We start from the raw sequence: 72,089 nt of genomic DNA, 5'->3' as shown, positions 1-72,089 counted from the left end.
AGAGCAATACTTAAAAATTTCATATCATATGCAATAAACAGACACAGAGCACAACCCTGGGATTTGATTAATGAGTTTTTTTTTTTTTTTTTTTTTTTTTTTTATTAATGTTTAACAACCTGATATTTCAAATCATATGTTTATTTGATTAATGTTTAACAACCCTGTAATTTCGTTTGTCGACAAAAATAGTCCCCCAAACCTAATACACCATTCCAAATTTATCTTCATTTCATTCTATCACTTCTCCTCTCTAATTCTATTACTATCTCACTCTCTCAATCCTCTCTCGCAAAATATAAATTTTAACTTCGAAATCGTTGTAGCCCATTAAATTTTAAATTTAAGAGTTTGAATCCGTTGAATTCCGATGAACTTCGATAACTTACAATTAATTTCTCATCGAAAGTCATATGGTGTGCACGATCTAATTTGTCTCTGAAAACCGATTGAAGGAAGTAACACACCCCAACTCAGAATAATAAACTACAGTAAATAAAATAAAAACGGTTCAAGCTTCAAGGAACACAAAGTTAGCACAAAAAGAGAATCAAAGGTAAAAGAAAGAGAAGATCTTTCTGAACGACATTCACAAGAAGCGAAAGCTTCAACACTCAACTTTAAAAAAAAATTAAAAAAATTTGGACCATTTCTCGATTTATGCGTGTCAAGGAGCTATCATCATAACCACTTTGTTATAAACGTTTAAAATGAACTCTTTATCAGCGATGTGGGACTTGATAACTACGTGATAACTGCTTTCAGTTTAATTGGGCCGCTACATGAATCGCTCTTTAGGCTTTGGACTCAAAGATAGCCCAGTCTACATGGTCTAGCCAATGAACTAGGTTCTACGAGCTATCCATGACTAGTTGTTGTAGTTGTTTTTTTTTTTTTGTTTTTTTTTTTTTTAATGATCGTAGCTTTCTCCATTTATTGAATCAGATGTCTCTCTTATTAATTTGTTGATGTATTTCTATATTTATGTATGTACATAAACTCTGGATCCAATTATACTAAAATATTCTAAATATCATCGAATTTGGTTATTATTATGGGAAAATTTGGCAAAGTATGACGTTGATAAAAATTATGGTATTAATTTGGATAGTCGTGCATTTTGATAAAAATGCCCTTGACAGTTGACACATTTTTTTTTAAATAATTATAAATCATTCTTATTATTGTGTATTTATTATGATTTTTCTTTCCATGCTTATTCACCGACGCGAGAATCAGGAGCAAATCCCGAAAATTCAAGAAATTAATGTTTGGAAGTTCACTTAAACTGTTTTTGTTTTCATATAATTTTAGTCTAAAATTTTTTTGCAGTTGTTTTCAAATAACTGTTTGATAAGGATTTCAGTTTTTTTTATTCAGTTTTTTGTAATTGTAGTGTAATAATTCACATAAGAATCAGCGTCGAGATATATACTAATTGAAAGTCTTTGCTGCGAATATAATGGTCGTACCTTTAGTAATAATGATTGTTCACAAGTTCATCGGAAAACACTGTTTATCTTTGTAGTCAATACAACAAATATCAAATTTTTATACCTAATATTGACTAAAAATAGTGAAAACTCATGTGCTCGACGAGAGGATCACGACCAATTAATAGTTTGTAAAATTGAGTTCCAATTGTTTAAAATTTGTCATAATTGTAAAACTTAAGTTTTCCAGGAAATGAAAACAAATTCGATAATCAAAAGTGAGGAAAATGAAATGATTTGATAAGAGAGTGAAATGTCAAGATGATATATTAAAAAAAAAAAGTTAAAAAAATTGAGTGAAAAAATTAGAAAACACTTAAAAACTGTTTTATGATTTTTTTCATTAAAACATAAATGAAAACTTTTTGAGTTGTATTCTAAGAATCATCAAACAAACGGTTAATTAATTTGTTGAATATACTCTTCATAACAATTTAGAAATGTTAATTCAGTTTTTTTTGTTCAAATTAGAAAAATCAAAAACTGTTTTCAAACGAAGAAACAAACAAGTTAAACAAACAAACCATTTGAGCTCGTTCGATCAGAAGGAGACGTTTGTTGGAAGAATTGTAAATAATAAGCTTTATTTACAAGTAAATGGATGATTTGTGGCTAATATTTGAGTGGGGTCCACTCATCGGAATTTGTTAATTCTTGCGTATTCTTATTCCTCGTTGCGTTGGGTATAAGATTGATTATTTATTTGCCAAAATCATTACTATAATGAATGAGAAATTGATGCTCAAAGTATGCTTAAAGAACACATTAGTCATGTGGAAATAAAGTGAATTGCAAAAGTCCCACATGGGTTGGGTAAGTGTGTTGTGGTAGTGTTTATATACCATCCTCTCTCTTTAGTGGTCAAGCAAGTGCAAGAGAGGAGAGTGTGTGTGGGTTATCTCTTAACCCCTCACGCGCGCACACACACACACGCGCGCCGCCGCCGAGCCGGGCCGGGTTTCGGGTTTCGGGTTTCGGGAATGTCTCGGGCTTGGGCTTACCCTTAACTTTTTATTGCAAAGTTTACTTACGATTTCTTTTAATTCCATAACATAACCTTTGTGTTATGTTGGGAATTATTTTATTATGCATGGGATAAATGCATTACGTGTACCTTTATTCTGGAGAATAAAGGAGACTTAATGGAGACGTTTTTGAGCGAGCTTCCAAGGCTGCTCACGTTCAAAACCTGCAGAGTTAGTGAGCAGTAATGAGCATTAATGTATTAATTGGAGGTTATGGCTGAACGTTTTAGATGGTTCAAATTCGGAACCTCCTCTGCTTGCTCGGCTATAAAAGGCCTTCGAGTCTCTCATTCTGGACACATCCGAGAACACTCCTCTCTCCCTCTCTTTGAAATTGTTTTGTTTTGTAGTCTGGTGATAGGTTCTGACGCTCTGGTTCTAGTTCGCCGAAGCCGAGTTTTGTGGTGCATTGCTCGTCTTGAAGTCGTTGTATCCTGGGAGGCTTTCGCTCACGAAATCCAGCACCCGTGGGAGGGCGATAAAAGCTTCAAGGAAACCGTCAAACGGGCCTCGACCTTTCCTTGTTTTCTGTTGCTATTCCGGTTTATTTTCTTTTTAATTTCCTTGCATGTGTCTTGTAATTTTCCTATCAATATTTTATTAATATTGCTAACAACGTTCTCTACCAAAGTTCCAAACAAATCAAAAAGAAAAAAAACAGATTAAAAAGGAAAAAAAAAAAAATTAAACAGATCAAGAACCAAAAAGGCATCTCCACCCACACGGCCGCACGACCACGTTCGCCACCGCCGGAGGTTTTATCCCGCTGCAAGAGTTTGCAGCCCTGTAATGCCGCCGGCGTCGGGAGGCCAATGTCGTGGAGGGCGATGATGAACTCCTCGTCGCTGTGGTCTCCGAGGTGAACATGGTGGACTCGAACCCCAAGGAATGGTGGCTGGATTCTGGAGCAACCCGCCACATATGCTCTGATAGAAACTCCTTCTCCACCTTCGAGCCGATGGAAGATGGAGAGAAGTTGTTCATGGGCAACTCTGCCACCTCTGACGTCAAGGGAAAAGGCGACGTCCTTCTGAAGATGACATCTGGGAAGGAGTTAAAGCTCACGAACGTGCTCTATGTGCCCGATATAAGGAAGAATCTCATCTCTGGAACTGTGCTGTGTAACCATGGGTTTAGAATGGTTTTAGAGTCTCAAAAAGTTGTACTATCTAAGAATGGGATGTATGTGGGCAAAGGCTATATTAAGAATGGGATGTTTAAGATGAATGTAATTGCCATCAAGGCCAATGAGATTAATAAGAAGAATTCTTCCGCTTATATGATTGAGTCATTTAATTTATGGCATGGTAGATTAGGTCATGTGAATTATGACACGTTGAGGAAATTAATTAACTTGGATTGCATTCCAAAGTTTAATATTGACTCAAAACATAAATGTGAAATTTGTGTTGAAGCAAAATTAACGAGAACATCTTTCCATAATGTTGAAAGAAATAGCGAACCTCTTGACTTAATCCATACCGATTTATGTGATTTAAAGTTCATGCCAACAAGAGGGGGTAATAAATATTTTGTGACTTTTATTGACGATTGTACAAAATATTGTTACGTTTACTTGCTTAAGAGCAAAGATGAGGCAATTGAGAAATTTACCATGTTCAAATTAGAAGTTGAGAATCAACTTAATAAGAAAATTAAAAAGGTCCGAAGTGACCGAGGAGGAGAATATATTGAGCCTTTTGGGGCGTTTTGTGCACAACATGGTATTATTCACGAAGTCACTCCGCCTTATTCTCCTCAATCAAACGGAGTTGCCGAACGAAAGAATCGCACACTCAAAGAGATGATGAACGCGATGTTGTTGAGTTCTGGGTTACCCCAAGAAATGTGGGGGGAAGCAATTTTGTCTGCAAATTTCCTTTTGAACAGGATACCCCGAAAGAAGGAGGATAAGTCTCCGTCTGAGTTATTTAAAGGAAAAAGACCTTCCTATAAATATTTGCGAATGTGGGGGTGCTTAGCCAAAGTGATGGCGCCTCCTCCAAAGAAAATGAAGATAGGACCAAAAACTGTAGATTGTGTCTTCATTGGATATGCACAACACAGTAACGCATATAGATTCATTGTGTATGACTCGAAAAACCCCGATATACACAAAGATTCAATTATGGAATCTAAAACTGCTTCGTTCTTTGAACACGTGTTTCCTTATAAGTCTAAGGAAGATGTACCCAGTTCATCAAACCAATTTCTTGACGATATTGAGGAAATAACTCAAGAAAATAATGACGAGTCTGGGGACGAGACAGAGTCCGAAGGACCTAGACGAAGCAAACGAGCAAGGGTGGAAAAATCATTTGGTTCTGATTTTCTGACCTATATGCTAGAGGCTCCACCTCAAACCTACAAGGAGGCTGTAAACTCTGTTGAAGGTCATTTATGGAAAGATGCCATAAGAAGTGAGATAGATTCTATCTTGCAAAACCATACTTGGGAGTTGGTTGACCTTCCTCCTGGAAGTAAAACACTTGGTTCTAAGTGGATCTTCACGAGGAAGATGAAAGTCGATGGTACTATTGATAAGTACAAAGCAAGACTTGTAATCAAAGGGTATAGACAACAAGAAGGGTTGGACTACTTTGATACATATTCTCCCGTGACGAGAATAACATCCATAAGATTGATAATTGCATTTGCTGCATTACGAAATTTAGAAATTCATCAAATGGATGTAAAAACTGCTTTCCTTAATGGAGATCTTGAAGAAGAGATTTATATGACTCAACCCGAGGGTTGTATTGCTCGTGGACAAGAAAGGAAAGTGTGTAAATTGGTCAAGTCACTTTACGGCCTTAAACAAGCCCCAAAGCAATGGCATGAGAAATTTGACACTGTGATGATGTCAAATGGATTCAAAATCAACGAGTGTGATAAATGTGTGTATATTAAAGTCACTGATAATGGTTATGTGATTTTATGTTTATATGTTGATGACATGCTAATTGTGGGTAGCAATAATCGCATGGTTCAGTCCACGAAAGATATCTTGAACTCAAGATTCGATATGAAAGATTTAGGACATGCTGATGTAATTTTAGGTATCAAGATTACGCGTACGACTAATGGAATTGTCCTAGATCAATCACACTATGTTGATAAAATTCTAGACAAGTTTGGAAAGAGCGATTCTGGAGTCTCTAGAACTCCTATAGACATTAGTCAACACTTGTCTAAGAATAAAGGTGAATGCATCTCCCAAATTGAATATGCGAGAGTGATAGGCAGTCTCATGTACTTGATGAGTTGTACGAGACCTGATTTGGCCTACACTGTTAGTAGACTAGCTCGATATACGAGTAATCCAAGTGCTGAACACTGGAAAGCAATCGTGAGAGTGCTGAGGTATTTACAATTCACTCGTGATTACGGTCTACACTATACAAGATATCCTGAGGTCATTGAAGGTTACACTGATGCGAGTTGGATATCTGATATTCAAGATTCTAAAGCCACTAGTGGATATGTATTCACTCTGGGAGGTGCGGCTATATCTTGGAAATCCTCCAAACAAACTGTGATCACTAGATCCACAATGGAATCTGAGTTTGTTGCGTTGGATAAATGTGGCGAAGAAGCTGAATGGCTTAGGAATTTCGTAGAAGATATTCCTGATTGGACTAGACCCGTGCCTGCAATATGTGTATATTGTGATAACCAATCTGCTATTGGTAGAGCACATAGTGTGATGTATAATGGTAAGTCTAGACATATCCGTCGACGACATAATACCGTTAGACAACTTCTCTCATCTGGAGTCATAAGTATTGACTATGTTAGGTCCAAAGAGAACATTGCGGATCCGCTAACCAAAGGGTTAAATAGGGACCAAGTAGAGAAGACATCTAAAGGAATGGGACTGAAGCCCATGGCAAATAAAGCCAAGGCAAAGGAAACCCAACCATGATGACTGGAGATCCCAAGATCTTGGTTCAAAGGGACAACCTAATTGTCAAAGGCTAAGTGAGGTCACTGTGGGGGTAACCCCTGATCCTATTCCTATTAAATTAGTGACTCCCGTACGAGGTTAAGCTTAGAGCTTTTAATGATTCTGTGAAATTGGATTGTTGAGATTCCGAATGAGTAATGCGGGATTACTCTTAATAACTGAATCACCTATGTGAGAGAGAAGTGGGGCCGCTTCAAAGGAGAATTAATTGGGCTTAGTTCTTTAGAAACTCTTGCAGAACCAGGCGAATGTTCAGGGCCAAAATGAACATAACCATGAGAACTGAACCTGTGTCAGGAAAATATCAGTGGGGGATACGTTTATCGTTTATACAAAACGACTAACAGTTCAAGGACATCGTGTCTACTGAGTAGTTAGTAAAGATGACATATCTTTCCGAGGGAAGGTTCAAAGGCTCTACCTACCTATCCTATACTGGTATTAACCGTAGAATCTATCACCACTTTGAGTCGTGTCGTGTCTTTATAATTGTCGTCTCACAATTTCATTCATGTGGGGGATTGTTGGAAGAATTGTAAATAATAAGCTTTATTTACAAGTAAATGGATGATTTGTGGCTAATATTTGAGTGGGGTCCACTCATCGGAATTTGTTAATTCTTGCATATTCTTATTCCTCGTTGCGTTGGGTATAAGATTGATTATTTATTTGCCAAAATCATTACTATAATGAATGAGAAATTGATGCTCAAAGTATGCTTAAAGAACACATTAGTCATGTGGAAATAAAGTGAATTGCAAAAGTCCCACATGGGTTGGGTAAGTGTGTTGTGGTAGTGTTTATATACCATCCTCTCTCTTTAGTGGTCAAGCAAGTGCAAGAGAGGAGAGTGTGTGTGGGTTATCTCTTAACCCCTCACGCGCGCACACACACACACACACGCGCGCCGCCGCCGAGCCGAGCCGGGCCGGGCCGGGTTTCGGGTTTCGGGCTTCGGGCTTCGGGCTTCGGCTTGGGCCTTGGGCTCTTTGGGCTTACCCTTAACTTTTTATTGCAAAGTTCACTTACGATTTCTTTTAATTCCATAACATAACCTTTGTGTTATGTTGGGAATTAATTTATTATGCATGGGATTAAATGTCTGCATGGGATAAATGCATTACGTGTACCTTTATTCTGGAGAATAAAGGAGACTTAATGGAGACGTTTTTGAGCGAGCTTCCAAGGCTGCTCACGTTCAAAACCTGCAGAGTTAGTGAGCAGTAATGAGCATTAATGTATTAATTGGAGGTTATGGCTGAACGTTTTAGATGGTTCAAATTCGGAACCTCCTCTGCTTGCTCGGCTATAAAAGGCCTTCGAGTCTCTCATTCTGGACACATCCGAGAACACTCCTCTCTCCCTCTCTTTGAAATTGTTTTGTTTTGTAGTCTGGTGATAGGTTCTGACGCTCTGGTTCTAGTTCGCCGAAGCCGAGTTTTGTGGTGCATTGCTCGTCTTGAAGTCGTTGTATCCTGGGAGGCTTTCGCTCACGAAATCCAGCACCCGTGGGAGGGCGATAAAAGCTTCAAGGAAACCGTCAAACGGGCCTCGACCTTTCCTTGTTTTCTGTTGCTATTCCGGTTTATTTTCTTTTTAATTTCCTTGCATGTGTCTTGTAATTTTCCTATCAATATTTTATTAATATTGCTAACAACGTTCTCTACCAAAGTTCCAAACAAATCAAAAAGAAAAAAAACAGATTAAAAAGGAAAAAAAAAAAATTAAACAGATCAAGAACCAAAAAGGCATCTCCACCCACACGGCCGCACGACCACGTTCGCCACCGCCGGAGGTTTTATCCCGCTGCAAGAGTTTGCAGCCCTGTAATGCCGCCGGCGTCGGGAAGAAGAGAGTCAGATATTTTTTTCTCAAAGTTTATGCGGTGGCTTGCGGTGGTCTGCAACGCCGTGGGCGGTTTGCGGTGATCGTGACGTGCGGTAGTTTGTGGCGGTCGTGGTCTGCGGCGTCGTAGTCTGCGGTAGTTTGTCAAAAATGTACATATTTTCCAAATTTACACCATAAACCCTTTAAAAATTCAATTTGCTCTTGGGACAGAAGAGAGTTGACTTGGTATATGTATGTATACTTGTTTTGTCTTAGATAATTTCACTATCAATTGTTTATTCGGTCGCACGTTCCCAACCTTCCCACAGCACATGATGCACAGCTCATATGGTCTAGTCCATGGATTAACAAATAAACAGAGGATCACTTTAGTCGTTTGAATGGTTACATTATCTTGTCAACTTGGTCTCGTTGATAAGAAATATCTTTTGTAATCACTATACCAGACCTCTCTCTCCCTTTCTCCAGTTACGTGGCCATGGCAGAAATAGTCCTCTCTCCGGTGGCCGATCTGATCATCCAAACACTGGGCTGCGGTGGTGGAGAATATCGGAGCGCTGTACAGCATCAGAGATGAACTCAAAGATCTCGAAGCCACGCTCTCGACCATCAGAGCTGTCCTTTTGGACGCAGAGTCACAGCAGGGTCACAACAACCAGATCCTGCTCTGGCTCAGCAGGCTCGCTGACGTGGTCAACGACGCCGACGACTTGGTGGACGGAGTCGCCTCCGATGAACTGCCCCGAGAGTTGACTTCTAAGCCCGGTCAGAGCAAAGCTCTGGAGAAGGTACGCGTTTTCTTTTCGAGCTCAAACCAGCTTGTTTTCCGAAACAAGCTTGCCGGCGAGATAAATGGAGTTCGGAAGAGACTGGCTGCGATCTCGGCGGACAGGAGAGATGTAATGTATAAACTTTTGTAACCGCTCGACTTGAGAATTTGAATAAAATGGACGAGTTTTAATTCAAATTCTTGTTGCCTATGAGACGTCCTTAAATTTTAAATATCTTGGAAAATAATAATATTTAAGGTTGACGAGATTTCGGAATAAGAATATTCGAGTAAACTCGATATTATTTCCGAATAAAATTATTCGGAATAGACTCGGAGATTTAAAAATCTCAAGAGTAAAAATAAATTCCGGAATCCCTTAAATATATTCAAGATAACGGGAAATAATAATAATTTTCTCGGTTATTTTTCAAGATTATTTTTAATTAATTAAGGACAAGATTGTGAGGTTTTATTTTAAAAGGACTTATGTGCAACATTTTGAAGGATGAGATTGAAAGAAAAAGAGGAAAATGGGGTCGTTTTAAGAGAATTGTGGAAATAATTGAGTGGACCGCTTGGGTACATGTGGCGTGGCGAGAGTGTGCCACCTAGCCACTTAATCCACTCTCCCTCTCTCTTTCGCTGCCACCTCACCCGTTCCTCACTCTCTCTATTTCTCATTTCACTCTACTCTATCTTCTTCTTCCTCACATCACTCGGCCGAGAGAAAGAACCAGACAGACGAGAGAAAAAAAAAATTCCCGGCCCTGAGTCCCACGAGACCGAGCCTCACCGCCATCACCAACACCACCTCGTCCCTCACTTCTTCTTCTCCTTCCTTTCCTCTTCGCGCACCATCCAGCACCGAGCCACGTCGCCGCGCGTCCACGCCGAGGAAGAACAACGTCGCCGAGGACCGCCGTGGCGCCGGAGCAAGGAAAAGACGCCGGGAAGGAAATAGGGACCCTCCGAGAAAGCTAGAACCCGTGGGTTGAGGTGAGATTTCTTCTCCTTGGTTTGAATTCAAAGCTAGGGTTCTTAGATTCAAGAATTGGGGATTTTGAATCCGGATTGAATTCAGTGAAATTGCTTGGTTTTAATTGTTGTTTGGACTTGATTGGTGATGAGTATAACTCGAATTTGAGGTTGGAATTCAGATTTCTTTGGTTTGGCTTGGTTTTGGCCGAAAATTGGGTTCTAGGGTTCATGGATCTTTTTGTTGGGGTTTTGTGATTTCTGGAGGTTGTTTAGTGATATCAAGACGTTTATGAACCTGTTAATTGATTGGGTTTTGATCATTATGGCTGTTGGAATTTTTACTTGGTTTATGGACGAATTTTTGGTCATGTTGCTCTTGGCCGTGTGAGTCTTTAAGGTTTGTTTTCAGATTTGTGATGAATTGTTATTACTTGAGGCTATGATGATAGTTGAGAACCTGAATATGTTGGATTGAGTGGTTGTCTTGGCTGAGTATGTTGTTTGGCCGTGTGTTTAGTTGGTTTGGAAGTTTGTTGTGGTTGTGATGATATTGTTGTCTTTGAGTACTAGTTTGGACGTGTGACTTGTTTTGGCCGTGAGCATGAGTTTTGGCTAATTCGGTCTATCTGTTTTGTGGAATGATATTTCTGAGCCTCGGGAGTTATTCGTGGTCAACATTGTGTTAGGACGTTTTTGGTTATTTTGGATTCATGTTGAGTTTACTTGGTTAATTGGGTTCGGGTTTTAAGACGTGAAATCGGGATTTGGTTTATGAAACTGATAAGAGTTGGAATTTAAGATGTTAACTCGTCGTTGGGTTCCAGGTTTGAATTACAGATCTTGACGGACGGACGGGAACCAGACGAGTCAAGGGCAACGAGATCAGTTTCTGAAGATATCAAGTGAAAGAGTTATCGAAATAAAGCTCGATTAACTCGTGAGTTTTAAATCGCTTATAGCGTTTAAATACTCTTAAATATGTACTTTCAGTATTTAAATAAATAATTTATAATTATTTATTTAATGATGTTCTTGAATTTAATTTAATTATTCGTTTGGAATTCTCGGTTATTTTGTTTTCGGATTATTGAATTTATTTGAGACTCGTGATTAATTGTTGAATTTTATTTCGTATCCATCTCGGTACGAGAATACGCGAGACTTGAATAAATTTAACTTCCGAAGAACCGGGGAATAATAAATTAAATTCTCGATTTCCGAACCAACTCTTATCCCGACAACGAACCCTATCCTCTTTAAGTAAACTTGAATCCAATAACTAACGGATACTCAACTCCGAATGCTAGTTCTTTCGACGTTTCGACAAGAGCCAAGTGCCTCGAAGAACGTGCGAAGCAAGACATCTACGGGAATCGTCGAGCCGTCTGTCGAACAATTCCAGGTAAGTGTGGAGACATAAGTCAACTACTTACCAAGGGAATAACCCTGTTTGTTTGTGCATTTGTTTGCTAGTAAACAAGAGTAGGTGAAAAGCCCTAAAATGAATGAACTTAAAAGTTAAGGCTTCGGCCACTCTTGCTTGAAAACTTAATTCGGGTACGCCCGTTAGGTTCAAACGCTAACTTGAACCAGCCACGTTTTCTCTATGTGTATAGTTAGACCTCTCTTCTAATTCTAGGAAGTAGGTTAGAATCGAGAGGACGGAAGAGCAATAGACTCTCGAATTCAATCGGGAGTAGAGGGTTCGGAAGTCACATTTCGAACTTTCAGCTTAAAACACTTAACGAGCTTCAAAGAGAAACAGTAAGTTCTTTCGGGGTTTATCCCGTTAAGCTCTTCCGTATATAAGTATAACGTGTACGCTGCTAGCCGCAGAGTACCCAAACTTTAATTAAACTCATGTCGGTGGTACCCACAAGTCAATGACTTGTGTTTGTGGCAGACCAAGGTGGTCTGTATGGCGCTGAGTACTCAAAACTGGGGAGAACCCAACGATAACGGGCAGTCGCCACGAGCGAACCCGATGGTAATGGGCAGTCGCCAAGAGTGAACCCATTCAGCAATGAGCAGTCGCCTCGAGTGAACTCATTGTCGTGCCAAGGGGGCACACATGCGCCGACGTCAGATGAAGATGGTACCACTAGTGGATCCCAGACAATCTTAAAACACCCAAGCCGCCGTAAGACTGCTGCTCGAGGTCTGAGGCTGGCTTATTGTCGTTGTGGAGATCGTAGCAGAAGAGGATGTACGATCTTGCAGAACGACAAGTGAATAAATAGAGTGTGATATCACGCGTCAGTCATGCTCTAATGTTATGTTCTAGTTATATCTAGCAATCATTCTGCATGCTTGTGTATTTGTTTGCACGTCACATGGCATTAGTCGTTTTACTTTATAGATAGACTCCCACTTACTGAGTCAATCGACTCATAGTTTTATGACCCTTGGTAATGTAGATAAGGGAAAAGCTGGTAAGCGGGACACGAGATTGAAGACCGAGACCGAGCGCGTATTGCCTTGACCTATGGGCTATGGGGTTTCTTAATCGGGGGTTAGTGTCTTCTGTTGAAACGTTCCGGAACATATTGGTATAGGAGTCGCTATAAGACTCTAAGTTATAAAAGCGAAAAATTTCCCCGAATTTTCGCAAACTATTTTATTATATAATCTTATGAGATATTATGCTTAATTAATGTGTTTATATTATGAGTTATGTATTGTTTAATATGAAAAATATGAGAGTTGATCGGTCGGGGCTCGTGGGCGAGCTGTCGCTCGCGGGTCGTGACAGATTTTGTGGTATCAGAGCCCCAGGTTTAGCCGTTTCTGTAGACTTGGGATACGTGTTCTCGGTATAGGTCGCGAGTATGCCATGTGATAGTGTTGTGCTTAGAGTCGACTTGTCTAGAGATAGGTTCGACATGATGCAGAATGAATTGCTAGGAGTTAGATCTCTCCTCCCCGATGAGATTCGTCTGTACTGCGATGCGGTCACGTGAATTCTTTCAACCGCAAGTACGTTCAGTGTCGTGGGAAGCACCATCACTTAGGGGCCGGTGGACCGGTCTGACTTGTGAGTAGATGAGTATCATCTCGTTGCTTCACTGATCCCGTACGAATGTCACGATGACCCATCCTTATTGGCCGACGATGAGTCGATGGACTCTTTTCACCGGTGACGGCATTATCAGCCGAGGTCGTGAGATGTTCCAGAAGGTGATACAATACACGATCGGGGCCAGGGGAGACGAACAAATGGGAGGAGCAAGCTTACGGATTCTACTAGCTCGGGTTAGAATCGGTTGTCCGATATGGAAATCGATTTGTCCAAGAGATTGTGGACCAGTGCCTGATGTGCTCGAGGATAAACTCCAGTGAGGTATCGAGTATTGGGAGCTGTGTGTAGTGCTCCAATATCCGACGCTGGAATCTGATTGTCCCTCGTTCGCTATCTTGCGAATGTAGACCGAGTTCCTCGTCGTGACGCGAAGCGGAACCTGGGTACCTCACTACCGATGGTTGTTTCCGGTAGTTGTTCCGCATGATGACGAGAGGGTTTATTATGATGAGGAGGATTCCGAATAGGATCCTTTCGAGCCTCCGGTTGACCCAGCTGCGTAGACGTTTGCTTGGCGACCACGAGAGATGGTGGCATTCTTGTTTTTGTGAAGATAACAAGGGGACTAGTGTTTTATCTTCGAGTCCCTTGTTCGACTAAGCCATATGAGGCTAGTCTCTTTTCGGTTGAGTATACTCTTGAATAGGGTGGGTTGTATACATCTTTTGATATGTATATATGGATGTATATGGTTGTATATATAAAATCTCGTTTCGGTTTCAGTTTGATCATGTGTTAATTGTATGTCTCTCGCATTTCGGTATGGATATATGAGTAACTTTGTTTGTTCTCGTTTGTAGAACTGGGAAAATATGTCGGGACAAGAACCGTCTCATGCCGGAAATGCCACGGCGGCAGATCTCGCAGAAATGCGACACGCCTTGGAGAGACAGGCTGCCAGCGCAGCACAACGAGATCAGATAGTTGCGCAGCAACTTGAAGCCCAAAATCGCACGATCACTGAACTTCTGACGAGATTGAATACGCCACCTCCACCAAACCCGGAGCCCCCAGCTCAAAATGAACGACGTGAACGTCCACCGCAGGCATACGTGGATCCCCAGGAAGAGCTGAATTTTCAAATTCCTGGCGTAGTTCCTCCAGTGGGCGAGCCTGTGTACGAGAGGTTTCGTAAGCAGAAGCCTCCGACGTTTGACGGCCATGTTGATCCAGCTGCAGCTGAGAATTGGGTCAAGAAAACTCAGCAGATCTTCAATTACATGCAGCTGTCCGATACAGAGAGAGTGGCTTGCGCCGTGAATCAGCTGGAGGATGAGGCTAGGGGCTGGTGGGAGGTGATGGCATCAGTCGAGGATGTCAACTCGATGACGTGGATTCGATTCCTCAATCTATTCCATGGGAAGTACATGAGTGAAGCTAACCTGTCAAACAAGGTACGCGAGTTTATGAGCTTGCGGCAAGATTCAATGTCTGTATTAGAATATACGACGAAGTTCGACGCGTTGGCAAGGTTCGCTCCTTCCCTAGTCCCCACTGATCAGGCTCGGAAGATGAAATATATGCATGGTCTTAACGTGGACATCGTGAGCCAGGTGGATAGTGGTGATACTGGACCTCGCACCTATGCCAATGCTGTGCAGAGAGCCCTACGAATTGCGGGATGGCGCGAGGCGAATCCTACTCCTGCTCTAAAGCCAGGTACTACAGTTCCACCAGAGACCCCCAACCTAAATCGGGTCGACACCCGGAAGCGAAATAGATTTCAATCGAGATATGAGGATAGGAATGAATCCTTACAAAGATCTAATAATCGACCAAAGCCGTCCAATAAAAAAGCCAAGAATTCTGCAAACGACCAATCGTCGCAATGCAGAAGGTGTGGTGGAGTACATAAGGGAGATTGCTTTGCGCGTACGTTGGTGTGTTTCCGCTGTGGACAGGAAGGTCATTTGTCTCGGGTCTGTCAGAATGTAGAGAATAATGCACCAGCACCACAAGAGCAATCGAAGGTAAATGCACGAGTCTTCACGATCTGCCAGGGTGAAGACCAAGCAGGGACGTCCACAACTACCACCAGGAACCAGAGCAAATGTTAGGATGACTCAGAGTTTAGGGTCGTGAAGTTTTTTTTTGAAAAAAAAAAACTCTCTTTTGTTTCGCTATCATTAGTGGATGATGATAAGCGTTTTCTTGTAAGAGTTTGTTTATATTTTCCTGTTACCTTTGGGAATGGAAGGTGTATAACTGTGTATGCACTGTGGGAGGTTTATGACTTTATTAGTGTTAATAAAGTATGTTTAAGTATCATTAAACTCACATCCTATCAGCTAAGGGGTTGAGATTTCTCCTGACAATAGAAATGAAAAACCAGTCGTCGTAATCCTAGATCGCAAGGAGAAAGTCTTAAGGAATAAGACTATACCTCTGGTCAAGGTACTTTGGAAGAGTCTCTCCGCGGAAGAAGCAACTTGGGAACTTAAGAGCGAAATGCAAAAGAAATACCCTTCCTTGTTCTAAGTTTCGAGGACGAAACTCTTTTAAGGGGGTAGAGATTGTAATGTATAAACTTTTGTAACCGCTCGACTTGAGAATTTGAATAAAATGGACGAGTTTTAATTCAAATTCTTGTTGCCTATGAGACGTCCTTAAATTTTAAATATCTTGGAAAATAATAATATTTAAGGTTGACGAGATTTCGGAATAAGAATATTCGAGTAAACTCGATATTATTTCCGAATAAAATTATTCGGAATAGACTCGGAGATTTAAAAATCTCAAGAGTAAAAATAAATTCCGGAATCCCTTAAATATATTCAAGATAACGGGAAATAATAATAATTTTCTCGGTTATTTTTCAAGATTATTTTTAATTAATTAAGGACAAGATTGTGAGGTTTTATTTTAAAAGGACTTATGTGCAACATTTTGAAGGATGAGATTGAAAGAAAAAGAGGAAAATGGGGTCGTTTTAAGAGAATTGTGGAAATAATTGAGTGGACCGCTTGGGTACATGTGGCGTGGCGAGAGTGTGCCACCTAGCCACTTAATCCACTCTCCCTCTCTCTTTCGCTGCCACCTCACCCGTTCCTCACTCTCTCTATTTCTCATTTCACTCTACTCTATCTTCTTCTTCCTCACATCACTCGGCCGAGAGAAAGAACCAGACAGACGAGAGAAAAAAAAAATTCCCGGCCCTGAGTCCCACGAGACCGAGCCTCACCGCCATCACCAACACCACCTCGTCCCTCACTTCTTCTTCTCCTTCCTTTCCTCTTCGCGCACCATCCAGCACCGAGCCACGTCGCCGCGCGTCCACGCCGAGGAAGAACAACGTCGCCGAGGACCGCCGTGGCGCCGGAGCAAGGAAAAGACGCCGGGAAGGAAATAGGGACCCTCCGAGAAAGCTAGAACCCGTGGGTTGAGGTGAGATTTCTTCTCCTTGGTTTGAATTCAAAGCTAGGGTTCTTAGATTCAAGAATTGGGGATTTTGAATCCGGATTGAATTCAGTGAAATTGCTTGGTTTTAATTGTTGTTTGGACTTGATTGGTGATGAGTATAACTCGAATTTGAGGTTGGAATTCAGATTTCTTTGGTTTGGCTTGGTTTTGGCCGAAAATTGGGTTCTAGGGTTCATGGATCTTTTTGTTGGGGTTTTGTGATTTCTGGAGGTTGTTTAGTGATATCAAGACGTTTATGAACCTGTTAATTGATTGGGTTTTGATCATTATGGCTGTTGGAATTTTTACTTGGTTTATGGACGAATTTTTGGTCATGTTGCTCTTGGCCGTGTGAGTCTTTAAGGTTTGTTTTCAGATTTGTGATGAATTGTTATTACTTGAGGCTATGATGATAGTTGAGAACCTGAATATGTTGGATTGAGTGGTTGTCTTGGCTGAGTATGTTGTTTGGCCGTGTGTTTAGTTGGTTTGGAAGTTTGTTGTGGTTGTGATGATATTGTTGTCTTTGAGTACTAGTTTGGACGTGTGACTTGTTTTGGCCGTGAGCATGAGTTTTGGCTAATTCGGTCTATCTGTTTTGTGGAATGATATTTCTGAGCCTCGGGAGTTATTCGTGGTCAACATTGTGTTAGGACGTTTTTGGTTATTTTGGATTCATGTTGAGTTTACTTGGTTAATTGGGTTCGGGTTTTAAGACGTGAAATCGGGATTTGGTTTATGAAACTGATAAGAGTTGGAATTTAAGATGTTAACTCGTCGTTGGGTTCCAGGTTTGAATTACAGATCTTGACGGACGGACGGGAACCAGACGAGTCAAGGGCAACGAGATCAGTTTCTGAAGATATCAAGTGAAAGAGTTATCGAAATAAAGCTCGATTAACTCGTGAGTTTTAAATCGCTTATAGCGTTTAAATACTCTTAAATATGTACTTTCAGTATTTAAATAAATAATTTATAATTATTTATTTAATGATGTTCTTGAATTTAATTTAATTATTCGTTTGGAATTCTCGGTTATTTTGTTTTCGGATTATTGAATTTATTTGAGACTCGTGATTAATTGTTGAATTTTATTTCGTATCCATCTCGGTACGAGAATACGCGAGACTTGAATAAATTTAACTTCCGAAGAACCGGGGAATAATAAATTAAATTCTCGATTTCCGAACCAACTCTTATCCCGACAACGAACCCTATCCTCTTTAAGTAAACTTGAATCCAATAACTAACGGATACTCAACTCCGAATGCTAGTTCTTTCGACGTTTCGACAAGAGCCAAGTGCCTCGAAGAACGTGCGAAGCAAGACATCTACGGGAATCGTCGAGCCGTCTGTCGAACAATTCCAGGTAAGTGTGGAGACATAAGTCAACTACTTACCAAGGGAATAACCCTGTTTGTTTGTGCATTTGTTTGCTAGTAAACAAGAGTAGGTGAAAAGCCCTAAAATGAATGAACTTAAAAGTTAAGGCTTCGGCCACTCTTGCTTGAAAACTTAATTCGGGTACGCCCGTTAGGTTCAAACGCTAACTTGAACCAGCCACGTTTTCTCTATGTGTATAGTTAGACCTCTCTTCTAATTCTAGGAAGTAGGTTAGAATCGAGAGGACGGAAGAGCAATAGACTCTCGAATTCAATCGGGAGTAGAGGGTTCGGAAGTCACATTTCGAACTTTCAGCTTAAAACACTTAACGAGCTTCAAAGAGAAACAGTAAGTTCTTTCGGGGTTTATCCCGTTAAGCTCTTCCGTATATAAGTATAACGTGTACGCTGCTAGCCGCAGAGTACCCAAACTTTAATTAAACTCATGTCGGTGGTACCCACAAGTCAATGACTTGTGTTTGTGGCAGACCAAGGTGGTCTGTATGGCGCTGAGTACTCAAAACTGGGGAGAACCCAACGATAACGGGCAGTCGCCACGAGCGAACCCGATGGTAATGGGCAGTCGCCAAGAGTGAACCCATTCAGCAATGAGCAGTCGCCTCGAGTGAACTCATTGTCGTGCCAAGGGGGCACACATGCGCCGACGTCAGATGAAGATGGTACCACTAGTGGATCCCAGACAATCTTAAAACACCCAAGCCGCCGTAAGACTGCTGCTCGAGGTCTGAGGCTGGCTTATTGTCGTTGTGGAGATCGTAGCAGAAGAGGATGTACGATCTTGCAGAACGACAAGTGAATAAATAGAGTGTGATATCACGCGTCAGTCATGCTCTAATGTTATGTTCTAGTTATATCTAGCAATCATTCTGCATGCTTGTGTATTTGTTTGCACGTCACATGGCATTAGTCGTTTTACTTTATAGATAGACTCCCACTTACTGAGTCAATCGACTCATAGTTTTATGACCCTTGGTAATGTAGATAAGGGAAAAGCTGGTAAGCGGGACACGAGATTGAAGACCGAGACCGAGCGCGTATTGCCTTGACCTATGGGCTATGGGGTTTCTTAATCGGGGGTTAGTGTCTTCTGTTGAAACGTTCCGGAACATATTGGTATAGGAGTCGCTATAAGACTCTAAGTTATAAAAGCGAAAAATTTCCCCGAATTTTCGCAAACTATTTTATTATATAATCTTATGAGATATTATGCTTAATTAATGTGTTTATATTATGAGTTATGTATTGTTTAATATGAAAAATATGAGAGTTGATCGGTCGGGGCTCGTGGGCGAGCTGTCGCTCGCGGGTCGTGACAAGAGACTTCACATTGAACGAGATTGCGAGGCCGATTAGGAAAAGTTGGAGGGAGAGTCACTCGTCCGTGGTCGAGGAAAGTGTTATTGGGAGGGTCGAGGATAAGAAGATAGTGATGGACTTGTTGATGGAGAAGAAGGAGGTCGTTGAGAAAGTGCGCGTCGTTTCCATTTTCGGTATGGGCGGCCTCGCAAAACCACACTCACTCAGCTCGTTTTCAACGACATTACCGTCCAGAACGTATTCGACGCGAAGATCTGGGTGTGTGTGTCTGACAATTTTGATGTGAAAGTGATTTTGGGAAAAATTGTCGGATCTTTGACTGGCTCGAGCACAAGGGTTGACGATCATACGATGGAGAAATTGCAGAAGACTCTTCGGGAGAAATTGAGCGGAAAGAAATACTTTCTCGTGCTTGACGATGTTTGGAACGAAAACCATCAGACGTGGGGGGATTTGATGGATATACTGTCAAATTGTGGGGAAGCTGGAAGTAGGATCATTGTTACGACACGCAGCGAAATTGTTGCGAAGCTCACGGGCAACGTATCGCAGCCATGTCGTTTGGGGATTCTGAGCGACAACGAGTCTTAGAGTTTGTTCAAGAAGATAGCCTTCAATCTGGGAAGAGTGCCAACAGAGTCTGATGGTGTAGAAATCGGAAAGGAGATTGTGAAGAAATGCAGAGGAAGTCCTTTGGCAATTAGGATGATCGCGAGCATGCTTTCCATCAAAGATCCAAAAACAAAATGGCATTCCTTCCTCAAAAAGGAGCTCTCAAGTCTACCTCAATGACAAAATGACATTTTGCCAACATTGAAGTTGAGTTATGATTCTCTTCCGTCACATTTGAAACATTGTTTTGCTTATTGTAGATTGTTTCCAAAAGATTTTGAGTTGGATGTCGAAACCCTCATTAATATTTGGATGGCACAAGGATTTATAAGTGCGGAAGATATAGGTTATGATCACTTTTCGGAGTTACTTGAGAGATGTTTCTTTCAAGAAGCCAAAATAGATAAAGTCATGAACAGGGTAGTAACATGTAAAATGCATGATCTTGTTGAATCCGAGCTACGAGAGAAAACCAGAGGATTTGGGGTTGGATCGAGAAGATGAAGAAAAGAAAGAATGAATTTCATTAATTGAAAAGAAAGTACAACTGGAAATTAAATAGTAGCGCACAACTACTTTACCGACTCAAAAGAACGAACAAATGAAAACATAACACGTGTCCACTTACACGTGAAACTAAAAGAAAACTGAATAAGTAAAACGACACCGTATTAACCTAACCAGCTCGCTCAACTCCTCAGCTCGCAGCTCGCTCAACTCCTCAGCTCGCCCTAACCTATAAATCCTGAGTACTCCCCCTCAAGCGAATACATCCTTGAGATGAAGCTTGGACAAAGTAAGACGTAGTTGTGGATATGACAGCGGCTTCGTAAACATGTCAGCTAACTGATGCTGAGTCCTGACCGGCAAGAGCTTAAAAGTCCCTTCATTGACATGATCTCTGACAAAGTGCAAATCTATCTCCAAATGTTTTGTCCGCTCATGAAATGAAGGATTCTCAGCAATATGAATTGCCAACTTGTTGTCACAATAAAAAACAGACTTAGATGAAGCTTCAATCTTGAAATCTCTAAGCAGTTGATGCAACCAAACAATCTCGCTTGTAGCTGAAGCCATCGCCCTATACTCAGCCTCCGCAGACGAGCGAGCCACCGTTGACTGTTTCTTAGCTTTCCAGGAGATCAAAGAATCTCCAATAAACATACAAAAGCCTGTAACCGATCTCCGAGTGTCCTTGCACGTTCCCCAATCAGCATCCACAAAACCTCTCAATTGTGTCGAAGACTGAGAGGAGTAGAACAGACCAAGCCATGGATTGGACTTGATGTATCTGAGCAAATGATGTGCAGCTCGAAGATGTTCATCAGTTGGAGCGTGAAGGAACTGACTCAAGGCATGTACTGCAAAAGTAATATCCGGCCTTGTAATGGTCAAGTACAAGAGTCGTCCAACCGGACTTCTATAGTGCTTTGAATCTGGCAAAGCAATTCCAGTCTCAGCAGTTAAAACTTGTCTTGGATCCATCGGAGTGTGTAGTGGCTTTGACTCTGTGAACCCATAATCTTCAAGTAACTGGAGAGCATAATGTCTCTGACTTAACACCAATCCTTGGGATGACCGTGCAATCTCTAGCCCCAAAAAAAATCTCAACTAGCCCAGATCCTTTAACTTGAAAGTGGAACTCAAATATCCCTTTACTTCACCAATGGCTTCCAAGGATGGTCCTGCCAGTATGATGTCATCAACATAGAGTAACATAGCCACAAAGGTGTCTCCACTCCCTCTTGTAAACAAGGAGTAATCTGCTTTTGATTGCGTGAACCCGACTGAGATCACCGAGCTTGTGAACTTGACATTCCATTGTCTACAGGCTTGTTTAAGCCCATAGATTGACTTATGCAGTCGACAGACAAGTTTTGATGCTGAATCCTCTTTTTGCTCCCCCTGAATCTGAAGTCCAAGAGGCAGATCCATATAGACTTCTTCCACCAAATCTCCGTTGAGAAAGGCATTGTTAATGTCCAACTGCGTGAGATGCCATTTCTGTGATGCTGCAAGAGCTATCAGCAGTTTCACTGTCACCAGTTTGGCTACTGGAGAAAAAGTGTTGATGAAGTCTATGCCTTCTTTCTGGTTGTACCCCTTGGCAACAAGCCTTGCTTTGTGTCTGGCAAGTGAACCATCAGCATGGAACTTGTTGGTGTAAATCCAACGGCAGCCAATGGCTTTCTTGTGTGCAGGCAAAGGAACTATGGTCCAGGTTTTGTTGTCCTCCATCGCTTGAAGTTCCTCATTCATGGCATTCCTCCAATGAGCATGTGGAGCTGCTTGATGATAGAATTTTGGTTCCGGACATGTCGAGACTGCCAAACAAAAGGCCAAATATGAAGGAGATAACTGATTATATGTTATAACCTTAGATATGTGATGAGGTGATGTTATTTTATCACCTGATTCAGTGATGGTGACACCACAATGACAATCTTGCAAATATGTAGGTGGTTGTTTAACCCTTTGTGGTCTCATAGGAGCCAATTGGGTTTGAATAGATGGACTGCAATGGGATTGATCAGTGGTTGTATCATCATTTTCCAGTCCTCCACCATTATCCTCCAGTCCTCCATCATTATCATCAAGATCATCATCTCCATCTGTGTGACTAATGTCAGGTTCACTGTGATCATCTGCATTTTCACACTCAACAGAAGGAATATAGACAGGACTAATGGAAGGTAAAACAAGATCAGGAAAGGGATCAAAATTCTGGTCTTGTTCAGAAAGATTATGAAAGGGAAAAACATTTTCATGAAAGATAACATCTCGAGAAATGAAAACATTTCTGGTTTTGATATCAAGCAAACGATAACCTTTGTAATCCAGAGGATAACCAATGAACACACACTGCCTTGCTCTAGGGGCAAACTTAGTTCTATGGTTTTTCAAAGTGGAAGCAAAGGCTAAGCAATCAAACACACGCATGAAAGCATAGTCAACAAGGTGATTATATAGCAACTCATAAGGTGTTTTATTATCTAACAAGGGAGTAGGAGTCCTATTTATGAGGAAGACAGAAGTCAAAACACAATCAGACCAAAAATCAGCCGGTAACTTGGATTGAAAGTAAAGAGCACGAGAGACATTTAACAAATGTTGGTGTGTCCTTTCTACCACAGAATTTTGCTGAGGTGTCTCAGTACATGAATATTGGTGAAAAATTCCTTGTTTTGCAAAGTATTGTTCAAAGACCAATTCCTTTGCATTGTCAGACCTGAAAAGTTTAATGTTGGCAGAAAACTGGTTATCAATCAAGGCACAAAAACGAGGTAAAATTGTGTGAACATCTGATTTATTCCTCAACAAGAAAATCCAACAGAACCTTGTACAATCATCAACAAGAGTAAGAAAAAATATGTGGCCATTTCTAGAGATAACAGAGTAGGGCCTCCAGATATCACAATGAACTAAATCAAAAGGCTTATCACAACGTTTATTTTGCGAAATAAAAGGAAGCCTCTTCTGTTTAGCTTCAGGACAAACATAGCAAGGCTCATTTCTGTCAGATGAAGAAAAAAGAAGTTTGTTTTTTATAGTATCAAGACATTTTTAGGAGAGATGACCAAGACGTCTATGCCACACTTGATCAGACACTTTGTTGATGAAAGCAATGGTATGGCTTTGATCAGTGAGAACATAGAGGTCTTGGTGATTTTCACCCCTGCCAATCGTCTTCTTGTGATACATATCCTGTATAGTGAAACCATGATCAGTAAAAAAACAAACAGACAAATGAGTTTTGCTAGTCAGAGCACTGATAGATATAAGGTTGAATTTGAAACTAGGAACAAGAAGAACATCTCTTAGAATGAGATTATTGTTGATGCGGATATCACCATAAAAATGCACCGGGATAGAAGTATGGTTTGGTAGAGTGACATTGGAATTCTGTAAAGGCTTAAGGCTCATAAAAACTGAATGATCAAAACAGATATGTTTAGTAGCACCAGTATCAAGAATCCACATCTTGTGGTATTTGTCAGAAGAAATTTGAGAACAACCATAACAAAGATAACCTGGTGTGTAAGATGTCATGTTGATTTCTCCAGATTTTGTCTGAGGCATAGCTGATGAAGTGAGCTTGGTTGAGAGAAGGTTGATGAGTTGATGGCATTGGTCACTTAAAAATCCTTCCATTGCCTTTACTGCTTCATTCACGTTGTCAGGCACTTGAACACCTTCAACAGAATTGGCTTGGCCTCTGACCCGTGGTTTGTACCCTGGTGGATAACCGTGAAGCTTGTAACACTTGTCAGCGGTGTGTCTAATCATCTTACAATGAGTACAGGTAGGTTTATCCTTTTTGTTGTTAAACTTCTTCTGGTCTTGAGCAACATTCATCGCCATGGTGCTTGATTGTTCAAGATTTCCAACCATATCTGTTTGGATCGATCTTTGCTTCTCCTCCTGAGTGATAAGTGCAAAGACTTTGTTGATTGGTGGAACAGGATCCATCAGAAGAACTTGACCTCTCGCTTGAGCGTAATTCTCATTCAGTCCCATGAGAAATTGCATGACATATTCTGAGTGCAAGAAAGCCGCCAATTCTTTTGCTCCTCCACATTTGCATTCGCACTTGCAACATGGTCTGAAATTACTCAGTTATTCCCAAATAGACTTCAGTTTCGTGTAGTACAAGCCAACCGACTTCTGATCCTGAAGGCAATGCACAAATTCCCTTCGTAATCAAAGATTCTCGACACATTGCTCTGAGAAAACCTTTCTTCCAGATCTTTCCATACTTCCATCGCTGTATCTGCAAACAGCAAACTCGATGAAATTTCTTTCGATACACAATTGAGAATCCATGAGAGGACAATTTTGTTGTTGCGATTCCACTGTCGATGAGCCTTCACTTCTTCTGGCGGTGGTCTGACGAGCGATCCGTCTATAAATCCGATCTTGTTCTTCACATCCAACACTATCTTCATCGATCTACTCCAAGAGATGTAATTGTCTCCGGTGAGAGCTTGCGATACGAGAACCGAGCTGGTAGTGTCAGAATGGTGGAGATAGTACGGATCTAAAAGATCGTCATCCATAGACCTATGAGGTATGACTTTCTTGGAATCTTCTCCAATCGGCGTTGTTCTTTCAGAATCCATAAGAGCAGATCTTCAAAGAAAACTTGTGACCGATAATGGAGACAAACGTAGCTTGGATTGTCTGACTAAAACGCGGATAGCTTTGATACCATTTTGAATCCGAGCTACGAGAGAAAACCAGAGGATTTGGGGTTGGATCGAGAAGATGAAGAAAAGAAAGAATGAATTTCATTAATTGAAAAGAAAGTACAACTGGTAATTAAATAGTAGCGCACAACTACTTTACCGACTCAAAAGAACGAACAAATGAAAACATAACACGTGTCCACTTACACGTGAAACTAAAAGAAAACTGAATAAGTAAAACGACACCGTATTAACCTAACCAGCTCGCTCAACTCCTCAGCTCGCAGCTCGCTCAACTCCTCAGCTCGCAGCTCGCTCAACTCCTCAGCTCGCCCTAACCTATAAATCCTCAGTAGATCTAGCAATACAAGTAGCTGGAAAAGAGTATGTCCTTTTAATAGATCCTTGTCACGGGAAAGATATAAATGAAAAATTCCGTCATTTTTCAACGGGTTTTGGGGAAATTCTAAGTCCATTGCTGCGGGCAAAAAGACTTCGCTCTCTTTTGTGTCTAAACGACACTTCAAAGAGAAATTTAAAACTATCTCCTGAGGAAGTGGTTTCAAATTTCAGATTCTTACGCATGTTAGATATGCATGGTTTGGATATTAAAACGGTGTCGATTTCTATTGGAAATTTGAAGCACTAGCGATATCTTGATTTCTCTTGCAATCCTCTTGAAACCTTGCCTGCATCAATTACCAAGCTAGTCAATTTGCAAACCTTGAAGCTGAACAATTGTCCCAATCTTCATGAATTGCCAAGGGATATTACAAAGCTAGTTAGTCTCAAGAATCTTGAATTCAACCTGCCATACGATCATCGTCTAACTCTACCAAGAGGAGTGAGCCATTTGACAAATCTTCAAAAAATTTCATATTTATTGCTGAGTGAAGACCCAGCGTCGCAAAGTAGTAATTTGGATGAGATAACGGAGCTTAATAACTTGAGCGGAAATTTAGAAATCCTTGGGTTAAGGGCCACGATTTAAACAACATGTGCAAATCTGAATGGAAAAGCACATCTACGGTCTTTACGCCTGATGTGATCATATTCCTACAATGATGATACGTCAACTAGTAGTGATGAAGAGCAAGAGAAGATGCTAGAAGGTCTCAAGCCTCACCCGAATCTCAGAAAGCTGACCGTAGAAGGGTACAGTGGTATGATATTTTCAAGCTGGCGTATGTCACTTACAAACTTGGTTGAGCTTCGACTGGAGAACTGTGTGAGGTTAAAGAGATTGCCGTCCTTGGGAGAACTTAGTTTTCTCACAAAGATTTCTATATCATATTGCTCTGAGCTAGAGTATATCATCACAGGTGTCGTTCGCAGTGGACACTCTCCGGTGTTATTATCCTTACAACAGTTGGAAATGAAAAATTTGCCCAACTTCAGAGGATGGCAGAGCCAAAACAGCGAAGAGAATGCTCGTCCAAGAATTTCGACCTCATATTTTCCTTGCCTTACCAATTTATGGATCTTGGAGTGCCCAAAACTAACTTCATTGCCGCTTTATCCAAACGTTGAGGAATTAATACTGGAAAAGAACAGTAGAGAGCCATTTGAGCAAACAGTGTTGATGAGAATTGCGCAACCACAAATCTCTGCAGCAACAAAAACCACCCCTAGATCCTCGTTGCCGAAGTCTCCTTCAAGATTTTATCCTATCTCTCAAGTGAAGGTTCTACATCTGCACTGTCCCAACGAAACAGACGCCCGATGTTTACCAAATTGGATGAAAAGCTTTTCTTCTCTCGAGACACTCATGTTGTTGGGGTTTCCTATGCAGAGCCGGCCCTGGGCTAAGGCGGGCTAGGCCCAGGCCTAGGGCCCCATATGTGGATGGGTCCAAAATATTTACACTTTTTGCCTATTTTTAAAAAAATTTACATTTTTTACCCTAAAAATTTACAATTTTGGCCCATTTTTTAAAAAATTTACATTTTTTACCCTGAAAATTTAAATTTTATTAGTATTTTAGGGCCCTAAAATATTGAATCGCCTAGGGCCCCCGGTGAGTTTGGGCCGGCCCTGTTCCTATGTCACAGTGCGTCACAATTCCTATACGGAAATATGCCATGGGAGATAAGTGAAATTTCAGTAAAAGGAAATCGAGTTACATGGGAGATCATTTCAAGCATACGAAAATTGTGGTTAAGGGGAGTACATGCAACCAAGTATCTTTGTGGGCCCATCCAATACCTCACCTCACTTGAGGAATTACACATCGACTGCTGTGAAGAGCTTGAACTCGCTGCCGAAGGAGTCGATTCAATTAAATTTGAAACCCTTACAAGCCTAAAGGAAGTGGTATTTTATAATCTTCACGGTCATGTGACTCTCCCTGAGTGGCTTCAACAAATTACCACTCTGCGAAATCTCAATGTTTTTGCCTGTCGTAATTTGAAGACTATTCCAGATTGGATTTGCGGTTTTTCTTCACTTCGAGAGCTTATAATCCGTGACTGCCCCGAGATTGAATCACTGCCCAGATCAATAAGCAGTCTTACTTCTTCACAGCATCTGCACATTGTTGGCTCTCCAATCTTACTTAAAGATATCGGAAAGAAACAGGAAAAGACTGACCTGAGATCAAACACATCCCAACTGTCTTTTTGTGGTAGTGCGGCTCCCAAAATTTAGGTAACCATGATATTTATACATACGCTTTTGCTAACATGTCACATTTTAAATATTCTGCAATTAGAATGACGTACTAAAACACAATACTGACTAGCAATGATGTATATATATATTTGTCTATGACAATGTTCATCATTATTCTCTGTTAATGATGGCTTCAATTCATTTTGATTACAGTATTGTAGCAGCAACAAATGAATCTTCTGAATTAAACTAAAGAGGGGCTTGTGGGAGTGAATATCTCTCCCTTCCAGCAGGCGAATTGGACCAACCGGGCCCACAACGAGTTCGGCCCAAAGGAGAGGATAATCGTTAGTTCGGCCCAAAGCCCAGTTCGGCCTAATAAACCTAGGCGCAGGTGAGATCGGCCCAAGACAATATTTCGAAGAATCCCAACTCGACCCGGGCCCACAAGCGTTCCTAGACGGTCCCGCCAAGAAATTTGAACGATGAATCATCTAAGAAACGGTCAAATCGCCTAAGAGTCGGGATGTACGCGAGAATAAAGGGTGAAAGACCGGTTTTGCTCATACACGTGTGCCGATCTGAAGAAACAGGAGAATCGGCAAGCTGGCTATAAAAGCTCAATCCATTTTCATTTTACGCGACGGATTTTTCTGGGGAGATTGTGATATATTCTTCTTTTCTCGAGTTTTCCTGCTTACTCTCAAATAATTTCCTAATCTTGTAAGGTTTGCGTTCGTTAATCAATAAAAGGAATTTCCTTTCGTTCTTTCTGTATTCTTAATTCGTATTATCTATTAATTTCTTTCGAATTTCGGTTCAATCTTCATAATCGGATTCTGAGACCCTTAACTTATATAAATAAATATACGAGACAATTCGAAATAATCTGGTATAGGTTGTTGGGACGAGAAATCGGCTCAACAATTTGACGCCGTCTGTGGGAAACTTATCAGAAACCTAACGCCGAAGAACACAGATCGGATATGAAAGAATGTCTTCTAACAGCTAGCACGAAATCCCGGTTTCTGGAGCCGATCCGGAAACACGGGCTCTTCTGCTGAAACTCGTTGAAACCACTGCCGAATTCCAGAGATCAACCCGATCCCAGCTCGATAGCTTGACAGCTGCGCAATCTTCACTTCAAGAGCAGCTCGACGCTGAGCGAGCTATTCTGCTGAGCTCGACCGGTCCGCCTACCGCAAACGGACGAAGGTTCGCCCCACCCGGGAGGCGGCTAAGCTTCTCCGGGATCCACATGTCACCCGACACGGCCGGCCCTAGCAATACGGCCGGAATAGGCCAGTTTGATGGACAGGTCGAGGCCAGCGCTTGGCGAGCTCGATCGACTCAGGGCGACCTGCCGCCCCCGCCTCCGGGAGGCCATCCTCCTGGATATGTTCCTCAAGTGATCAACCTCCCCCGCGAGGAAGGAGTTCCTGAGGAACCGAACTATTTCGAGCCGTTAGTTCGCCTAGATGAAAGAAACCCTCAAAGAGGAGAAATCCGAACTGAGGGGGAACAGTTCGCCGTAGAAATCCCGAGGGATGATCACCCCGCGTTCAATGCCTTCCGTCAGATGGTGGAGGAGAAGTTCCGGGCTGTAGACTCCCGAATGCATTATGCCACGAGCTCGGCTCCCGAGATCGATCGGCTGGTGGCAGATACTAGTCGAACCCCTTTTGCTCCATGTATCACCCAAGCCAGAGTTGGGGACACCGGAAAGATAAGGCTCCCCAAGTACTCCGGTACCTCCAACCCGAAAACATATGTAACGGCCTTTCGCATCACGATGGGGCGAGCATGTCTGCGTTATAACGAGCGAGAAGCAGGGTTTTGCCAGTTATTCGCCGAAAACCTGTCAGGAAACGCCTTAGATTGGTTTTCGCGTCTCGAAGAAGGGTCGATAAGTTATTTTATGTTGTCAATAGTGCCCACAAGAAGAGTTGTAGTCTTTATTTTGTACATTTGATGTAATAAAGTCTCACGAAGACTCTTGCTTGTAATTAATAAAAAGTTGAAACGTTCATTCATTCATCCTTGTCTGTTTGAAGCTTTATGATAAAACATTAGTCTTTAGTCCATAAACAAACCTAACAACTTGCGAAGAGACAAATGTAGATTTGCATGAACAAACTCTTCGTAGTTTGCTTAAAACGATATATTCGCAATCTAAGGGTCAAAGGACTATTGACCCCAGTACGATTGTTAGGAGAATCTATGATGTCTGGTTACGGGGCATTGAGAGTTGGAGACTCTATAGTTCTTCTAGGTATCTTCCGAAGGTACTGAATTGACCAGTGCACTTCTAGAGACAAAATAAGAAAAACCATTTAACCTCTTATGTCTCGAAGTCACTATGTATGAATTGCATCGTGCTTACCTTAATCCTGAAATGAGACATGCCATTTCACAGCTTACGTATTCTCATTTGAGAAAGTCGGAGTTCGGACTCACTATGTGATATGGAAGTTCTCATAGATATGGAATTCATGTACAAGATTGTTGAAATGCAATGTATGTCACCTCATGCTTTGTTCCTTGGAGTGTGAATAAATGAACTGGCCAGTGTCCAAATTGAGTCCTGACTCTTTTGGATGAAACAATGTGACTTGTTAGCTCCTCGTCAATACATTGTTTCTAACTTATTCACAAGCGACAAAGGAGTTGAGGAAATAACAGCTAGAAGGGTAAAATGGTAATTTTTGTAAATCCCGACTAGCTGATGATATTCATGAAGGGTAAACATAGATAATATTCAATGCTCATCATAATTTGGTTGAATTCTTGAGTAGAAAATAAATTCATTTGAACCGAGAGATTTTCAGTGTCAACGCTTTAGTGGAGTCAGTTGGCATTAAGCTAAACTTGGAAAAGGTTTGTGAACTTTTGAGTCCAAGTGTTTAGCTCAAGCTTTGTTCATTTGGATCCATGAGGTCACTGTCACAAATCATATCGAGTAGGAATAGTTAAACTAGAAGCTAAGTCAAAACAAGAACAAGACAAGTTTTACGAAAATTGTCAAAAGGGTAAATTTGTCTTTTTGGACATAGCATGAAATGAATGTCAATAAATTTTTTGACATGGTCATATGATGGCCTAGATCACTTGGCCATGATGTGTTCATTGGGCCTTGTGGATTAATTTCATTTCATAGAATTTTACTTGAAAATTCTCAATGGGTTTTTCTTATGTTGTCGTGAACAAGTAAAGAAAAATCTAGAAAGGCTTTCTAGAAGGCTTTTGGCCGTCCAACCCAAGTGAATGGGAGACCAAATTTCGTGCAGCAATTAGTGTGAAAGAGAGATTATTTTGTGCATTAATGTATGAAGATACTTGCCAAAAGAAAAAAAAGAGGAAACAAATTTCCTTTAGAAGGAAAGTGCAATTTCGGCCAACTAAGAGAGAAAGCAAATGAGGAAACAAATCCAAAGGCTTCTAGAAGCTCATTTGGATGTGCAAGGGGTATGAGGAAACTACCTTTTGAAGGTAATCATGCTCCTATAAATATTCCACCTCATTCCTCTCATTTGATTCATCCAACATAAGTTAGAGATTGAGAGACTCTCTCTCTAGACATTGTTGGCCGACTCATCTCTCTCTCTCTAGTCAATTTCGTTTTTGTTTTGGCACCTAGGTCCTCATTTGACCTAGTGTTTTAGCTCTTCGACTCTAAGACTTGTTCTTGAGTCGTCGTGTTTAAAAGTGCCCACACACTAATTCCTTTCTTTCTCGAGTGATTCTTGTGATAGAAACTTTCGTGGTTGCTCGAGTTTGCGAGGAAAGAGGAGAGACGTGCTGCGAGGGGAGACAAACGTTATCAACCTTCCGAAGGCTCATCAACGTTCAAGCGTCTAAAAAGGTTAGTAAACTTCTATGCTCATAATAGTTTTTATTTACATGTGCTTGCTCTTTGTCTAGGTTAGTAAAAACGTTTTACTTGTGAAAAGAAAATTTTTAAAATTCCACCGCTTACCGAAGCGTTAAACTTTTTCTTAAACCCTAGATCAATTCCAACATTTTCAACAGCTGTCGGCCGCGTTCATCAAACACTACTCAATGTTAGTAGAAGATGAGGCAACCATGGCGGACCTATGGAATACCCAACAAGCCCGAGACGAAACTCTGAAAAGCTTCATGACAAGGTTTAAGACTGTCATGTCAAAAATCCCTTCCGTGGAGGGAGAATCGGCTCTGAACGCTCTAAAAAATGGACTGTGGCACGAGTCCAGATTTCGAGAAGAAATGACCATAAACAGACCCCCCACCATCGAGGATGCAATTCATCGCGCCTCGAACTACGCGAAAGCCGAGGAAGAAAGGGCCCTCCTGTCAAAGAAACATAATCCAAGGAAGGCCCCTTCCATGACACCTGTTCCGGCCATGGCCAGGACACCTGGAATGAGACCTTACCGAAACAATGAATGGAGAAGCCTTCAAATATCCTGGAACACGCCTTTAACGTAAACGACGAGGGAGTTCCCAAAGGAAGCACCCCGAAATGGCCGCGTGAAAAGAAAAAATACTGCGACTTCCACAAGAATTACAGACACGACACTCTGGATTGCGTCGTGGCCTGAAAGGTACTTATCGAGAAGTATAAAAATGGAGAGCTGAAGAATGTTGACCTGGGACCACCACCCCAGAAGAAGGAATTTAACAATAACAGAACCCGAGGAAATCCCTCCCCGAAGAGGGGAAGAGCAAAGGAGGACGATAACGACGTCTCCCAAGCAAAACCCCGGATCGACTATATCATGGGAGGTTCAAAATTTTGCAGGGATAGCGTAAATTCCATTAAAGCACACCAGCGTCAACTTAAAGGCACACCGAGGTCGACTGGGTGCCGAAAGGCAGAAGATACCACGATCTCATTCAATGAGGACGATACCAAAAGGCTATACGAGCCCCATGACGATGCTTTGATCATCGAACTCGAAGTGGGTAACTGCGTGGTAGCCAGAATCTTGGTTGATGGAGGAAGCTCCGTAGATGTTATATTCAAGATACAATCAAATCCTGATGCATAAAATCCTGATACACACATAGAGCGCTTGGTGGAAGCCACCGCCGGTCATAAAATCCTGTCATTCATGGATGCATTCTCAGGATACAATCAAATCCTGATGCATCCCAATGATCAGGAAAAAACCGCTTTCACATCCGACAAGGGTATCTATTGCTATAAGGTGATGCCCTTCGGGCTCAAAAACGCAGGAGCCACGTATCAATGCCTAGTGAACAAAATGTTCACCGACAAGATAGGAACAACGATGTTTACATCGATGACATGTTAGTAAAATCACTACGAGAAACAGACCATGTCTCGCATTTAGAGGAATGTTTCAAGGTCCTAAACAGTTACCAAATGAAGCTAAACCCGTCTAAATGTACCTTCGGGGTATCTTCTGGAAAATTCCTCGGGTACATGGTAACTCAGAGGGGGATTGAAGCCAACCCAGACCAAATACAAGCGCTCCGAAATCTACCCTCCCCCAGAAATAAAAGAGAAATCCAGAGACTAACAGGACGCGTGGCTGCCCTTAGCCGATTCATCTCCCGATCAACCGATAAGTGCTTACCCTTTTATAAGCTCCTGAGAGGAAATAAGAAGTTCGAATGGACAGAAAAGTGCGAAGAAGCATTCGAGCAACTGAAACAATACCTGGCCGAACCTCCGATCCTAGCCAAGCCCGAAGTAGGAGAACCGCTCTACCTGTATGTAGCCGTATCGCACACCGCGATCAGTGGAGTCCTCGTAAGAGAAGAACGAGGAGACCAAAAACCAGTGTTTTACATAAGTAGATCACTCGTTGATGCAGAGACGAGATATCCAGCAATGGAAAAATTAGCTCTGGCCATCATCACAGCGGCCCGAAAGCTACGACCATATTTCCAGTCACACTCAATAGTAGTAATGACCACTCAACCTTTACGCTCATTCCTCCACAGCCCCAACCAATCGGGGAGATTATAACCAAATGGTCCATCGAGCTAAGCGAATATGATATCGAATATCGTATTAGAACATGCGCGAAGTCACAAGTTCTAACCGATTTCCTTATCGAGCTCCCCACAAATGAAAGCGAGACCACGACAAGCGCTAGAAATTAGACCCTTAAAGTCGATGGTTCATCCACAAAACAAGGGGCTGAGATTGGGATACATCTGGTATCACCACATGGAGAAGTGATTGAACAATCCTTCCGCCTGGATTTCACCAGCTCAAACAACGAAGCCGAGTACGAGGCACTAATCGCAGCATTACGCCTGGCAAAAGCAGTGGGAGCAAAATCCATATCCGCCTTTTATGACTCGCAGCTCGTTGCGAATCAAATCAGCGGAGAATTCGAAACAAGAGACGATCGTATGGAGGCGTACGCACAATTAGTAAAAGAAATGACATATCAATTCGAAAAATTCGAATTAACCTGCATCCCTAGAGGAGAAAACACCACCGCTGACGCCCTCGCCGCCTTAGCTTCAACGTCAGACCCTACGATAAGCCGAATCATACCGGTCGAGGCAATAAAACAATCTTCTATCACTACCAAAAGCGCAAGCATAATGGTAATAATAGAAGAGGGGGACTGGAGAAGGGATATAATCAGATATATCTCCGAAGGCCATACCCCGACAGATAAGCAATTGCGCCGAAAGCTAATTAGCCAAAGCGCAAGATTCTCCATAATAGACGGAGTGCTTTTCAAGAGAAGTTTCTCCGGAGTATACCTACGATGTATAGGAAAAGAAGAATCCAAACGCATCCTTTCCGTAATACACGAAGGAGAATATGGGAACCACGCGGCCGGAAGAGCCCTAGTTGTTAAAATAAAAAATCAAGGGTACTTTTGGCCAACCATGGTCGCCGACTGTGAACAACACTCACGGAAATGCGACCAATGCCAAAAACATGCCCCGAATATCAAACAACCAGCCGAGGAACTATCCTCCATATCCGCTCCATACCCTTTTCTGAAATGGTCCATGGATATCGTCGGCCACCTAGCCAAAGCACCTGGAGGGCTGAAATGCCTCCTTATCACAACAGATTATTTTTCCAAATGGGTTGAAGCCGAAGCATTCGTCTCAATAAGGGACGTGGACGTAAAAAATTTCATTTGGAAAAATATAATCTGTCAACATGGAGCGCCACAAGAGATAATCACTGATAACGGCGCACAATTCATATCAAAAGAGTTCCGACGATTCTGTGCCGCAGAAGGAATCACTTTACAATTCTCGACGCCCCGATACCCACAAGGGAACGGACACGCTGAGGCTACCAACAAAATAATCGTTAGTAACCTGAAAAAGAAACTTCTAGCCAAAAAAGGGCGATGGGCCGACGAACTCCCTGAAGTACTGTGGGCCTACCGCTCGAGTCCGCGAAGGCCTACCGGGGAAACCCCATATTCTCTGGTCTACAGGGTCGAAGCAATATTGCCCATTGAACACGAAATTCAAACAATCAAGCTATGCGACTCCCTCGACATGACAGACGAAAGAAGAAACCAAGCTTTGACGTGCATGAATTTATACCAACAATCAATCGCCCGATACTACAATAAAGGAGTCAACTTCCGAGAATTTAACACTGGAGATCTCGTGTTGAGAAAAGTGTATCAGAACAGGGCCGAAGAAAACGCCGGAAAATTGGGAGCAAATTGGGAAGGACCATACCGAGTCTCAGGAATCCCACGAACAGGCGTCTACAAGCTTGAAACGCTCGACGGTATCCCAGTACTCAGATATTGGAATATCATGAACCTAAAGAAATATTACTGTTAAAAGTAATGTCATAACAATCGAACTACGTAACGGCTTGATCCCAAACATGGGTACGTAGGCAGCCTTGAGACAAGGTCCAGCCCCCACCTCAATAAACAAGAGAAACTTGGAATGAACAAGTTCGATTCAGATCAATTTGCCACGCACGGCGGATTCGACCTACACACGGAATGAACACGCCCAAGGCTTGGTTCATACGTTGTGTACGATAAACCACTATAAACCTAAGAGCGAAATAAGACTTAGAGTTTTGGTGCAAAAAAAATATATCATGTATAAGGCATAGCCCGATGGCACGCCGCATACATAATCCCAACACGACTAGGGATTCGACTGACGATGGCCGACACACATCATGCAAATAAGCAATCGACGAATAAATGCCATAGTGGATCACTGCGTCCGATTCAAACACACGAACTTTAAGGTATCGATGAAAGATAATCATGCATGGTCTATCAAAGCCGCTATTAGAATAAAAACGAGCAAAGTTTGAACTGAACATCAATAACATTCAACGAAATCACAAAATATGTTTGAAGCAAATAAAAAGAGAATTAACAATAATAACTGAAAGAAGTTCGACGAGTTTGCCCAAATGTCGGGCCCAAAATAAGAACGCCCACGCAGGGGCCCCAAAAACACATTTATTTTAAACTTAAAAACTTAAAAAAAAAAAAAATTCGACGAGGCGAGGCGGATCTAGGCCGACTTGTCCTTAGCGAGCTCGGCCTCCTTCGAGTTCTCCCCAGCCTCATCGATCGACGCAAGCACAGCCTCCGAGCTGTCAAGCATCGAGCCGAACTGATTCGCGACCTCGGAAGTCTCAGGCCCAGGCGCATCGGGGGGCGAGCGATCGTCGTAAGGAGTGAACTCAAGATCTTCGGCCCCAGCAAGAGAAGGCAAGGGCACGCTGTCGAGCTCAGCCTGAAGCTTTGCCAGCTCGTCCTTGGCCTCTTGCAGCTCGGTAGGAGCGTCAGCGATCTCCTTGTTGACGACCTCCTGAAAGATCGACGACGCCCCTTGGCCTGATCGAGATTCCGGAGGATGGTCGTCCTCTTCCTCCCGGCCGTGACGAACTGGCGGTAGGCCACCAGCGCCCCCTTGTATTTTGCCCCAGCGGCCTTCCTGCCCGAGCGAATGCCGTCGTCCTTAGCCGAACGGTAAGCACGGTACAAGGAGCGGTTCCCCGCCTTCTCCTTCGCCATCTCGGCCTTCACCCGGTCCAATTCGGATCCACGGTTGCGATGGGAAGCCTCGGCCAGGTCGAGCTCCTTCTTCAGGTCGACCCGCGTCCTCTCGGAGTCCTGAAGGCGATCTTTAAGATCCTTCACGCGACGAGCATACGTCTCCGCCTCGGCAATCAGGTGGTCCATTTGACCGAGGGAACCCTGGCACTTCACGAGTTCGTCCTCGGAGGCCTTCAGCTTAGTCCGCAGCTCTTGGTTCGCGAGGGAGAGGCGGTCGTACATCACCTCGTAGCCGAGGAAGCCCTTGTTCAGCTCGGCCATGAACTGCAAAAGGGAGAGTTAGCCTTGAGAAAGTAAAATGGAAGCCAAAAAAGAATCAAAACTTAGCCGAGAGCCCGCCGCGCTGACGGAGCGATAGTAGCTCGCCCCGTGCATCCTCGAGACCATCGGGAGCCGGTACTCGGGGAAGTTGAATTGGCGCATGAGACACGCCGCCGCCGCCGGGTCATCACAGACCGGCTTGTCGAGATTCCAGTTGAACGCCAGCTTGCAGGAGCCTGGTGGAGACCCCTGCGGCTGACCGGAACCCTTCACGGCCTTCCCGCGATCGTCAGCCCGTCCCTTCTTCGGGTCGTTCTGCTGAACGCCTTCTACCTCCTTCCTCTTGGCCTGAGAGGACGGAACCGATGTGGACTTGACCGCAGCTGCCGAAGCCTTCACGACCTCGGCAGACGTAGCTTTGACGACCCCGACAGAAGGGGTCTCGGCGGCTTTGGTGGCCTTGGCGGTCTTGGCGACCTCAGGCTCGCCGTCGAGCTCGATGAGCAGCGTGGCCGGGGGAACCACCACTGAGAGCTCCTGAAAGCCGTAAGTAGGAGCCGGCGCTGTCGGAGCGGACTGGTTGGCCTTCTCGGCCGATCCGGATGAGGTTCCGGCATCGCTGGCCGCCCTAAGGGCCTTCTTCTTGGCCCGCCAGTCCACGTCCTCGTTATTCATCTCGGACGAGGAGGAGAGATCGTCCGAAGAGTCGCATAAGGAAAAATAAAATAAGTGATAAATAATACTAAAAATTGCGAAACAAGGTAAAATTCGGAAATAAAGATCGATCTTAAGGAGCAGCGGGCCAAAGATCGGCTGCTACGAACCGAGCTTCGGAGAAGGACTTCCAGGAAACTTCACAAGCGCGCAGCTTCTGGACTTTAAGATCAAACGTGTCCGACGGGAACACAACAATCTTCTCTGCAAAAACAAAAACAACAAAACATTAGGTCGCTTTAGACATGTACTAACCAGTTCGCAGATCGCCAAAAACCCTCCCTGATTACCATAGTCCGTCTTCCACGGGACGGACAAGCAGTTCTTCTCCACCTCGACCGTCTTTTCACTGACTTCGAAATAGAGAAGTATTTCGAACCCCAGTTCTTGTCCTTGCCGGGAAGGTCGGTAACTATACCTTGACGAGGTCGGTTCGCCAAGTAGATGTACACTGGATGGTGCTTTGAGTTGCGCTTCGCGACCAATAGACGACCGAGGTCGTTAACGTCTAGAGAGACCCCAGCCTCTTTAGACAGCAGCAACAGCGCCATCACTTGGCGAACAAAGTTTGGACACATCTGGGCGAACTGAAGTCCCAGACGGTCGCAAAACTCGATGAGCAGTCGGGGATAGGAAAGCGCAGTCCGCACTCTTTGTAAAATACCTGGTACGCACAAACGTATCCAGGGATGATTCGATCGGCGGACTGGCCTCCTACCTTCACCCTGAGCCCATCGAGAAAGTTGTATCGCTCCCCCATATCGGCGAGGTCGCGCTTCGTCAACGACGACGGCGACGACAACTCACTGTGGGGATCATCGCTCTTCTTGTCGGGATTCGACATTTCACTTTGCAGAAATGAAAGTAATCTCGAGAGTTTTCACAGCCAGAAACGGCGAAAGCAAAGAAATTTCAAGAAACGCAGAAGAAAATGAAGAAGAAAAAGAAGAAGAGAGTTGCGATATTTACCGCTGGGATATGAATGAATTGATATTAATGAAAGAAATCGAAAGGTCACAGCTTTATTTAAGCGTCAAATCGACGGTTGAGAATCCCGAGAAAATCGCTATAATTAAAAAAATCTTTTGAGGTATCGAGGCTCGGACGTGGCGACACGTGTCCTCGGCGCCTGCTCAAAAGTAACCAAGAGGTAGAAATACCCGAATATTTTGTCGAATTTTAACCAGACTCGGAAAAAATCTCGGTTTGACAAAGTATATTCTATATTATCTCATAATATAGAAGATACTGGGGGACTGATTGTGGGAGTGAATATCTCTCCCTTCCAGCAGGCGAATTGGACCAACCGGGCCCACAATGAGTTCGGCCCAAAGGAGAGGATAATCGTTAGTTCGGCCCAAAGCCCAGTTCGGCCTAATAAACCTAGGCGCAGGTGAGATCGGCCCAAGACAATATTTCGAAGAATCCCAACTCGACCCGGGCCCACAAGCGTTCCTAGACGGTCCCGCCAAGAAATTTGAACGATGAATCATCTAAGAAACGGTCAAATCGCCTAAGAGTGGGGATGTACGCGAGAATAAAGGGTGAAAGACCGGTTCTGCTCATACACGTGTGCCGATCTGAAGAAACAGGAGAATCGGCAAGCTGGCTATAAAAGCTCAATCCATTTTCATTTTACGCGACGGATTTTTCTGGGGAGATTGTGATATATTCTTCTTTTCTCGAGTTTTCCTGCTTACTCTCAAATAATTTCCTAATCTTGTAAGGTTTGCGTTCGTTAATCAATAAAAGGAATTTCCTTTCGTTCTTTCTGTATTCTTAATTCGTATTATCTATTAATTTCTTTCGGATTTCGGTTCAATCTTCATGATCGGATTCTGAGACCCTTAACTTATATAAATAAATATACGAGACAATTCGAAATAATCTGGTATAGGTTGTTGGGACGAGAAATCGGCTCAACAGGGCTCTCCCTCAGTGGCTTCAATGTGAATTCTCAAAATGTCCAACTTCGATTGTTTGACAAACTATTCCAGGTTAGATTTTCAAATTGACTTGTTATCAATGGCTTCTATAATTGGATTTTCTATTGTATAATGCTAAGCTTCAGCTCATACTTGTCCAAAATGAAGTTTAATATTGAGGAGGTTTGTTAATTCTCACCATTTCATCAGGGACGGCTCAGACTCAGCCCCAGACCACCCACGTTCACCTCGTCTTCATCAAAGGAGGGTTTATAGATGATGCAGTCCAATGTTAGAAGATGGAAGATGTGATTCTTCAAAGGTGCGACTATGACTTTTCTAATTGGTATCCTATAGATTTTTCATGCCATGCCAATTGACTTTATGTTTCTTTTTCTTAATGAAAATATCTTCCCAAAAAAAATCCCGTTCTGTTGAAACAACATTTCCCAACTCGTTTGAAGGATTCAATGACCAGATCAAGTGCGAAACCCTTATGAGCCTGCTCACCTTGAAACTTTGTAATCTGTCACAGCTGGTCACTCTTCCTGAGATCGAGTTGATTGAATCATTCCCAGGAGAGATGAGCAGTCGATTCTTTAGAATGTCTTCAGATTACTAATTGTCTGACCTTACTAAGAATATATGGAGAAGAAAAAGGAAAGGATCGGAATATCCGGTAGAGCTTGTTCCTTTCTATACATAATATACTATCTTCCTTTAAAGTTCTTTCAGTCAAAAGGATATCCATCTTATAGTGTTGATCGATGGTTACAGGTATGTCCCCGGGAACGCCAAGGATGCCCTTATGAAGGCAGTCCCAAAACAACCTGTTCTGTCGAAACAAAATTTCCCAACTCGTTTACGTCGTTTGAAGGATTCAATGACCTGATTGAGTGTTAAGCCCTGGGCACCCTGAAATTATGTAATCTGTCACGGCTGGTCACTCGTCCGAAGATTTAATTGAATCATTGCCAGGATCAGGATCGATGAGCAGTCTCACTTTTTACTAAAAATAACTGACCAGAGATTATATGCACATCCCATCTGCCGAGCTGTTGTTTGGCTGCTCAACTTCCGGTAGAGCTTGCTCTTTTCTATGTATTATATAAGATCTTGCTTAAATGTTCTTTCTATAAATATTTCAATATTTTAACTCCCTTTTTAACTCTATTAGGTCGCTGAGGAATTAGGAGAGAAATTAGCTCCAGTTCATGAAAAACAATCGGGTTTCTTCACCGATGAGACAAACACTGGTACAAAAATAATCAATTAACATCCAATTCAATTAATCTTGATACAAGATATATCTTTAAAGCTCTTTATTCTTCTCTGTAGCAGGAACGATTCGTACGTGCAATATCATCAATTATGTCTCTTAAAGAATTTAGTGCCCAACATGTAATCGGAAACCAACTCTGCAGATACGGCTATACAAGTGAATTAGAAAGTATTTTTTCTAGTGTTATGGAATCTCTAAAAAGATGACATATCCTGAAGGCTGCTCTCTGAGGGGCCATCGAGAGCGTCCCTCCCATGGTCGTCTGGAGAAATAAAGATGCCATCAATACTTTCAAGATCAGGGAAATTGCGGTAAGTTGATTAATTGAAGACAAAAAAGTAGTTACTTGGGAGTCAAGTTACTGACCTCTACTTACTGTATTAGTTACTTGGGTATCAATTTATTTCCCTCCTAATTCAGTTACACGAAGTAAACTTTCTAGCTATGGATGGAGTGGAAGAGAACGTTATGTTTCTTAAGGAACAAGTAAACAATAGTTTTTCTCCCTTGTGGTTATATTTTCATTCCATGCCAATTGATTTTATTTTTTCTTTTTTACCTTTTGCTAAAAAGGAAAACTCGATCCTCAGCGACGACTGGTCATGGCTATCCCCGAGAACAACGGTCAACACTACTACAATAGTTGATATAGACGAAGACGGTTCTGATTTCCAGCTCTACAGCGAGGTAATAAAAAGTTATATAAAACAAGAATTATAAAAAATAAATCATTTTTAGGGATAAAAATTGATCAGTCAAATTTGTTGGGACAAAACAAGATTTCGGGGAGTGTTGGACACAATATGCGGGACAGAGCTGAAGCACGGAGTCATGGACGGGACCAAGTACCGGTCGTATCAGTGCTCCCTCGCGACCGATTCATCTTCTTCAAAATTGAAATTGATAAAATATGATGAATACAATGGTGAACTTGATAAACAGAACAACGAAGAATGTAATGTTTTTAAAGCATTAGATTTCGAGCAACCATCTGTCAATATGGTAGTAGAAGTTAGAAGACAGAAATCCAAAATAGTTTTGTTTCCTCACTTATTATGAAAAAAACTTTCAAAGTTTGTATATTGGATAACCAAAATAACATGGTGTTTAAAACCCAAAATAAGTGTGGTTAAAACACCTAGAAATTGAATAAATAAATGGGACAATTAGATCAGTAGTCTAATAACCCACATTCATTTTAAAAAATAGCCAAAGTTTCATTTTTTTTTAAGAAAATAGCCAACCAAATCGAAGTAAATTAATTAATTGGTTATGTTAATTTAATTTACTTTGAAAAATAGTTTTTCATATTAAAGTAAATTAATTAACTTGATTAAGTTAATTAATTTACTTCGGCCTGGTGATCTATTTTCCTAATAAAATGAAATTTAAGCTAACTTTTTAAAAGGAGGTAGAGAATTGGTTAGTTGCAAAAAATAATGAAAATGAAAATGAAAAAAAGACACAAAATTGAAAACTTTAAAAGTATTTAAATTAGGTTTAGAAAACAAGGTTAACAAAAAATAAAGTAAAAAGAAAAAAAGTGTCAAAACTCGAGTAAATTTGTAAAAGTAAATGAATTCAGTTATCATTGGACGAACTCTTGATATTTATTCAAAAATCAATAAATTTGGATTAGTCTGATTCTTAACCCCATGTTAAAGCTAACACTCACAACTTTTATAAATTAAATAAATGTATATCCTATCTCCTCATAAAGTCTAAAAAAAATGTATACCTCGTTATCTAGACACCTGTTCTTAATAAATTTGGTACCAACCGAATATCTGGACGAGACGATTATTTTGCACAGATAAAGACCTATTTCTAATATGTAATATATTTGATATTAACTGTGGTTATTAAAAAAAAAAATCAAGTACATAGTAATCTTTCTAAAAATAATTGTTCGCGTTTATTTGGGGTTGCTATTTTCGTTCATGTTTTTTAAATTAATCTCCACTTTTTTTTTTTTATTCATTTTTATTGTTTTTGTCTTGTTATTTCGAATAATATTCATTTGTGTGTATATTCTGTTAACACTGAATTTTTGTGTCCACATTTTTTGTTGTTTGTTGTGTTGTTTTTATCTTGTTGAAAACAAATTCCGTTTGTTCTTGAGTTATACTTGTTAAATGTATGTCTATATATATTAGTTATATGTATAGTGTTAATTGGTGCTTATTATGTTAACATGTATAGCATTATATTAATATCTGTAAATTTGTAAATCTAAAGGTCTGAATTGTGGACAAATTCCCAACAAACTTCTGATGTATACCAACGATCTAGAACGTCATACAAGAGACTTACTTCAGCAACAAAGAAGATCCAAGACGGAAAACTTGCTATCCATGGTGAAATACTCTTCTTCTTTCTTTAATAAAAAAAGCATTTAATTTTTTGTCGATTCCTGCAAAAAGAGCTTGATGGCAATGACTCAATCGAATTCGAGTGCCTAACAAGCCTGCGATCCATGGTCTTCGACGGCCTCAAAGACGTTGTGGCTCACCCCCAGTGGCTTCAGCGTATCACCATCCTGCAAAGCCTTAAACTCTACTACTGTCAAAACTTGAAGACTATTTGCAAATTGCCTTCGCTTCATAAGCTCCACATCCGACTGTCCTCATCTGTTTGAAGGGCTCGATAGCCCGAACAAGTGGGAATCGCTTACTAGCCTCGACACTCTGATACTAACTAGGCTCCCAGAGCTGATAACTCTTCCGGAGGGGCTTCGGTGCGTCACAACTCTGCAGACGCTCGAACTCGATAGGTGTACCAATTTGACGGCTCTTCCGGAGTGGATTTGCCACAAGACTGAGTCATTTCCAGGATCAACAAACAGTCTCACTTCTTTACAAAATCTCAGGATATTTATGACTGCCCACTCTTATTAGAAAGATATGGAAAAGAAACAGAAGAGGACTGGCCTAAGATCAAACACATCCAAAATGTCGTCATTCAGGCACGTTATGTAGACATTGAGGTAGAGCTTTTCCTTTCTATATATTTATTTATATGCTCGTCTTTAACTTCTTTCATAAAGATAGTTGCAGCACAGAATGATTACAGGGGTGAAACACAAACTGACCTTATCTAACTTTTGTTTTATTGTTAATCTCTGTCAGGTCATATAAGAAGAGGAAAAATTGCATCAGTGTTTCTTTAGTAATGAGACAAAGCTGGTAAGAGAAGAATAGCTGTGATGTTTTTTTTTTTTTTTTGCTGGAACAATAACTGTGATGTTAATTGTTCTTATTTGCCAATGATACCAAGTCTGTAGCAGGAATGATACTTTTGCGTAGTCTTGTGAATTCTCTCTGGGAAAAAAAGTCGGGAGTCATTGTCTTATCGAAAAGGATGATAATTGGGATTCAGACTCATTTGAATTTGCTGAAATGTATGGTAAAGTGACCAAGAGATGCTCTTTTTTTTTTTCATGATCATAAATTCAAATATGGGATTAATTAATTGTTATATGCATATGCACTATAGATTAAAATTATTGAGTGACATCTAACTTTAGAGTTCTCCTCATTGTAGCTTGAAGTTCTTTGTGATGACTGCCATTCTCTTATGCACTGCAGAGCTCTCTACAAGTGTATCAAGTATGTGTATATGTTTTTTTTACTCTTTTAATTGTGGAATCTCTTGATCTCATATAGATTTCTGGAAATCGAATGCATGCTTTTTAGGTATTGATCGTCTGTTGAAGTTTGAGGCTTTGCATTTCCTCGTGAAGTTTACACTTTTTTGACACTAGAGGCATCAGATTATCACATGAAAGCCCTCATCGCAAGTTATTGGAAATATGATTCACTTTGGGGATCGCCGGATCGCTCAAGCTATCTAATTTTGATAGAAGAAGAGCAAGTCATATTGGTTTAAAACTAAAATGGTATACTAGTCATTTATAAACTTTCGTAACTGCTATCATCAGCGTTGGCTAAAACTTCATCGTAAAAGAATAACTTCGGCTAAACCTTTTTGTCATGGAGGCTGTGAAAAACACAGAGGGTTTCCTTTGAAAATTTATCAATATTGAAGTTTGAGTTATGATTCTCTTCCCTCTTGTTGAAAGTTGAAACACTGTTTTGTTTTGCCTGTTGTAGGTTATTCACAAAAGTTCATAGCATAGATGTCCAAGAGCTCATAAATCTCTGGGTTGGGCAAGGGTTCATTGGTCAATTTTTTGAATTACATGCGGTGATTGTTTCAAGATGTCAAAAATATATGAAATTGTTATCGGCCCGGCGCGAACCGATGACGCTATCGGCCCCGTCGGGTGGACGGACATTCTCACTCGGCCGTTGGACGGTCCGGGCCGTTCACCCGGCCATTGGCCGACCGAGTCTCACTCGGCCAATGGCCGGTCCAATTCCTCACTCGGCCAATGGCCGGCCCAATTCCTCACCTGGCCAATGGCCGGCCCAGGTCCTTCATTCGGCCATTGGCCGATCAAGCTTCACTCGGCCAATGGCCGGCCCAACCTTCACTCGGCCAAAGGGTTCTTCCAACGCCCTTTGGACGCTTATAAATACGAGGCTCGACCCCTCGAGACAGGTTATCCGAAATTGAGTACTGAAACGCTGCTGAACTCGTACCTCACTCGTTTCTCTCAAGCTTCGACCCTCTAAACACCTAACCCCTCTTATCCACCTCAGTCCTACTAATGTTGAGCGTCGGAGAGGTAAACAGAGGAACCCTCTCTGTTTCCCCTTTGTAGTTCACACATTCTTTCACACATCTCAGGTGTTTGGACGAGGCAAGCATCACCAACAGCTAGGGGACGACTTGGGATACCAAGTCCAACACGCTCGAGCTGAAGCGAGACCACTTGGTCCGGCCTTGGGTCTAACTGCTTTAGGCTCCTAAATAGTTGTCCAAAAACGAGCGACAACAGAAATCATGAACTATCTGCTACAACATGTTTCACTCTGCAGCCGAAAAGCAGTACAACCGCACTATAAATTTTTGTCCGAGGTTGTTCGCGAGCTAGCTATATCTGCTTCTTTTTTTTAAACCCTAGGCTTTGAAAAATGTTATGTTTGCATAATGGTTTAACCTTCCCTAAGCTTTCTGTTTCTCTGTAATTTTTATTCAGTTTCTTCCATAAAAAAAAAAAAAAAAATGCCAGGACAGGGTTTTACTGATCATTTTAGTTGGGATTTTACTAACTGACGTGTGTATGCCAAACTAGGTGCTTTCATTCAACTGTTTTATTCTGCTATGTACTAAAGTCATTTACAATCGGGTTCTATTAATTTAGTCTCAGTTAACCAGCTAAAGACATTTTATGGCTTTTCTCGTGATGTACATAGCATTAATTTCTTACTGAGCATAGAAAAAAAATTCTGAACCATACAAGAGGATCAAAAATATGACCCAACTGAAACTGGTGAAGCATATTCTTTTTAACCTGATTCAATCAAAGTGCAAATATAAATGTCAAAATATGTCTATTAGGTTACACATCAAACCTTTCTTTCTCAGACGTTCATGTTCCTGTATTCTAAGACCGAGTATTCTAGTAAATCTTCTATGGGGCATCAAATTAGTCTTCACCAAAACCTATCAGCGATTTACCCAATGGTCTATATCTGTACAGTCGCTCGCTCTCTTGTTATATTCAAATTGCAAACTCAAACCATGTTGGGCCTCTGAGGCAACAAAAGATTGTAGAACTTATCATGCAAGAAGAAATGTTTTCCTTTGCCATCGACCGCCTTTTTCCATCCACACCATCCTCCATTCACGATCTTCTTGTGCTCATCGTTGCCCGTGTAGTGAGGATCAAGTATGAGAAATGCACAATCTCCGGTTGCATCGTTGTAATCAACGCCCAGAAGTGTATATGCAAGAACTCCACCACCTGGATCAATATTATATTAGTTATGTTAGCAATTTTCTTTATTTTTCGTTTAAGTAAACTCGTATGAGCATTTTTTTTTTTAATTTCTAAAAAAAAGAAAAACAAGTGCAGATGAACTCATTTACCAATCATTATCGGAGTTCCTTGATTCTCAAAGTGCAAGGCCAGCTCTCGGCATTTTTCAGGAAGCTCTGATCCAGATCTTACATTCAGGACTTTGCAACTCACCTGTTTCAAGACAACTAATCCTTTTCAAGTTTTTTCTATATAAAAAAAAGGCATTGATGGACCTAATAGAAAGCAAGAAAAAAAGTACTTTCAACTATAAAATAGATTGCTTACACCCAAAAGTTTGTCCAAAACAAAGCCCAACTCAATGGCACCAATCCATTCACGGGATCCAACAAAAGAAGGATCTTTATCGCCAATTTCAACAAGAGCCTGTTGGACTTCCCTGCAGAATTTTGCACATGTTTGTTGACTGATAAAATCGAAGTAGCTTAAAGGAAACTAAACTCTGTGGTTATTTAGAAGAAATTAGAAAACTGGAAAGATATGTCGAGCCTCTAACAAGGGATCTCCAAATGAACAGTATGCCATCAAGTAAGGCGAGAAAGGAATTTGAAGTTTGATCATTTTTTTCTGGGTGGAATCCAATACCTGTGCGAAGGTACTTCCATGGATGTGTAGTGTTGGAGCCTGAACCAGGAAATGATGGTTTGTAGGGAACGATAAGCACAACCCCAGCCCTGGAACATAAAAGCTGAATCACTTTGCAGGAAATAACAGCAAGGACAAAAAAAGCTAAATCAACGAGATTCTATAAATAACAGTAAAACACCAAGCCCCACCGAATCATTAAATGAATTGTGCATGTAATGGTAATATTCATAAGAACCCTGAACAATAGACGCTGTGCCTCCTGAAACTGTGCATAGAAATCACAAATTGCTGAGAATGTCAATCATGGGGATATAAAGGAAATGAATAATGTACGAAGTGATATTTGTCACTTACCACCACTACTCTGTATTCCAATGTGTACATCCTTCAGAAAAGTAGAGCCTGATATTTTATGGGGGAAAATGTCAGAGAAAGTAGGATAAGGAAAGGGAAACTTCAATGCCTCGTACAATGAGGACTATATAATAGCATACTATTACCCTTCTGTGTACTCCTTCCGCCATCAGTTGTAAGAAAATTCAGAGCATTAGCTATCCTTAAGAGTGGACGATCAAGAGGTAAACCCAGCCTCGAATGCAGGGATTTCCTAACTTCAACTGTAGAAAAGAAAAATCAATATCAGTTTGACATAAAGAGTCTCGAGTACTTTTATCTCTGATAAAATATCCGATACAAATAAATATGTTATCTTATCCCTCCAATCCTATAAACTTAAACAATCGTATATGGACACTCACTCGGGATTATGGTACTATGTCAGGACTAAGGTAAGGTTAAAATGTATCTAGCGTGAGCGCAAATTCGGCTCTTCTCTGCTTACCTTGCTTCAGTTCTGTCTCCCCATAGTCAAGTTCATAGATGACATTGATTGGATGAAGAAATCCCGGCGGAGTAAAGTGATATGACTGCAGCTGTAACTGCAACATAACTCTACAGTTAGCAGGAAAATGCTAAACGCAGCTTAAGACTCTGATTTTCACATTATTCCATAGGGACACACCCATATAGACAGAAACTCGAATAAATATCAGGATATTGAAATATGACTGAGGTAGAGAAAATTAACATTTGATTTCCTACCTCCGAACGTTTTGCTAAGAGAGTTGGCAATATGGCCTTCTTCATGACATTAAGCTGATCAACTAACCCTGGAACAATTAGTTTCGGAACCGCTAGTCTCACAGGAAAATCCTTGGCTGCATAACCAAGCACTTCTAGTTTTAACTCCACGACCAAACGACGGGTTTCTTCAAGAACTGTAAAAAAAAAATTGAACATTATAACAAGTGACAACAGAATTAAATCCAACTAGAGGCTTTGACTATTGTGTTATAACCCCAACATAGCAAAGTCTAACATTTACCTGGAAAGTATTCTGCAACAGGTGAAGCTGGTTTTGAAGAATTTACTGAAGTATTCAGGTGGACGCTGACATGGATTTTACCTGCACTCTGAGAAGAATAGGCTCCAAATGAGATTTAAATAATTATCATCATCACAGCATAAGAAGTTGTGTCACGAGTAACTTTGAAGAGAATTCAAAAGATTTGAGTCCCTTACCTCAAGAGAATATACTGGTGATCCAGAACTTTCATTCGAACAATATTGCTTGCATAAGAGATTTGTGTCATTGATATCTTGAGAAATTTCTTTGGCCTGCATTGTATTTGAAAGTCCGGTACTGAAGTCCAAGTCTACAGCGCGTAGCATAACAGGCGGTAACATTTCATCAGACATTTCCCCTAATGTCTTTACAACGTACACAGTTTTTGGATCCTCTAATTTGTCAATAAAAGCTTCAATTGCACGCTCAAACTTCTTCTCTGCATCTGAAAGATTTGGAAGCAAACAATTCAATTTACTGTATGAATCTTTACCATTCTAAGAAATCACTGGCAAGACATAACCTAAATTTAGAACAGGAATCTAAACTAAAAAACTGATTAGAACATAAAACGTATCATTTACTGATCTTTACTACGAACAGGAAGCTAAACTGGTTTGTTTCGATTCCATTTCCATATATTCCAGTAGTTCTATCTATAGGAGTTATTGATAAACTTTCTTTATGCGCTCTCAAATCTCAGACTCTAACTACCTCGATTTACACAAATCCTTACAAATCATCCAGATTTAGAGATAAAAATTGCAACATTTACGAGATATGATATATATCACGCTTATTCAAGCTCAATCAAATTAATACATCACTTTAAAATAGAAATTACAAATAAAAAAAAATTAATCTAAATAATATAAAAATACCTGACGGTTTGTCCACCGGATAATGGATTGGCATATTGATCGGAACTTCACATCGCAACAAGCAACCTCTCTCCCAGACCAACTTCTCTGGAAAATCTTCAAAAACAACCGAAGAAATCCGATCAAGACTCGCCGAACTCGCTGACTTCGAAGCAAAGAACAGAACATCATCGAAGCCTGAATTCGCCACAGCGCCGATGACTTCACAGCCGCAGAACTCGTCACCTCCGTAAAGAATCTTTCTCAGACCACGCGCCTCCTCGATCGCCTTCGTGGCGGATTCCTCCGCATCAGAGCTCGCGACGATCAGAGCTCCAACGACTCCGAAACCTCTAGTAATTAGCGAACGGAGCGCTTCTACTCAACCAAGGAACGGAATTAGTATCCGTATTAAGTTTGTTCCTCGAGAAAAGAGAAATCGCACCTGATTCTTCACGGCGGTCGGAGTGGACGGCATTGACGGTCGAAACAACGGTGAATCGCGGGAGAAATGGAGATCCGATCAGCCATTGGACAGAATTTTGGTTCAGGGAAGAGAGGACAAGCTTAGGGCACAAAATTCGGACAATGTTGTGCTCGTTCTCGTTCTGGTTCGCCATTGGAATGACTCTAAGGCAGAACTCTCGAGTTTGTATGAAATTAATGAAGAAGAAAATTGACAGGTATTTTGTTTGTCGTGGCGGGTTATAGTCTTTTTGTTGAAGTGACAACTTCAGCCATTTCTTGTCACTTATTTGCTAAAATTGCATCCGTATCACTTATTTGTATTTTTGTCACACCTATAGAAAGTCTAAATTACCCTCACCTACAAAAGAAGCTGGTTCCGGCGGAGATTCGATGAGATTCAGCGCGATTCGAACGTAAAATTCGCTCAACTCACGAGGATGGTGGAGCGGGTTCTGCATACCGCGCAGACCAGCCCGCCGGAGAAGGAGGCTGGCGGGCGAGTCGCGCCGGAGCGTTCAGGGGTGCGAGCGAAGGCGGCGGCGGCCGGAGATGGAGTGGATCTGCAGAACCGTGCGACCTCGTCGAGCGTGAACCCGAAATCCGGCGCGATTCTTAGATCTAGATCTAAGAATCGCGAGGAGGAGGCGGCGACGAAGCCGTGCTCGGCCGTGAAGGCGTCCCTGAGGGACGTCGGAGTGGCGGCGGCGGCGGCGAGCGTGATGCTGGCCGGGAACGCGATGGCGATGGACGTCCTGCTCGGAAGCAGCGATGGCGGTTTCGTGTTCGAAAGGAGTCTACTTTTTTTTTTTTTGAAATATTTGACTGCGAGTCTACTTTTTGTAATTTGTTCTGTGAGTCTATTTTTTTTCCGAAATATTTGACTGCGAGTCTACTTTTTGTAATTTCTTCTGTGAGTCTACTTTTTTTTTCGAAATATTTGACTGCGAGTCTACTTTGAAATCTGCGTAAGGGTATTTTGGTCCTATTTTTTTTTATCAAAGTGACATCTATGCAACACCTTTTTTCGTCGTGACTCATATGCAATTTGGAGCCGAATTTGTGACTTTGATGCAAATCTCTCAGTCTTTTTTGAGTTTATGGGCCTAGATTTAGGCTCAAACTTTCGCCAAAATCTCTGTGACGGGATTATGGTTGCCAGAGGTGATCAATTTTATAGAGGAATAATAACTTATGGAAGTTAAGTCCACCACAAGCGCGTCGCTGTCCGGTCGTGTTGTGCCCAGACTGGATCGGGTTTATTTGTGATAATCTTTATCATTTTATTATAAATTTCACTTTTGAAAGTTTTAATTCCTTGAATAACTCTTTGTTATGTTGAGACTTAATTCATAGAGGTATATAACCGTACATTTATGACAGCGATTTTGTGCATTGTGTAATAAAATGTTCCTGAATGGTTTTTCATGGTTAATACTAGCGCCATTTAACGAGCATTAATATGATTAAAGGTCATAAAAGTTGACGTTTTGGAGGTTCAAGTTCTTGTAACCTCTCGGACCTGATGAACTATAAATAGATGTCTTCATCTCTCATTCGAACACACTTCCAGAAAAAATTTTCTCTCTACTTTCCTCTCTAAAATTGTCTTATGTTTTTTCTTGTAGTCGATGGTTGGTTCTGCTGCTGTTTTGGTTCGCCGGAGAAATTTTGTTGGTGTATAGTTTTTCTCGTTCCGATGTTGTATCCTGAGAAGTAAATTGCTCGTCGATTTTTCAACGTTCGTGAGAGAACAATATTACTTTAAGAAAACCGTCGAACGATCCTTGATGTTCTTTTTTTTTTTCATTTCTTTACGTAAATATTATTTTTTTTGTTGTTGTTGTTCATATTTTTTTTAGCCTTCATGAACTTGTTTTTATTTATTTCTTTTGCTAAGCTTGTCTAAGTATTATTTTCGTAATATTTTGTAACATTTTCCATTATAATACGTATCAAAACTTACCAAGCAAAAGAAGGCTGATTTAGAGATTATTTTAGTAGCTACATCTTTGTTTTTGTTTGATAGAGTTACTCTTTTCGGATTTAAAAGTCTATGCTGTAGCTAAATGCTTGGCCTTCTTATATCAATCCAAATGACAAATGGATTTGGAAAATCTGGCAAGTATAAATCCATTATCAACTAGATAGAGGCTTATTCTCTTTCGATCTCATTAATTAACGACGTGACAAATTTTAGATAGAGATTAGATCTTTTATCTTTACTTCTTCACTTTATCCATCTATTCCCGCCATGTCTTCCTTCGCTTCTATATCTTTTCTTTCTCTCTTTTTGTATGTTTCTAATTATATTTTAATCTATTAAAGAAAAAGAAAAAAAATCACACCTATCAATTTCTTTTACTATACTTTTCAGCTATATTAACATTAATAACCACGTCACTTAAATCCAAATCGAATATGAAAATAAAATCAATATACAGTCAAGAAATGCATATGAGAATCGATCTACTTTGCAGATTACTATTGAAAGGATAAAGAAAGAGAGAGAATCGGAGAAGAGAGGGAGTGTTCCGAGACTTTGAATATTTCCTTATATTTAATATGAATTTGTATCACCTATTTATACATATGGTGGATACAAGAGAGTGTAATAAATACATGTAATAATACTATCTAGGAAATAGAAAGTAATAAATGTTACACAGAAAATAAGACATAGAAAATAGATGACAAATAAATGTAATACATTTTCCCATGTGAAATGAGTTCCAATGAGTTAGGACTTCCGAGGTACGCTTGCCAGGAGGAAGGCACGCTTGTCAGGAGGAAGGGCGAACTAACGAACTGACGAGCTGCCGAAGTGACGAGCTGACGAGCTGCCGAAGTGACGAGCTAGCACGGGAGGCGAACTGACGAGCTCGATTTCAACACTCCCCCTCAAGCTTGACTGTATATGTTGAGGAGGTCAAGCTTGCTACATAGCTCGGAGAAGGTTGCTCGAGGAAGGGCTTTGGTGAGAATGTCGGCGAGCTGACGACCTGATGGAACGTATTCCATATCGATTATTTTTTCTTCAATCTTTTTTCTGATGAAGTATCGGTCGATCTCGATATGTTTTGTTCTGTCATGATGGACTGGATTTTTGGCTATGCTGAGAGCAGCTTGATTATTGCAAAAGAGCTTGATTGGACCTTCGATGATGATCTTGAGGTCGTCGAGAACTCTCTTTAGCCAGATGCCTTCACATACTCCGCTTGCTAATGACCTGAGCTCGGCTTCAGCACTACTTCTTGAGACAACGGACTGCTTCTTGCTTCGCCAGGTAACAAGATTTCCCCAGACGTATGTGCACATGCCTGATGTTGATCGTCTGTCTGGAACATATCCGGCCCAGTCCGCATCTGTGAACACTTCGACACCTCGACTTCGTCTTTTCTTGAAGGAGAGACCAGTCCCTGGGGCAGCTTTGAGGTATTGGAGAATCCTCATGACTGCGTCCATGTGAGTTTCCGAGGGATTACTCATGAATCGACTTACCATACTCACTGCGAATCCAATATCTGGACTCGTGTGAGTTAGGTAGATGAGTTTTCCTACGAGCTGCTGAAATCTTTCTTTGTCGGTGGCGGCCTCGGTGGTGCGAGCTAGAAGTTTCACATTGGAATCCATTGGAGTGTCAACTGGTTTACAGTCAAGCATGCCAGTTTCTTTGAGGAGATCCAACGTGTACTTGCGCTGGGAAACAGAGATGCCCTTTTCTGATCGAGCTACCTCCATGCCGAGAAAGTATCGTAGGCTGCTGAGGTCCTTGACTTCGAACTCAGATGACAAAGTTTGCTTCAGTTTCCTGATCTCTTCTAGGTCGTCTCCGGTGATGACTATGTCGTCCACATACTCACTCAGGATGGTGTGCTTGCCTTGTGTTGAGATCTTTGAGAAGAGTGTTGGATCGGCTTGACTCTGCTCGTAGTCGCAACGCTTGAGCACATTGGTAAATTTTCCGAACCATGCTCGAGGGGACTGTTTTAGACCGTATAGAGACTTCTTGAGTTTGCAGACTTTGTTGGTTCCTTGATCATTGTCAAATCCCGGTGGGAGTTGCATGTAGACTTCCTCTTCTAGTTCGCCATTTAGAAACGCATTCTTCACATCTAGCTGAATGAGAGGCCAATCTAAGTTGGCTGCTAGTGAAAGGAGGATTCTGATGGTATTGAACTTCGCAACTGGAGCGAACGTCTCTTGATAATCAATGCCATATGCTTGAGTGTACCCTTTCGCGACAAGGCGGGCTTTGTATCTCTCCACTGTCCCATCTGGATTGTGTTTGATGGTAAAGAGCCATCTACATCCAACAGTTCGCTTGCCTGGTGGTAGCTCGACTATATCCCACGTATCATTCTGTTCGAGGGCTTGGATCTCGGCATGACTCGCATCTCGCCACTCAGGACTTTGAAGGGCTTCCTCGATGGATTGTGGCACTTTACCTTCATCTAACTTCGCCACATAGGCTTGGTAGCCCGTAGATAGGTTCCCATAATACACGTAATCCTCTATTCTGTATTGACCACACGACCGAGCAGGTTTTCTCAATGCAATTGGTAAGTCTGGAGATGAGATGTTACCTTGTTCAATAGTGTCGTGGTTCAGGTTCGGAGAGACATTTTGTTCGCGAGCTTGTACCGGACTCTGGGTGATGTTCAGTTCGCTTGGAGAGGGTTCAGAGGCTTGCGAGCTGGGGATCAGAGTCGGACTGGGCGAGCTGGGATTTTCTTGAATAGGTGAGGTCGGACTGTGGGGCGAGCTGAGAATTTCTTGAACAGATGAGGTCGGATTTGGGAGCGAACTAGGTGGACTAAGTGGCGAGGTGAATTCTGGGTTTATGATGAGCCAATTTGGGAAGTCATCTCCATTATTCTCCCCCTGACGAGCTGAATTGGCGAAGTAAGGACTTAACTCATGAAATGATACATCCATGGAGACTATGAATTTACGGGACCGGGGTTCATAGCATTTGTAGCCTTTCTGAGTCGCTGAATAGCCAAGGAAAATGCACTTGAGAGATTTTGGATCAAGTTTACCTTGGTCATAAGAATGGGTGAAGACTGAACAGCCGAATACTTTCGCAGGTAGAGTTGAGATGATTCGAGAGTGAGGGTATGACTCTAGAAGGACTTGGGATGGGATTTTATAGCCAAGGACACGAGACGGCATTCTGTTTATGAGGTAGGTGGCTGTGAGGACTGCTTCTCCCCAAAAATGAGATGGGACGTTTGAGGAGAACATGATGGCTCGGGCAACCTCGAGTATATGTCGATTTTTCCTTTCGGCTACCCCATTTTGTTGCGGGGTGTAAACACATGAGCTGGAGTGAATTATGCCATGTGTTTTGAAGAAATTGCCGAGCTCGGAATTAAAGTAATCTCGAGCGTTGTCTGTGTGGACAATTTGGATGGAGGTGTCGAACTGTGTTTGGATCATTTTGTGAAAGATTTTGAAGAGGTTGGATGTTTCGGATTTTTGTTTCATCATGTATATCCAACTGAGTCTAGTGTGGTCGTCAACAAAGAGAAGAAACCATCGTACCCCAGTGATATTGGGAACTTTTGAGGGTCCCCATATATAACTGTGAATTGTGGCAAATGGGCGAGATGGTTTGTACGAGGTGGGGTGATACGAGCTTCGAGAATGTTTGGCGAACTCACACATGTCACACTGAATGGAATTGATATTTTTATTGATAAACAAAGAAGGAAACATTCTTTTGAGATACATGAAATTTGGATGCCCTAGTCTAAGGTGATTGAGCATGATCTCTTTGTACTGGGGTGAATGTTGGGCGAGCTGACACATGGCGGGCTGATCTGACTTGATGATATAGAGTCCGATACTCAGCTCGGCATTACCAATCTGTCTCCCCGTGACCTGTTCCTGAAACACACATGAAATTTCATCAAAAATAGTTCGGCACTTAGAATCTTGGTTGAACTTATGTACAGATAAGAGATTGCACTGTAGTTGAGGCACAAAGAACGCCGAGTCTAGCCTCATGGATTTTGTCAAGACCACGGTGCCAATACCAGTGACTTGAGTTTTGGCTCCGTTGGCGATGGTGACTGATATGCTTCTATTACAAGCAGAGTAAGTTGTGAATAGACTTCGATTACCGGTCATGTGATCAGTGGCACCGGAGTCGACAATCCATGCTGTGGGATTCTCTGAGCTTACATTGAGGGCTCTAGGAGAGTTACCTAGAGAACCAATGCCAGAGTGTTCTCCACTGAGGTGGACTTGTTGGACAAGCTTTTGGAGAATAGCGATCTGGTCGTTGCTGAAGGGAGAGTCCGAGGTCGAGGTCGAGGTCGAGGCAGCGGACGAAGTGGATACTAAGTTTCCGACTGAGTTCGGATCCTTAGTGTCTCGGGTTGACTTCGAGCTCGGTGGTTTCCCATGCAGCTTCTAGTAGTTTTCTCGGAGGTGTCCAGGTCGTCTGCAATGATCGCAGTAGGGGCGAGGTTTGCGAGGTCTCTCTGTTGAGACGCGGGCTGCAAGTACTTCGTCTCCATGCGTGGTGAGGGCGGACGAGTCTGAGGATGAGCCCGGAATTGAGCTCGATTGGATAACTCCCATCATGAGTTTCCTCATGCTTTCCTCGTGTCTGACCGTGGAGAAGGCTTCACGGAGAGATGGTAGTGGTTTTGTACTAAGTATCCGACCTCTGACCTCATCAAGGTCTTGGTTGAGACCGGATAGTAGTTTAAACACACGTTTAGTCTCCACTATCCTGCGGTAGAGTTTTGAGTCTTCGGGGCAGGTCCACTGGTGCTGTTCGTAGAGGTCGATCTTCTGCCATAGATGTGTGAGCGAGCTGAAGAACTGAGTAACAGACATCTCTCCTTGACGTAGGTCGTGGAGAGTGTTCTCAGTCTCAGACAGCTCGGACACATCTTCGGAGTTGGAGAAGATTTCTCTAGCTGCTTGCCAGATTTCTGCTGCCGTTGGGTAAAGGAGGAAGGTTTCTCCGATTTCGGGATGCATAGAATTTATGAGCCAGGACATCACCATGTTGTTATCTGCCTTCCAACTCTTGAACGCCGGATCTTCGATCTTTGGAGATTTTGCCGCGCCTGTGAGGTAGTCATCTTTACCTCTTCCCGATATGAACATGAGCACGGATTGTGACCACTGTAGGAAGTTGTGACCATTGAGTTTGTGGCTCGTGATATGTTGGGAGAAAGATTCAGATTGAGACTGAAAGGTGGTAGGAGTAGTGTTCATGGTGATTGATTTTCCCTGCTCTGATACCATGTTGAAAGGATAAAGAAAGAGAGAGAATCGGAGAAGAGAGAGAGAGAGTGTTCCGAGACTTTGAATATTTCCTGATATTTAATATGAATTTGTATCACCTATTTATACATATGGTGGATACAAGAGAGTGTAATAAATACATGTAATAATACTATCTAGGAAATAGAAAGTAATAAATGTTACACATAAAATAAGACATAGAAAATAGATGACAAATAAATGTAATACATTTTCCCATATGAAATGAGTTCCAAGGAGTTAGGACTTCCGAGGTACACTTGTCAGGAGGAAGGCACGCTTGTCAGGAGGAAGGGCGAACTGACGAAGTGACGAGCTGCCGAAGTGACGAGCTGACGAGCTGACGAAGTGACGAGCTAGCACGGGAGGCGAACTGACGAGCTCGATTTCAACAATTACAACTGTAAATGCTTTCGCGTTATATGTCAATCAATTGTATGTATAGATACCGTGTCATATTGTCACAAACGGTTATATTTTTTTTAAGATAATACTAGGTTTTTGTTAGACATCAGACTGAATATCATTAAAAACTCAAGGCTTAAAAGATTCAAAATTATAGTCGAATGATAGCGCATTGTGTGTGACCTTTCGACATACGAAAAGTGATATTAATACATTCTGAATTTAAAACAACTTCATGGCTCGTTCAAAATATGATCGAAAACTAGTGATGAAACCAAACCGCTGAGAATTAATCGCATTGAGAAAAGATATTCGAGTACCTCTACAACCAAAACTCTAATACAAAAACCCCTGAAAGATGAATATAACCAAACAACATAATTAACACTAAACAATAAGAAATATAAGAACATAAAAATTGTCAAAAACACAAACAAGACCGCCTTCCTTTATCCATATATCCCATCTCGTTCGTAGCCACTGCTCTTGTCTCTGGTGTCACCTTTTGTTGCCCTCTTCCATCCAAATCGGGCCCCATTAGGGAATAAAAAATCAGTTGACAATGAGCTCCGCTACTTCTGCTGCAAGAGACCCGACAAGCCGCATATCGATGCAAAATAAATCCATGTCATAGGGATGACTGTAGATATGTGAAACCCGAATACATCTTCAGCCCGGCCCATCATCAAGCGTTGTCGTTCTGTTCTAGTTGAGTGAAAAACAACCGCTCAAGTGAGTTGCTCGCGATGTCGTTTAATGTCGCTGGATCAGGGCATTGGATACTTGGTGATCGATGGTCAGGATTAAAAGGTGCGATGCTTGGAGACTTAAAATGTTGGAATAGATCTAGGATTAAGAAAAAATTTAACGCTTCTAGCAAGCGGCGAAAAATAAAAATTTTCTTTAAACAAGTAAAACGATTTTTACTAACCTAGACAAAGAGCAAGCACATGTTATTTTTAAATTAAAACTATCTAAGAGCGATTACACGTTTACTAACCTTTATGAAACTTGATCGTTGAGAAGCTTGTGGAGGTTGAATCGCTCGTCTTTCCGGGCCTTGCGAGAGGCTTTCCTTGCTCGATCCGCCACCCTCGTGGCGCAAAAGAAGTCGAAGACCCACCTCCTCTCCATCCGGCAAGGGAGAGACGAGACATTGAGACAATACCTCGCCCGCTTCACCGAGGAGTCTCACAAAGTCGAAGGGTTCGACGATAAGGACGCCATCACGGCGATCACCAAGGGAGTTCGCACGAGCGACTTCCTCAAGTCCATTGTTGGAAAAGTCCCGCGAGACATGGCGGAGCTAATGTCAAGAGCCCGCACCTACATGGGAATCGAGGACTACTTCGACGACCGAGACGGCTGAAGGTCGGGGGGGTAGGGTGGTCGCCGCCGCGACGATCAAGACGAAGATCGTCCCGACCCTCGAAAGAGGAGGAGCAAGGGAGGACGGACCCCTAACGGTCACTCCCTCCCTGGGCCTAGACCCCCGCATGTCGATAGCTTCCGAAAGTCTTCGGAATTATTTACCCCTCTGAACACTTCGCGAGAGCGGATCCTAGCCTTGCACCGTGACGAGCTAGGGAGCCCCGCTCCACTCACAAAGGATCCCGCGAAGCGGGATCGAAGTAAGTTCTGCGAGTACCACCAAGACCACGGGCACCTGACGTCCGAGTGTTACCAGCTCAAGCGCCAAATCGAAGCCCTCATTCAGGATGGGAAGCTGAAAGAGTGCGTCCTTAGAACAATCGGGACGGCCGCGGCACACGGAGGGCGCCCGCGGCAAGGAAAAAATGGTCCGACGACGGTGACCGTCGCGGACCGAGCGGCAATTGAAGAACCGGAGAGCTCGCAACAGCACATTGTGGGCTCGATCATGGGCGGTCCGGAGTTCGGAAACTCTGCCACGCAAAGGAAGAAGTACGTGCGTGAAGTTTCCCAAGGGAAAATAACGCACTACATCAACCACACATACGAGGCTCCTCCTCCGACTCCATTCGAGTCCATGTTCTTCACCAGCCAAGAGGCGGTGCGGGTCCTCCACCCGCACAACGACGTGATAGTCGTCTCGGCCCCGGTCGCCAGCAACCTCGTCCGGAGAATCCTCATCGACAACGGGAGCTCCGCCGACATAATTTTCAAGTCGACACTGGACAGGATGAAGCTATCCGGAATGAGACCGACCCCGATCTCGACCCCACTCTTCGGCTTCTCAGGGGAGAGGGTCATGACAGAGGGAACCATCGACCTCCCGGTCACCTTCGGAACGCCGGGGGGGCTCGAGGTCACTCGCATCGTATCCTTCCTAGTTGTGGACCAGCCCTCGGCGTACAACATCATCATCGGCCGCCCGACTCTCAACCGGTTGAAGGCCATAACGTCCACCTATCACCTGATGATGAAGTTCCCGACTGAGAAGGGGATTGCCATCATGTTGGGAGACCAGTCGATGGCGAGGATGTGCTACATCCAAGGCGTGGACGGGAAAGGGAAGGCAAAGATGGTGAGCACCATCCTCTAGCTCGATCAAGCTGCGGAACCTTGGTACTACAGTAGAAGCCCGCTCCCGTTCTAGTCATATCATTTTATTTTCGGTTTAAAGACAATTTCAAATTTCAATAAGGCCAATGGCCTGGGAATGTAATTTTTGACTATTTCGACATGGTAATTAGATTACATTTCGCCTCGAAGCCTTTATCTTGTGGCATTATAATTTCTAATCTCCTCTACGAGTACACAAGAAACTCGGGGGGCTAATGGGAAACAATGCTCAACGAAATAAAAAACAACTCAAAAATAAAATAATAATAATAAAAAAAAAGAGAAGAAGTCCCAAGGGGCCGATGGTCAGGCTGGAGGTCCCAGAGAGAGACTATCTTCACATAACTCCTCGAGATGAGTTCTTTCCTCGAGTCGAGTTCGAGTTCACGAGTCGACTGATACTCCTCGTGCCGACTCTTCGCGTAACTCCTCGTGCAGGCTCCACATGAGTCCTCGAGTCGAGTTCGAGTCCACGAGTCGACTGATATGTTGGAATCGATCTAGGGTTTAAGAAAATAATTAACGCTTCGGTAAGCGGCGGAATTTTAAAAATTTTCTTTTACAAGTAAAACCAGTTTTTACTAACCTAGACATTGGGAAATTTGTTTCCTCTTTTTCTTTTGGCAAGTATCATGATACATTTATGCACACAATATTCTCTCTTTCTTTGGGTATTATGGGCCCCTATTTCTCATCTAGAAGGAGCTTCTAGAAGCTTCTTCATTTGTTCAAGACAACATGAGAAAGGCCCATTAAGAATTTTCAATAAAATTCTTATGAAATGAAATTAATCCACAATGCCCAATTAATCTTATTATGGCCGAGTGACATTAAGTCATCAAATGAACTTGTCAAAAAAATTTATTGACATTCATTTCATCCTATGTCTCAAAAGACAAAAATACCCTTTTGACAATTTTCGTTCTTGTTTTGACTTAGCTTCCAGTTTAACTATACCTACTCGATGTGATTCGTGACAGTGACCTCATGGACCCAAATGAACAAAGCTTGAGCTAAACACTTGGACTCAAAAGTTCACAAACCTTTTCCAAGTTTAGCTTAATGCCAACTGACTCCACTAAAGAGTTGACACTGAAAATCTCTCGGTTCAAATGAATTTATTTTCTACTCAAGAATTCAACCTAATTATGATGAGCGGATCCACTGAATATTATCTATGTTTACCCTTCATGAATGTCATCAGCTAGTCGGGATTTACTAAATTACCATTTTACCCTTCTAGCTGTTATTTCCTCAACTCCTTTGTCGCTTGTGAATAAGTTAGAAACAATGTATTGACGAGGAGCTAACAAGTCACATTGTCTCATCCAAAAGAGTCAGGACTCAATTTGGACACTGGCCAGTTCATTTATTCACACTCCAAGGAACAAAGCATGAGGTGACATACATTGCATTTCAGCAATCTTGTACATGAATTCCATATCTATGAGAACTTCACAAAGTTACTCATGACATTCTCACAACTTAGTACTTCACCAATAGGCCCTGTTCGGAATCACATAGTGAGTCCGAACTCTGACTTTCTCAAATGAGAATACTAAGGTGTGAAATGACATGTCTCATTTCAGGATTAAGGTAAGCATGATGCAATTCATACATCGTGACTTCGAGACATAAGAGGTTAAATGGTTTGTTCTTATCTTGTCTCTAGAAGTGCACTGGTCAATTCAGTACCTTCGGAAGATACCTAGAAGAACTATAGAGTCTCCAACTCTCAATGCCTCATAACCAGACATCATAGATTCTTCTAACAATCATACTGATGTCAATAGTCCTTTGACCCTTAGATTGCGAATATATCGTTTTAAGCAAACTATGAAGAGTTTGTTCATGCAAATCTACATTTGTCTCTTCGTAAGTTGTTAGGTTTGTTTATGGACTAAAAGACTAAGGTTTTATCATAAAGCTTCAAACAAAGAAAGAATGAATGAACGTTTCAACTTTATTATTAAATGAATAGGCAATTACAAGCAAGAGTCTTCATGAGACTTTATTACATCAAATGTACAAAATAAAGACTACAACTCTTCTTGTGGGCACCATTGACAACAAACTCCCACTTGACTCAAAGAAGATGTGTGTAGTCCTTCATGCCTAATCCCTCACGATGTTGGTCGAAGACCTTGTTCGCTAGGGCCTTGGTGAATGGATCTGCGAGGTTGTCCACCGTTGAGATCTTCTTCACTTCCACGTCTCTGCGCTGCACGATCTCTCGAATCAAATGGTATTTCCTCTCAATATGCTTAGAGCGCTTATGGCTTCTAGGTTCCTTTGAGTTAGTGACAGCCCCACTATTATCACAATAAAGGGTCATGGGCTCGTCGACGTTTGGAACAACTTCCAAATACTTAAGGAATTTTCTAAGCCATACAGCCTCTTTGGATGCTTCACAAGCAGCCACATATTCTGCTTCCATTGTGGAGTCAGCAATGCAAGATTGCTTAATACTCCTCCACACAACAGCTCCACCATTAAGGATGAACACAGATCCCGAAGTGGATTTCCTGGAATCCTTATCCGCTTGAAAATCGGAGTCGGTATATCCTGTCATAGTCAGGTCAGTACCTGAGTATGTAAGCATCAAGTTCCTAGTTCTTCGAAGATACTTAAGAACATGCTTAACAGTAATCCAGTGCTCGGGTCCAGGGTTGGATTGGAAACGGCTAACTACGCCAACGGCGAAACAGATGTCAGGTCTAGTGCAAAGCATACATGAGGCTTCCTACGGCAGAGGCGTAAGGAATTTTCCTCATGTCTCCAATCTCTTGTGCAGTCTTGGGAGACTGGTCCTTAGAGAGTGAAACTCCATGCCTAAAGGGTGTTTGGCCCTTCTTGGAGTCTTGCATCCAGAAGCGATCCATTACCTTATCAATATAAGATGCTTGAGAGAGCGACATAGTCCGGTTTTTCCTATCTCGAAAGATTTGGATCCCCAGAATGTACGCGGCTTCTCCTAGATCCTTCATATCGAATTGCTTTGCCAGCCAGACCTTAACCTCAGATAACTTACCCACGTCATTACCAATGAGTAGTATATCATCGACATATAGTACCAGAAACACAACTTTACCTTCGTGTATTAACTTGTAAACACAAGGCTCATCTATTGATTGTTCAAAGCCAAAGCTCTTTACAGTTTCATCGAATCTAATATTCCATGACCTAGATGCTTGCTTTAATCCATAAATGGACTTAAGAAAATCACAAACCTTGGTCTCTTGACCTTCTTCCACGAAACCGTCTGGTTGAGCCATGTAAATGCGCTCGTCAAGATTCCCATTCAGAAAGGCTGTCTTGACATCCATTTGCCAGATCTCATAGTCGAGAGCTGCAACTATGGATAGGAGTATGCGGATGGATTTAAGCATCGCGACTGGCGAGAAGGTTTCTTCATAGTCAATCCCTTCTTGTTGGGTATAACCCTTCGCCACAAGTCATGCTTTGAACGTCTCGACGTTCCCATCACGACCCATTTTCTTCTTGTATATCCACTTACACCCTACGGGTTTAATCTCTTCAGGAAGGTCTACAAGTTTCCCGACATTGTTGACATACATCGAGTGCATTTCAACTTTCATGGCATCAAGCCAAAGGTTTGATTCAGAACAAGCCATCGCTTGGCTATAGGAAACAGGATCATCCATGTCAGAGACGGCTACAAGAGAGTCTCCATAAGACATGTACCTGTTAGGCTTTTGAGTAGCCCTCCCACTACGTCTAAGTACTACTTGACGAGATTCGGATGAGTTAGGTTGTGTTTCAGTTGGGGTAAGAACAGTTCTTACAGATGAGGTAGAAGCTTCCTCACCCAACTTTTCTTCAAGCACAATTTTGCTTCTAGGTTTTGCATCCTTCAAAAGTCCTCCTTAAGGAAACGAGCATTCGTGCTAACGAAAGTCTTATCGTCCTCGGGACTATAGAAGATGAAACCCTTGGTTTCCTTTGGATATCCCACAAACAAGCACAATTCTGACCTACTAGCCAACTTGCTAGTCTTTTGCCTTAGCACGTGTGCAGGGCAACCCCAAATTCTGATGCGGCCAAGATTCACTTTACGGCCAGTCCATCGTTCATAAGGAGTACCAGGAACCGTTTTAGACGGAACTTGGTTCAGAATGTAAGCGGCTGTTTCGAGGGCATATCCCCAAAAGGAAAGAAGGAGTGATGAGTAACTCATCATTGATCTAACCATCTCCATAAGAGTTCGGTTTCTTCTCTCTGACACTCCATTTTGTTGAGGTGTGCCAGGTGCGGTAAGCTGAGAAGCGATACCTTCTTCTTTAAGAAAGTCATCGAACTCTCCAGACATATACTCACCACCTCGATCTGATCGAAGGGTTTTGATCACTTTGCCAGTTTGCTTTTCCACTAAAGCCCTAAATACCTTAAATACGGTAAAGGTCTCGGATTTGTGTTTGAGCAAATAGACAAAACCATATCACGAGTAATCATCGGTGAATGTAACTAAGTATTCGTATCCTCCACGTGCCTGTTGGCTGAGTGGTCCACATACATCAGAATGTACTAGTTCCAGCAACTCAGTGGCTCTTCGACCCTTATCGGAGAAAGGTCGCTTAGTCATTTTTCCTTCTATGCAGGATTCACAAGTAGGTAGTGAACCTATTGCAGAGGCTTGGAGTGGACCGTCCCTCACAAGTCTCTTAATCCTATCTAGACTGATATGACCAAGTCTCAAGTGCCAGAGGTATGTTGATTTTGTTAGATCGGAGGATTAAGAAAGTTTGATCCTCTTTGGCTCCCTAATTAGATCGTTATCTATTTCGGTGTCTAAAAGAGAAGGTTGAGTGGGATAGATGTAAAAAAGACCATTCTTCATACATGCATCAGTGACAAAAGAATTAGAAAAAGAAATACGAATTCCATTCTTTATAAACTTTAAATAATATTCTTGCTCGAAAAGTTGAGTAACAGATATTAGGTTTTTCCCAAAGGAAGGAACATAATAAACATTATTCAAATTTAAAGTTCGATCTTCAAAAGATAGCGTCACGGATCCCACAGCCTTCGCAGACACCACGCTTCCATCACCCCACTTGAAGCAGAAGTCGCCATCCTCTAAGCTTTTGCTTTTCCTAAAACCAGTCAAGGAGCAGCAAATATGGTTAGTAGCAGCGGAGTCAATAATCCACGATGATACATTATCAGCTACTAAACAAGCTTCAGTAACAAGTACAATACCTTTTACTTTGGTTTTGAGGTAGGCAGGACAGTTCCTACGCCAGTGACCAGGCTCATTGCAGTGGTGGCACTTGTCTTTAGACTTGTCCACCTTCGGAGCCTTTGGCGCCTTCTTCTTCGTTTGAACCTTAGGTTGGTTCTTCTACTCGGCATTGCGAGGTCTCTTCTTAGATCCAGAGGTGGAGGCAGTAGCATGTACTTCTCCTTGAGCCCTCTTTTTCTTAGTGAGTGCCTCAGCGGTTTGAAGTTCCTTCATGAGCTCGGTAACAATGTACTCTAGCTTGTTCATGGAATAATTCAACTTGAAGGTATCAAAGGTTTCGGGGAGAGTTTCCAATATCATATCTATTTTAGTCTCCCCATCAATCTCGGATCCAAGGATCTCCATTTCGTTTAGATAGCTAATGATCAGCATCATATGATCTCTAACGGGAGTTCCAGCATTCATACGGCAGTTCATGAATTGTCGAACCGCTTGTTGCCTAGCTTGACGTCCTTGCCCTCCAAACATCTCATGGAGATTGTAGAGCATATCGGTGGCAATTTCGTAATCACGATGTTGTTGTTGCAACACATTGTTCATCGATACCAGAATGTAGCACCTCGCAATATCATCGGATCGAAGCCAGGCCGCCAGGGTGTCTTTCTCCTCTTGCGTCGAATCTTCATTCGTTTGAGGACAGGGGGTGGTGAGAACCCATTTGTGCTTGTCGACAGTAAGGACTATGTCGAGGTTACGTTTCCAGTCGACGTAATTGTCGCCTTCGAGTTTATTCGAGGAAAGAATGGTTGAGAGAGGGTTGAGAGACATATTGCCTATAAAAGTTGAAACAAGATTATGATTAGTCTTTGGTTTAGGATTTAAGTTTTACTAAGACTTTTATAAAATCCAAAGGTGTTATAAACCAAACGATAATTTACTCCCTCAAGAGAAGGCCGCAAAAAATCTCCATTTATAAGTAAATGACACATCATTAATGCTTAGCCAAGATGTCAATACATCTATTTTGACTAGCCACCTTTTAAATTAGTTTGATCACTCACATCCTTTCGCAGAGCCTCAAGGGAGGATTACTAGGGATTGAGCCTAAGTGTGCAACCAACCACTTAGTCCAAAAGATCAACTTTGAAAAACAATCCCCCAAGGGGAGGCCTTGCCATCATCGTCTCACTCTCGGACGTAGCTCATTGAGCAATGATCGAAGCAATAACGCCTTGGAGTACTCCCATTTAAGTGAGGGTCGCAAGAGCGGCTCTTAGTCCCACGTTAATTGATTCTTTCATTAGTGTTGGGGATCGTGGGTTACAAACAACAAGTAGAACCCTCCCACTTAGTTTTTGGAGTTGGTTCATCGACTCTTATAAGTTCGGAAACAGATTTCCTAGATAAAGAGCGACATAGCGGATAACTAGAAGAGAATCCTAGATCGACATGTTCAGAGCAGTATTAGTGCATAAAGGCACAAGGTACATACTCGATCTTTTCCTATTTTCTATTTCGGGAAAGTGCGTGAGGGAAGTGTGAACTTCAACTCACTCGAACACTTGAAAGTTTGAGATTACACATCTTTTTATTTTTCGGCTTGTCTACAAGGAGACCTCCAACTCAAATTTTCAAGAGCATATAGATTTTGAACATATGTGATATAGATATAGTTTTGAAAACATTTTGAAAATTTATTTGATTTGGATGACAAAATATTTTTCAAGTTTGAAAGTGAAAACGGTTTTTCAAAATTCAAACTAGTTTTGTAAAAACTCAATTTCAATTAATCTTTCAAAAATCAAAACTTTTTAATCTTACACATCATGTTTATAATCTTTATAAAAAACAATTTTGCTCAAGAAAATTTTCTCATTAGAGTTCTATAACTCATGGTAGTGGAGTTTGAAAATCCGGATTTCTAAAAAACTGGAGTTTCAGCACAGCCGCGCACCTCGGAGTAAAATCGCCATATCTGGCGGTTCCGATGTGCTTTTGAGCCGAAACTGGTAGCATTGGACAGAGGACAGACAGAGCTTTAATTTGATTCAAGAATCATTAAATTTCAATTTCTGAGCAGAGAGTTATTCCACTTTTAATGCGGGTTTACTCCAGCTCGAAGAAAAAGAAATAATTAAAGCTTGGTCCTTTTAGGTGCGGAAAAGAATCGAGTGTAACGGAACGTTTTATGAAGGTTGTTAAAGCTTTTATTTGTGTTTTATTAGCAACGTAATAACAAGGCATAAAAGAAATAACAGCAAGAATAAAACGATTCAAGTAAAAATAAGAAACTAGCAAGATAACAAAACTAGTCACAAAATTTTACTCGAAATTTCTCAAACCTTTAAAACACGTTTTTCAATATAAAAAATTAAAAACTTTTAGAACTGATTCTAATGTGTTTTAATATCATCCCAAACTCAAAGAAAATCAACATGATTTTTAATTTAAAGGCAAGAGCAATAAATTAAAAAAAATCTAAGATAACAATTCTAACTTGTCACAAAATTAGTAAACTTTCGAAAACGATTTTCAAGCTCATAATTTTAAAAACATGTACATGCTAATCTTTGACCATAGCTCTGATACCATTTGTTGGAATCGATCTAGGGTTTAAGAAAATAATTAACGCTTCGGTAAGCGGCGGAATTTTAAAAATTTTCTTTTACAAGTAAACCAGTTTTTACTAACCTAGACAAAAGAGCAAGTACACGTAATTAAAAACAATTATGAGCTACGAAGTTTACTAACCTTTCTTGAAGCTTGATCTTTGAGAAGCTCTTAGAAAGTTGCAACGCTCTTCTCCCTTCGAAGCACGTCCCTCTTTCTTTCCTCGGCACCTCGAGCAACCACGAAAGTTTCTATCACTAAATCACTCGAGAGAAAAGGAATTAGTGAGTGGACACTTTTAAACACTACGACTTAAGAACGAGTCTTGAAGTCGTAGAGCTAAACTCTAGGTCAAATGAGGACCTAGGTGCCAAAACAATAAAACGAAATTGACTAGAGAGAGAGAGAGGAGAGGGGCGGCCACAAGTTCTAGAGAGAGAGAGAGACTCTCAATCTCTAACTTATGTGGAATGAGAAAACAATGAGAATGAGGGCCCTATTTATAGGAGAAGTGTTAGCCTTAGAAATGGGAGTTTCCTCTTTTTTCCAAGCATTCATGAGCAATCTCTTATTGCCCATTCTCTCCATATGCGCCCAACATTGCCATTCCCTTAAGGGATTTGTTTCCTCTTCTTTGCTTGTCTTGGCCGCCCATATACTTTCCCACATTGGGAAATTTGTTTCCTCTTTTTCTTTTGGCAAGTATCATGATACATTTATGCACACAATATTCTCTCTTTCTTTGGGTATTATGGGCGCCTATTTCTAATCTAGAAGGAGTTTCTAGAAGCTTCTTCATTTGTTCAAGACAACATGAGAAAGGCCCATTAAGAATTTTCAATAAAATTCTTATGAAATGAAATTAATCCACAAGGCCCAATTAATCTTATTATGGCCGAGTGACATTAAGTCATCAAATGAACTTGTCAAAAAAAAATTATTGACATTCATTTCATCCTATGTCTCAAAAGACAAAAATACCCTTTTGACAATTTTCGTTCTTGTTTTGACTTAGCTTCCAGTTTAACTATTCCTACTCGATGTGATTCGTGACAGTGACCTCATGGACCCAAATGAACAAAGCTTGAGCTAAACACTTGGACTCAAAAGTTCACAAACCTTTTCCAATTTTAGCTTAATGCCAACTGACTCCACTAAAGAGTTGACACTGAAAATCTCTCGGTTCAAATGAATTTATTTTCTACTCAAGAATTCAACCTAATTATGATGAGCGGATCCACTGAATATTATCTATGTTTACCCTTCATGAATGTCATCAGCTAGTCGGGATTTACTAAATTACCATTTTACCCTTCTAGCTGTTATTTCCTCAACTCCTTTGTCGCTTGTGAATAAGTTAGAAACAATGTATTGACGAGGAGCTAACAAGTCACATTGTTTCATCCAAAAGAGTCAGGACTCAATTTGGACACTGGCCAGTTCATTTATTCACACTCCAAGGAACAAAGCATGAGGTGACATACATTGCATTTCAACAATCTTGTACATGAATTCCATATCTATGAGAACTTCCATATCACATAGTGAGTCCGAACTCCGACTTTCTCAAATGAGAATACGTAAGCTGTGAAATGGCATGTCTCATTTCAGGATTAAGGTAAGCACGATGCAATTCATACATAGTGACTTCGAGACATAAGAGGTTAAATGGTTTTTCTTATTTTGTCTCTAGAAGTGCACTGGTCAATTCAGTACCTTCGAAAGATACCTAGAAGAACTATAGAGTCTCCAACTCTCAATGCCCCGTAACCAGACATCATAGATTCTCCTAAAAATCATACTGAGGTCAATAGTCCTTTGACCCTTAGATTGCGAATATATCGTTTTAAGCAAACTACGAAGAGTTTGTTCATGCAAATCTACATTTGTCTCTTCGTAAGTTGTTAAGTTTGTTTATGGACTAAAAGACTAAGGTTTTATCATAAAGCTTCAAACAAAGAAAGAATGAATGAACGTTTCAACTTTATTATTAAATGAATAGGCAATTACAAGCAAGAGTCTTCATGAGACTTTATTACATCAAATGTACAAAATAAAGACTACAACTCTTCTTGTGGGCACCATTGACAACATGATACTCCTCGTGCCGACTCTTCACGTAACTCCTCGTGCAGGCTCCACATGAGTACTCGAGTCAAGTTCGAGTCCACGAGTCGACTGATACTCCTCGTGCCGACTCTTCGCGTAACTCCTCGTGCAGGCTCCACATGAGTCCTCGAGTCGAGTTCGAGTCCACGAGTCGACTGATACTCCTCGTGCCGACTCTTCACGTAACTCCTCGTGCAGGCTCTACATGAGTCCTCGAGTTGAGTCCCGAGTCCACGAGTCGACTGATACTCCTCGTGTCGACTCTTCACGTAACTCATCGTGCAGGCTCTACATGAGTCCTCGAGTTGAGTCCCGAGTCCACGAGTCGACTGATACTCCTCGTGCCAACTTTACATGTCTCCTCGGGATGAGTTCATTCCTCGAGTTGAGTTCGAGTCCACGAGTCGACTGATACTCCTCGTGCCGACTCTTCACGTAACTCCTCGTGCAGGCTCTACATGAGTCCTCGAGTTGAGTCCCGAGTCCGCGCTCGCCGCCCAGCTCGTGAGCCGAAAGGCAGGGAGTTTCAAATGGGTTTCAAAGGCTTGCGTCCGCCGGACGTATCTGGTCTAGCCAGCGTCCACGGGAAACCTCGCCACGCAAATGTGGCTCCACGCTCGCTGCCCAGCTCGTGAGCCGAAAGGCAGCGAGTTTCAAATGGGTTTCAAAGGCTTGCGTTCGCCGTGCGTATCTGGTCTAGCCAGCGTCCACGGGAAACCTCGCCACGCAAATGTGGCATCGCGCGCTGCCCAGCTCGTGAGCCGAAAGGCAGCGAGTTTCAAATGGGTTTCAAAGGCTTGCGTCCGTCGGACGTATCTGGTCTAGCCAGCGTCCACGGGAAACCTCGCCACGCAAATGTGGCATCGCGCTCGCCGCCCAGCTAGTGAGCCGAAAGGCAGCGAGTTTCAAATGGGTTTCAAAGGCTTGCGTCCGCCGGGCGTATCTGGTCTAGCCAGCGTCCACGGGAAACCTCGCCACGCAAATGTGGCATCGCGCTCGCCGCCCAGCTCGTGAGCCGTAAGGCAAGGAGTTTTAAATGGGTTTCAAAGGCTTGCGTCCGCCGGACGTATCTGGTCTAGCCAGCGTCCACGGGAGACCTCGCCACGCAAATGTGGCATCGCGCTCGCCGCCCAGCTCGTGAGCCGAAAGGCAGCGAGTTTCAAACGGGTTTCAAAGGCTTGCGTCCGCCGGGCGTATCTGGTCTAGCCAGCGTCTGCGGGAAACATGTCCACACAAATGTGGCACCGCGCTCGCCACCCAGCTCGTGCGCCGACAGGCAGCGAGTTACAAATGGGTTTCAAAGGCTTGCGTCCGCCGGACGTACCTGGTCTAGCCAGCGTCCGCGGAAAACCCAGTCACACAAACGCGACACCAAGGCCCCCCGATGCCCAAGCCGTGCAAATCGATCACGCCTTCACTGGTAGGTCGAGAAAATAAGCCACGCACAATAAAGTCGTGCTAATCGATCACGCCTTCATTGGTAGGTCGAGAAAATAAGCCACGCACAATAAAGTCGTGCTAATCGATCACGCCTTCACTGGTAGGTCGAGAAAATAAGCCACGCACAATAAAGTCGTGCTAATCGATCACGCCTTCACTGGTAGGTCGAGAAAATAAGCCACACACAATAAAGTCGTGCTAATCGATCACGCCTTCATTGGTAGGTCGAGAAAATAGGCCACGCATAGTAAAGCCGTGCAAATTGATCACGCCTTCATTGGTAGGTCGAGAAAATAAGCCACGCACGATCGACC

At 42.0% G+C, this 72,089-nt stretch overlaps 1 protein-coding gene, 3 long non-coding RNA genes and 1 pseudogene across 4 annotated transcripts; 4 read left to right on the top strand and 1 right to left on the bottom strand.

The window, feature by feature from the left end:
- Window positions 1–9,790: 9,790 nt before the first annotated feature.
- On the top strand, window positions 9,791–11,482 carry LOC149383419 (uncharacterized). Its single transcript, XR_016301749.1, has 3 exons — window positions 9,791–10,101; window positions 10,908–11,020; window positions 11,391–11,482. It is a non-coding gene; the product is annotated as an uncharacterized LOC149383419 (long non-coding RNA).
- A 4,753-nt stretch (window positions 11,483–16,235) lies between these two features.
- LOC149383418 (uncharacterized) lies at window positions 16,236–17,927 on the top strand. Its single transcript, XR_016301748.1, has 3 exons — window positions 16,236–16,546; window positions 17,353–17,465; window positions 17,836–17,927. It is a non-coding gene; the product is annotated as an uncharacterized LOC149383418 (long non-coding RNA).
- Window positions 17,928–19,224: 1,297 nt separating this feature from the next.
- On the top strand, window positions 19,225–26,898 carry LOC149383417 (putative disease resistance protein At3g14460; annotated as a pseudogene).
- Window positions 26,899–44,052: 17,154 nt separating this feature from the next.
- On the top strand, window positions 44,053–46,024 carry LOC149383416 (uncharacterized). Its single transcript, XR_016301892.1, has 5 exons — window positions 44,053–44,097; window positions 44,189–44,312; window positions 44,456–44,520; window positions 44,608–44,810; window positions 45,025–46,024. It is a non-coding gene; the product is annotated as an uncharacterized LOC149383416 (long non-coding RNA).
- Window positions 46,025–46,335: 311 nt separating this feature from the next.
- On the bottom strand, window positions 46,336–50,387 carry LOC149383415 (Peptidase C78, ubiquitin fold modifier-specific peptidase 1/ 2). The gene is made up of 13 exons (XM_089629293.1): window positions 50,158–50,387; window positions 49,734–50,090; window positions 49,029–49,297; window positions 48,832–48,919; window positions 48,549–48,724; window positions 48,289–48,385; window positions 47,948–48,064; window positions 47,802–47,849; window positions 47,636–47,712; window positions 47,445–47,533; window positions 47,127–47,238; window positions 46,910–47,012; window positions 46,336–46,784 (listed from the first exon to the last, which is right to left on the bottom strand). Exons 1-13 carry the CDS (start codon window positions 50,330–50,332, stop codon window positions 46,555–46,557), a joined length of 1,938 nt encoding a protein of 645 aa, XP_089485419.1. The 5' UTR covers window positions 50,333–50,387; the 3' UTR covers window positions 46,336–46,554.
- Between the last annotated feature and the right edge of the window lie 21,702 nt (window positions 50,388–72,089).

The sequence above is a fragment of the Urtica dioica genome, chromosome 10 (genome assembly GCF_054948205.1).
Source record: "Urtica dioica subsp. dioica isolate 48M chromosome 10, U.dioica_male_clone48M_v1_H2, whole genome shotgun sequence".
Classification (NCBI taxonomy): Eukaryota; Viridiplantae; Streptophyta; class Magnoliopsida; order Rosales; family Urticaceae; genus Urtica; species Urtica dioica.
The sequence above is the reverse complement of the archived record's forward strand: the minus strand, read 5'-3'. Positions and strand labels throughout refer to the sequence as shown.

Bases quoted from the DNA above. Each gene is read 5' to 3' on its own strand.
- LOC149383415 (XM_089629293.1), bottom strand. From the start codon at position 50,332: ATGGCGAACCAGAACGAGAACGAGCACAACATTGTCCGAATTTTGTGC. The intron at 47,713-47,801 runs GTAAGTGACAAA...TTCTATGCACAG, and splicing joins TGGAATACAGAGTAGTGGTG to TTTCAGGAGGCACAGCGTCT. The intron at 46,785-46,909 runs GTAAATGAGTTC...ATATTGATCCAG, and splicing joins AGGAACTCCGATAATGATTG to GTGGTGGAGTTCTTGCATAT.